This window comes from Ranitomeya imitator, chromosome 1, assembly GCF_032444005.1.
Source record: "Ranitomeya imitator isolate aRanImi1 chromosome 1, aRanImi1.pri, whole genome shotgun sequence".
Taxonomy (NCBI): Eukaryota; Metazoa; Chordata; class Amphibia; order Anura; family Dendrobatidae; genus Ranitomeya; species Ranitomeya imitator.
Window position 1 is genome coordinate 911,288,568 of NC_091282.1, and position 72,089 is coordinate 911,360,656.

The window sequence follows — 72,089 nt, forward strand, 5'->3', positions numbered from 1 at the left end:
TTGTCAATTTGTGCGTATTTGTTTGCTTACACTTACTGCACTTGCGGCATGGAAAAAAGCCTTTTAATATATTATGAAAAAATGTGGTTCGTGCAGAGGGGGATTTATTTTGAATAGTGGGCGCGATCATATTTCCCAAATTGCAAGATTTTTTATATACAAATCTAGGGTGAGTAGGAATTTTTTCCCCTATAATAATATAATAAAGGGGTACAGTGAGGACACACTGATAAGATCCAAGGACAGTGTTCTGACAAAATCGTGCCAGGACATGATTAATCCCACTCCAGCACATAGGGAAACTAATGAGTCTATCCCCTAAGCAAAATAGTGAAAAAACACTGGCATCTATTAAAAGACGATAAAATTATAGGCGAAAAAATTCCTACTCACCCTAGATTTGTATATAAAAAAAATCTTGCAATTTGGGAAATATGATTACGCCCACTATTCAAAATAAATTCCCCTCTGCACGAACCACATTTTTTCATAATATATTAAAGGGAACCTGTCACCCCCCTCAGGCCTTTGTAACTAAAAGAGCCACCTTGTGCAGGACAAATGCTGCATTCTGACAAGGTGGCTCTTTTAGTTATGATGCCTGCACACGCTGAATTAAATGTTTTTAAAATGTGCCCCCTCATACCGTGAAACCGTCCCGGGGGCAGGACTTTCCTTCCTAATCAGACGCAGCACAGCCGTCACTGTATGTGGGGTGCACAAAACGACAGCTTAGGGTGAGAATTAATGAACACATACGGAACATAAAGAGAAAATTTATAAGCCACCCTCTTTCCAAACATTTTATTGATCATCATGGTGGACTGGTCCAAACTATGGAGATTGCAGGTATTGAAGTTGTACACTCCCAATGGAGAGGTGGGAACTATATTAATTCCATGTCAAGGACTGAGAGCAAATGGATTTTCCTGCTGGACACGCTGATACCCAGAGGACTCAATAGTGAACTTGAGCTTTTTGGCAGATTATTGTATTTTTTTTCTGTATCCCTTAGGCTGCCATCACTCTAGCAGTATTTGGTCAGTATTTTACATCAGTATTTGTAAGCCAAAACCAGGAGTGGAACAATTGGAGGAAAAGTATAATAGAAACATATGCACCACTTCTGCATTTATCACCCACTCCTGGTTTTGGTTTTTGATGTAAAATACTGACCAAATACTGCTAATGTGACGGCAGCCTTACAATATTGTGGTGATTGTTAATTTGCTGCAGGTATTTACGCTTTTTTTTTTAGACACCTGCGCCTCTTTTATTTTATTCATTTTTAATACAGTTCTAGGCATGGACTAACTAACTTATGTGTCGGCTCCAATGCCCTTTCTGTTTTGGATCCAAGGTATCCAACATGTTTCGGAGGGTAAAGTTGAATCTCAGGTTGGTGATCTCCCTGAGGGTGAATCTGTGTGGTTCTGGATTGCTTGATCAGACAAATCTCACACAACTCCTTAATTAGCTGACTGTCAAAGTCTCTTCCTTAGTCAGAATGGATATGTTCTGGCAGCCCATAATGCACAAAGAAATTCTCCCAGAATATTTTGGACACTGTTATCTCTCTCTGGTCTTTTGTGGTGTAAGCTTGAGTATATCTTGTGAAATGATCAGTGACTACTAGAACGTTGCTGACATTTCCTAAATCGGGATCAACTGAAAGGAAATTGATGCACATTAGTTCAAATGGGCCACTACTAATGAGTTTGACAAGGGGAGCAGACTGAGAAAGCAAAGTTTTCTTCAGGACACACCACTCATATGATTTACAGTATCTCTTAATGTTAGCTTCCATTTTTGGCCAGTAAAACCGATCTGCTACGAGACTAGTGGTCTTCTTAACACCCAGATGACATTGGTCATCATGCAGCACCCTCGAAACAGAATGGAAAGTCAACTGTCTACAAACTTCCTTGTTTTGATGCTTGACCTCTTGGTACAGCAATCCATTTTTGACAACTAGCCAATTTTCACCCAGCATCGAACTGCCACAGAGCTTCATTTGGGACCACGAAAAAGTATCACAGCCCCCAGATTCAACAGCTTTTCCTTGATGTTAATGACACATAGCTTTCAACTTTGTGGCAGGAACAATTAATCCAGGGTTTTTCTTCTTCATCCGTCAACATCGGCCTGGGCAGGCAGAACAGAGCATCGGCACAAAGTCAGTATTCCAGGCTGAAAACATATACAGCTAGCACAGCGAGCCATTGATGACCAGTAGCATCAAGCTTTGCTGTGGTGCTCACATAGGTTTTCAGATTATTGTCAGTGTGAATTTCAAAGTGCAAGTCAATCCTCAACTGATGAAGTAGACTGGTCTCAGGACGCCATTATGCTCCTGGTACAAAACTTCTCCAAGCCCCTAAAAGGAAGCATTCCCAAGAAGTACGTATGGTTTGATGGGGTCCATATAAGCTAACACTGTTGTGTGTCAAGCAGGACTTGAGTTTGTCAAACGCCTCATCACACACTGGTGTGCATCTCTCCCTGAATGGCTCATTTACCTTGAGGAAGGCATTTTTCTACGCTTTTTGAAGGGGATACTCTTGGGTGAGAGCAGGAAAGGAATTGCAATTTTGGAATACCATGACACAAAACTGTAGTACCCACAGAATCCAAGAAAAGATGAGCTCACTGATTTGGTGAGTTTGGCCAATCAACCACAGCCCCACATTGGCTGGGTCTGTAGAGATCCCATCTTGGCTTACAATGTGTCCTTCATACTTGACAAACTTCTGGCAGAACTGGCACTTCTCAATGGATAGTTTTAACCCAGCTATCACCTTGAATAATCGTTGCTTGTGCTCTTCCAAGGTGTATCCAAATACAATCAGATAATCCAGATATACCAGGACTCCACAAAAGTTCATGTCTTCCATCACCTTACCCATACACCTCTGGAAAATAGCAGGCCACCATTCACGCCCTAATGCATCCTCTGGAATTGGTAGTAACTGATAGGACAAATGAAAGCAGTCTTGTCTTGATTCTCCTTGGTCATGAGTATCTGGTAGTATGCACCTGGAAGATCTAATGCAGAATACCACTAGCTATCCTGCAGGCAGTCTAAGGCTTAACTGCTGTAACTAAATAAGTAAAAAAACAAAAGTGCATTTAAAGGGACTCTGTCACCTGAATTTGGCGGGACTGGTTTTGGGTCATATGGGCGGATTTTTCGGGTGTTTGATTCACCCTTTCCTTACCCGCTGGCTGCAATATTGGATTGAAGTTCATTCTCTGTCCTCCGTAGTACATGCCTGCACAAGGCAAGATTACCTTGTGCAGGCGTGTACTATGGAGGACAGAGAATGAACTTCAATCCAATATTGCAGCCAGCATGCAGCCAGCGGGTAAGGAAAGGGTGAATCAAACACCTGAAAACTCCGCCCATATGACCCAAAACCAGTCCCGCCAAATTCAGGTGACAGGTTCCCTTTAAATAACATGGGGTTCTTAGTAAACACTGTCTTTGATCAAAAAAAACATAAAACAGACAGCCAAGGCAACAACGGAGTGGCTCAAAAAGAAGTACATTAAGGTCATGGAGTGGCATAGCCAGTCTCCAGACATTAATCCCATAGAAAACTTATGGAGGGAGTTGAAGCTCCGAGTTGCCAAGCGACGCCTCAAAATCTTAATGATTTAGAGATGATCTGCAAAGTGAAGAGGCCGAAAATTCCTCCTGACATGTGCACAAACCTCATCATCAACTACAAAAAACATCTGACTGCTGTGCTTGCCATTAAGGGTTTTGCCATCAAGTATTAAGTCTTGTTTGCCAGAGAGATCAAATACTTATTTCTCACAGCAAAATGCAAATAAATTTATATAATTTATACAATATGATTTTCTGGATTTTATTTTTGATATTCTCTCAATGTTAAAATTAACCTACCTTTAAAATTATGGACTATTCATGTCATTGTCAGTGGGCAAACTTACAAAATCAGCAAGGGATCAAATATTTATTTCCTCCACTGTAGTTGGCTGCATTTTCCTACTCATTTTGTCCTTCACTCCAGTATAGTTTAAACTAATTTAATATGGTTTGGAGGACTTTAAGGGATTCAGTTTTTAGGATGGTGTCACGTTTGGGTATTTCCTGTCATATAGGTCCCTCAAAGTCACTTCAAATGTGATGCGGTCCCTAAAAAATAGTTTTGCAAATGTTGTTGGAAAAATGAGAAATCACTGGTCAACTTTTAACTCTTCTAACTTCCTAACAAAAAAGTATGTTTAAAAAAATTGTGGTGATGTAAAGCAGACATGTGGTAAATGTTTGGAAATTGCTAAATTTTCACCGAATTTCCTTTTTTGTATTTTTTCACAGATAAACGCAAGTCACATACAATAAATTTTACTACCACCATGAAGTACAATATGTCACGAAAAAAAGATTCTCAGAATCAGTGGAATCTATTGAAGCGTTTCAAAGTTATTACCATATAGAGTGACACTGGTCAGGTTTCAAAGCTTTGGCCTGCTCAATAAAGGTCAAAATTGGCTTGGTCACTAAAGGGTTAATGTGAACATGCGTTATCTGCTGCATGTATACAAACTTAACCCAAGCTCAATTTTTTTTTGTTTTTTCTTTGTATTTTGTGCAAGCCAGGGTGTGGCCTCCCTTCTTTGAGTTGGATATTAGATTTAAATATTTTACCATGGCTTGTGTCCACAGTTTGGGATCCGGTTCTTTGTCTGCCATTATACACATTAAGATCAACGCTGACACATGGTAAGGTTTTTGATATTAGACAGTGTAGGACCATCCCGAACAGGGTCACCTTGCCGGGATGGCTTTTATGCTTTTTGATCAAAAACAGTGTTTACTAAGCACCCTATCAGAGGTGTATCTAGCGTTTCTGGCACCCGGGGCAAGAATTAATTTTGGCGCCCCCCCTCCAAGGGCATATGCCCCCCGTCAGCCCCATCATTGCCCTCTCCTCCCCCCCCACACACACCATTCACTTCTCTGCACAGTCCCCTGCAGCGCGATACACACACACACACAATACTGAGACACACACATACGCACACACTCACATACACACACACACACACACTCACACACATTCACACACACACACATACATTCATACACACATTCACACACACACACACACACACACACACACACACACATACATTCACACACATACACACACACACTCACATTCACACACACATGCACACACTCCTCTCACCTCTCCTCGCGCTCTGCGCAGCAGCTCCATCGCCTTCCTCTGACACAGCTGGCCGCTGAATGATGACGTCATCCAGCGGCACGTCTGTGTGAGAGGAAGCAGGAAGAAGACAGATCGTGCGGCTGGGCAGTGGAGCTGCAGTGATTTCTCCCTGCCCGCCGCAGCCACTCTGCAGGGGCTCCCCTCCCCCTCTGCACACACTGGGAGCCGGCGCTCTGCAGCTTCTCTGTGTCGGCTGTCAGCTTGACAGTCGGCACAGAGAACAGCTGACTCCCAGTGCGGGGGGCGGCAGAATGCAGCCGCCGGGGGAGACACTGCGGACCACCGAATTAGGCGGCCCGACTGTGCCCCCCTGCCGGCTGCGCCCGGGGCAAATGCCCTGGCTGCCCCCCCCTAGATACGCCACTGCACCCTATGTTATTTCAATGCACTTTTACTTTTTTACCTATTTAGTTATAGCAGGGTATATGATACATTTGTTTCTTCTACGTTTTGTCTCTTTAATGTCCAATGTGAACATGCATTTATCTGCTGCCTGTATAGTAACTTAAACCCATGCTCAATTTTTTAGTGTTTTTTGTGGTTTTTCATCAATTATAGGCATAGTACTGTGGCATGATACTGATCGCTTGCCCCATTTTTCTTCCTAGCAACCGCAATGGGGTGGGCTATTGTCTCTGATGACTCCCGTCTCCAGCAAGCCCCTAAGTTCCATCTGACTTCTTCCACATGTGCCAACCTTCGGGATCTCAAAAACGGTATACGTTAGTCAGCCAGATGTGGTACTCAACTCTCTTTGTGAGGCCTATGTCCCAATGAGATGGCTTCTGCAATCTTCATCATGCTGCTTATCACTGACTGTTTTTCCTCCTTCTTCAAGTTGCTACCTTCCAAACAGGGGCCAAAATGTTCAGCATATAGCCTTTCTTTTTCCTCTTTCTTTTTATAAGCAGTCAGCCAGCTAGGATGAAATGTGAGGGTCTTTGAATATCTTTCACGTTCAACTTCTAGACACCACTGAACCAAAGTATGGAAGAGGTTAGAATTCATCCCTACAATAACAGGTATTGCTCTCCGGTCTTCATCCACATCTGGACAGCTAATGATGGGTAGCTCTCTCTATCCCAGCGATTGTCTCTGGAAACTGTAGCGTGACAGATACATTTCCTTTCTAAAGGTTTCTGTTTTCACTTATTCCCCAGACCACAATTCCAGATAGGGGTCGCAGGAACACGTCAGACAAGTATATTTTGTACCATTTATTTTTTTATATGAGAAAATCATTGATAAAACAGTTATGAAATTCAGGTGCAACACACTGATGACCAATGGTCCGTATTTTAACGTACCAGAAAAATCACAGAAGTCTCAATGAGGCTTTAGTGTGCCTGGGTGCTTGTGTCAGTTTCTGTATATCTACATGCGTAAATATACTCAAATATTTATTAAAAAATATTTGTAAACCTAACATGAGCCCTTATACAATATGTACATTGTATAATTAATGTACATTGTATCATTAAGCATACTTTCACATAATTTTGTTGAGCTTTTATGCTAAAGATTGCATTGATATATGATTATTGTATGCAGTCATTACCATAGTGACACCATACTTATCAACATTGTAAAGAAGAAAATCAGTACATTTAAGACCTGCCCCAGAAAAAAATCCCGCTTTTGGGTAGGTTTTCAAAAAGCATCCCATTTTTTGCCTGTTAATGGATTATTCTAGGAAAATCAGGACTATGAATAAGTATGGAAAAGCACACATATAGTAATTTTAGTTTAAATGGTGACAACAGATACGCATCAACTAATGAATGATAGGCCTCAAGAGTCTGAGCTACCACAGTCAAGGCCACCATCAGGACATTACTGCCTTTACTGGTGTTTGGGACTTGGTGACCAAAAGCAAAAGCGGGTCCCTGGACTGGGTGAGACATGCTGCCCAGCTTGCGCTGAGGCAGCACAGTTGAGCCACTGTATAAACGGCCTGGAAGACTGCATGGCATGCTGGAGCTCGGGCTAATTACATTACTTTGTTTTATTAAACTGTAAGTTGCTAGCAGGTACACGGAATGTCGGCACAGACAGGAGGCAGATCAAGAGTTAAGGTATTTATTTAACACAGAACAATACTCCTCGCAGGGAGTAGGGGGTTGAAGGGTGAAGGTAAGGAATGGGGCAGAACTGGGAGGATGGAAGGGTAGGTTAGGTATGAACGAAAGTTCAGTAATAGAGGTTAAACTTATTGGACTGCACTGATGTGAGGAAGTTCAAGGTTCCAATGGTGGCATCGACAACAGTGGCACCTGGTGTCTCAGCATGGTCTGTGGCAGGCAGGAATCCAATGGTGGCACCAACAACAGCGGCGTGTGACGTCTCTGTGTAGCGGGTGGTACCCCGTGCTTAAAGGTGGCTAGCACGAGTCCACTGGGGGGAAACCGCCAGAACAAAGCCTCGCTCCGCCGTGTACACAAGAACTTGGTAGAGGGGCTCTGGCCTAGCCGTCCGTCTCTCTCTCTGCGTCGCACACTTCAACTAGAGTCACCTCTTAGCGTGGAGAGTAGCGGGGAGCTGATAGTCAGTTGTCTGAAAACGGTGGACCTATATGTAGGGGTCTGTCCAGTATGCAGTCACCCTTGGGCAGAGTGTGTGCGGTACTCACTATCACACCGGGAACAGCACCCAACTTAGCTCTGGTCTGCTGGCACGGCTCTGCTCTGCTGGCACAACTCTATGGCTAGACTCTGCATGGCTTGGCTCTGCAAGGCTCTGCTCTGCACGGCTTTCTCTATTGGCGACCAGGGCTCCTTCTATATGGCCTGTTGCCACACCGGTACCCTCTGGAGGAGGAGGCAGGGTGCGCTGCTCACCGATCTGTGCACTGCTCTCTGCACTGCCTTCCATGCTGCACTCCGCTCGTGCCAGACTACTCTGCTTTGCATGCTTCCTTCTCTTATCCTCCTGATGCTGAGCATCCTTTTCAGGTTCTCCCTGCCCCCTGGGACTGCAGGAAGCTCTGTCTCACTCGGACTTGCCCCAGGCTGAAGGGGAAGGTCCACCTCTTTAAAGCTTCCCTCCGGTCCGGTCTATCACCTTAAAAGCTCCAGGCTGCCATCCCGTGCCCTTGTGGCACATTACATGCAGAAGTTGAGGGCCCAAAAGTGAGGAGGTGCATGTTTAGCCCCGCTCACCCACTCACTTGTTTGACCTCCCATTCCCACATCTGACTTCTTATTCGCCCACCCGCTCACACACTCAGTTGTGGCACACTTAAAAAAATCTTTTGGCCCAAACAAAAACTGCTGGCTATGTATGTAATATGGTTGTCACAAAGTGACTGACCCAGTGTGACGTGTCCCAATGGTTGGTCGGTCACCACATAACACAACAAACAGGGTAACACCAAGGACACAATAACAATGGTGGGCCCTGACAATAGGGAGCGGGGGAATCGACACCTCCTGCACTCACCTGAGGCTGTACCCTAATCTCCCTATATGGGTTCTTTCACACCATTGCGGAGTAGGGTACCTAGTCTATCACTTGCCCTGCTCGTATCCCTAAGAATGGAACTGGCAAGTGAGAGCACTGGTCCCAGCGCTGCACTTAGCTCCTTCTGCTGCAAAACACCAAACAGCAGAGATAAGGCACCAGGAAAGCAAACTCACCAAAAGCACAACTGCACCCAGCGAGCTCCTTTCCCCAGCTGATGCATCAGGTGACCTCTTGAAGGATGGTGGGAGTGGTCACCACCCACATCAGCTGACCCAGCAACAATGCAATTACACCAGCTGGCCACTGGCGAAAAACTGCATTAACCCCCAATAGCCTGAAAGGAAAAAAGTTTTAATCTGAGAAGCCAGATCTGCCACAGATCCAAAAATGAAGGGCTTCTGGACCCTCAACACTGGACCTCACCAGTCAACAACCTACGGTGAGGACGCCTCAATCCATCAGAGTTCTCCTCGGCCATCACATAACCCTTTTATTTATGGCAAATTAGCCTGATGGAAGTGACAATAACGAAGGTTTTGGAGGCGCCACAAATCTCCAGAGTTCTGACCTGGGGAATGAGTTGTGTACATGAATAACTGGGGGTAACTCCAACTGGGAAGTCCCCAGGGCTGAGAAAGGCTGACTCCCGATATGGCCCGATCACCCTGGAACTCCGGATCCCAGTAGCACACTTCCACCTGATGTTTTTGGTGGACACCCATACGTACTCATTCACACACAGTTCTGAACCTGAACGTTTATTGCCACGCATACGTTTGCTATAAGACAGTGAACTCTTTGAGGAATCAACAACAGAGGCTTCCCCCTGTGTCACCACACTCACAACCCAAGTATGCTCAGAGGGAGCCACCACCCTCCCCTGACCTCTCCTAAGGCTGAGTGGGACAGAGTCAATGACCAGGACGCTTGATTTTGCTAGCGTCCTACACCTCAGGCCATGGGTCTGGACAAAGTGAACATTTACCAGACAGACACCTGCTCCACTGTCCACAAGCACCAGAATCATCTCAGTCACCCCTCCAACCATCACTTCAGCAGGGATTGTGCACTGAGATGAGAAAATGAAGTAAATATACACTCCCTGGTCGCTTCCCTCCAGACGACCAGGGGGACCCGGCTTCTGAGTGGATGATGGTATTTTGGCACGAGCTGGGCCGATATTGAGGAAATGACCAGTCTGCCCACAGTAAAAACATGCACCCTCACCACGACGAACCGCAAACAATCCCGTTTGGGAACCAACTCCTCCCACCTGCATGGGTTCGTCTGCCTGCACCGGTGTGTCCTCCTCCCTAGCAGGGATAACTGGGGGCACATTAGGTGCATGCCTCTCCCGTAAGCGTATTCACCCAGATGGCAAGGGACATGGCAGCCTCCAACGACTTGGGGGCGGCATACTCCACAAGAGTATCCTGCAACCTTGGAGACAGACCCTGCATAAAATGGCTCCTAAGGGCAGGGTCATTCCACTGTGTGTCAGTGGCCCACCTCCTGAACTTCGAGCAGTACTCTTCACTCGGCCGGCCCCCCTGCTTGATTTTACAGAGTCGGGATTCTGCCAGGGAGACGCCATCAGGATCACCATACACTAGTGCCAGAGTCACAAAAAAAACTCTTCCACTGACCGTAGAGATGGAGAACAGGTCAGATTTTCCACTTTGATTTTGAGTATCATTCCAAATCCAGACCTCCATGGGATATTCATTTTGATTTATATTGATTATTTTTATGTTTTATTGTTCTCAACACATTCCACTATGTAATGAATAAAGATTTGGAACTAGAATATTTCATTCAGAGATATCTAGGATGTGCAATTTTAGTGTTCTCTTTATTTTTTTTGAGCAGTGTATATACTGTACATATAAAATAAGAGGTACTAGTCGATATTTTGGCTAAGATATACAAGCTCGCCACCCTGCGTCAAGGGTCCTCTCACTTGCAAGTCCTAACACTAAACTTGAAAGCAATGCCACAGAAAGAGGCTCCAAAATCTCCAAGAAATGAAGAATTAATACAGCAAAAAGGGGGCTGTAGTGTTTACCTGCCAAGGTCTTTTCGGAGAATTTGCACTCCTCTTTCAGTGGCTTTGCTTTTAAGTTTGGTAAACTTATCAGGGCAGTACTTTAGAGTGAAAATAGGGCTGGAGAGGAGAAACAAAAGTTTAATCCTGAACTACAGTTACAATAGTGTTCAAAATAATAGCAGTGGAATATGACTAACCAGATTAATCACTGTTTTGATATAAATTATTTTACCACATGTCAAACAATTTACCAGTTGTTGAAGTAGATTCTAAGAAAACTAATAGACTTCGCATTCATGATCTGCATGTTTTTGAGTCTGTGTCAGAGGTGTAGCTAGGGTTTTGGTTCGGGGGGGGGGGAAGCAAAACTTCTGAGTGGGCCTCTAACCAGTTAACCTTGATGACAACTGGGTGACGCACACCAATAGTGGGTGTAGGAGAACCTTAGCAGATGACCTCGATGTTGCTGAAAATATATCTCTATATGAAGACCAACATTGATATTACCGCTATATGGTCAGTGATAAATACCAGTCCTACGGAACATATAAGAGACAACAGTACAGTTACAGATGGTGACTTACAGCTGACATTCTTTCTGATTAAATCATTCACTTTTCACATCTTTTCCATCTGGCCCAGACCGACATGACAACTTCTTCCAGCCATAAGTCGTCTGCAGAGATTACAACAAAAACACATTTCATGTCTCATATTTTCAGCACTGTTCCCAATGAGACCATTTTGAACCTGCACAAACTCCTTAGGCTAGGTTCACATTGCGTTTATTGACTACATTAAAGGGACTACGTTACACCGCGGCATAACACGGTGTAACGTAGTCCGCTAACGCCGCCATTGAATGCAATGTCGGATGCATCGCTAGCGCACGCCCACAATGGGCGTGCGCTAGCGATGTGCCGTCATTTGAGTGATGGACCCGAGGCGCTGGCTGCAGCATTTCCGGGTCCGTCACTGCTAGCGCAGATGGAGCTAGCAGATGCTCCATCTGCTCTAGCGTGATGTAGCGCTGGCACTTGTGCTAGCAGCAGCCCGTTAGCGTATGTGCTGAACGGGCTGCTGCTAACGCAATGTGAACTTAGCCTTATCCTGCTGAAACCCCAATGCTGAGCCACTGCTGCCATATGTGTTCCTATAACTGTACCTGCTCTGTGGTTCCGTGTGCCCTCTAAATTCTAAAGCAACCCTCTAGAACAGTGTTCCCCAACTCCGGTCCTAAAAAGCCACCAACAGGTCATGTTATCAGGAATTTCCTTAGTATTGCACAGGTGATTCAATGCTTGCCTGTCCAGGTGATGCAATTATCACCTGTGCAATACTAAGGAAATCCTGAAATCATGAGCTGTTGGAGGCTCTTGAGGACCGGAGTTGTGGAACACTTCTCTAGAATATAGCAATGCTGGATGCAAGTGCCCTAGAAAACAGTGCCCGCATTTTGCCCCCCTAGAAATAATAATGCCCTGTTTACCCCTTTGACAGTCACAGTAACTGAATTCCCCTATAACAATAAGTGCCCACTTTACATTAAATAATGTCCCAAGACTCCCCTGTACAGCTCCCCTATACACAGTATGATGCTCTCTTATACACACTATAATTCCCCCTTAATGTATATATACTGACCTCTTAGTATCCCCAAAACTATTTGATGGCTCAAACACTGTGTGATGGCCCTGTCACTATAATCTCCACACTGTGTGATGGCCCCCTTAGATAGCCTCCATATTGTATAATGCACCAGATAGTCCTCAACATAGTATAATGCACTCCCCATAGGCCTCCATATCGTATAATGCACCCCTCATAGGCAGACTCTATAGTATAATGCAGCCCCCCATAGGCAGACTCTATAGTATAATGTAGGCCCCCATAGGCACTCTATAGTATAATGCAGTCTCCCATAGGCAGACTCTATAGTATAATGCACCCCCCAAAAAATAAATAAATCCAATACTCACCTGAGTCACTTCTCCTTGTTCCTCTGCTGCTCTGAGCGCTCGCATATCTCTATACCGCTGGTGCCGAATAGTGACGTCATCGCAATCCCTGTCAGTGTCTGTGTCAGGGACGTCAGACTTTGAGAGGGGAGTGAAGGGAGAGGGAGTGTAACGCGCTCTCTCTCATCAATGCTGTCAGCTATATTGACATCCAGCTGATACAGTTGAATTTGCAATGATGGGCGACTGCTGGCACCGGGCCCCCCTCCTGCTCAGGGGCTCCATAGCGGCAGTGCAGGGAGATTGATTCTTCCTGCTGTGCCGCAGAATGTAAGGCTATGTTAGTTAGGCTATGTGAACATGTTGCAGATTTGTTGCAGATCCGCAGCGTTTTTTTCTGCGCGGAATTGCACCAATCCGCAAAGGATTGCTCAAGCAATGTTAATCAATGGAAATCCAGAATTGGTGTGCACATGCTGGGGAAAATTCCGTCCTGATTCTCAGAGTTTTATTTCCCGCCGCATGTCAATTCTTTTTGCAGATCTGCAGCGTTTCTGCACCCAATGACTTGCATTGAGTCAGTCAAATCCACAGGCAAACCACAGGTATAAAACGGTTTGTGGATTTGCTGCAGATTTGCGTGCCAAAAATGCTGCAGAAAGGAAGGAGGAAGCGTGTTTGGGTGGAGAATATGTGAGTAGGCGGAGAATATGTGAGGTGTCTGTCTGTGGGTGTCTGTCTGCGGGCCTGTCTGCGTCATCTGTTGAAACTACTACTCCCATCCGGCTATGTCTGCTGTCACATATAACAGTGACAGTATGAGCCGATGATGCGAGTAGTGTTCAATTGTTAAACAAAAAAATGCATTCATACTCAAACACCTAATCCCCGATGCCTGCATCCCTGCATCAAAAATATACTCCCTGTCAGCCGTAGTCCAGATTGTCCCACGACTATCTCACGTGTAGAACAGTCACATCGGGATGTGACTGCTCTATCCGGCCTCCGGTGATACGCTGACAGGAGATAATCGCTCCTGCAGTGCATCACTGCGCCCCTGTGAGAGTTCATTGGAGTTCATCAGCTGATCAGCTCCGGTTCTCACTTGCAGTACTTGGTAAGTGGACTATGTTGGACAGGGAGTATTTATGTTTGTTTATTATTTTAGTTTTGTTGCAGGAGATCGAGCGAGTCGGGGATTAGGTGATGCAGTTAGTATGGTTAATTAAGATTAATAAAGGACTTTACTCTGGCTGTGTCTTTATTGACCATATAACTATAGGATTAGTAATGGATAGGTGTCTTATAGGAAGAGCGAGGCTAAGTGCCAGAATTGGCGCATCTATAAGATATGCCATTTCTGGGGCTGCTGAGAGCTGATGTTTTTAGCCTGGGGGGCTGCTAATATCCATGGCCTCTTCCCAGGCTATTAATATCAGCTCGCAGCTGTCTGCCTAGCCTTTGCTGGTTCGATTTTATAGGGGTGGGTGCCTTGTCAATTTTTTTCTGGGGTTCCCCTGTACACTAGCCAGTAAACACTAAGCAAACATCTGTGAGCTGATATTAATAGCCTGGGAACCTTTATGGCTATTGGCTCCTTCCCAGAATATTAACATCAGCCCTCAGCTTTCCCTCTGCTAGTTAAGAAAATTATGCAGAAGCTCATGCAATTTTTTTTATAGTTTAATATATAAATAATAAAACAGATATTGCATTTCACACAGATATTGTGTGTGTATTTTATTTAACTCTTTATGTACCATTTTATTAAGGGTATCTGGCTGACAGTATTATGGCTGACATGATATTATGGTCTTCAATAGAAATACAATGCAGCGTTTCCGCACCATGGGCACAGCGGATTTGGTTTTCCATAGGTTTACATGGTACTGTAAACCGGATGGAAAACTGCTGCGAATCCGCAGCAAATCCGCACCGTGTGCACATAGCCTTACAGTCAGAAGAGGACAGCTAATCTCTTAGCAACAAGTCCCCACAAAGTCCCACTGTTAAAAAAGACATGTACTGAAGCGGATACAATTTGCCAAAGAACACATCAACTGGCCTAAAGAGAAATGGAGAAATATTTTGTGAACTGATGAAAGTAAAATTATTGTTTTTGGATTCAAGGACTGCAGTCAGTTCATCACACTCTGCATTCAAGCCACAGTACACTGAAGGCCGTGAATCATGGTGGTGCAAGCATCATGATATATTAATAATAATCTTTATTTTTATGTAGCGCCAACATATTCCGCAGCGCTTTACAGTTTGCACACATTATCATCGCTGTCCCTGATGGGGCTTACAATCTAAATAACTTACCTTATCAGTATGTTTTTCGAATGTAGGAGGAAACTGGAGAACCCGGAGGAAACCCACGCAAACACGGGGAGAACATACAGACTCCTTGCAGATGTTGTCCTTGGTGGGATTTGAACCCAGGACTCCAGCACTGCAAGGCTGCAGTGCTAACCACTGAGCCACCATGCTGCCCATGTTTCACTTACTATGGTACTGGACCTATTTACCGCATGCCAGGGATCATTTACCAGTTTGCATATATTAAAATACTTTAAGGCTACGGTCACACTATCAGTATGTGGTCAGTATTTTACATCAGTATTTGTAAGCCAAAATCAGGAGTGGAACAAACAGAGGGGAAAGCTATAATAGAAACACGTCACCAAGTCTGGATTTTTGACCCACTCCTGGTTTTGGCTAACAAATACTGGTGTGAAATACTGACCAAATACTGATAGTGTGACCGTAGCCTTAAAAGTCATGTTGCCTTATGCTAAAGAGGATATACCCTTCAAATGGGTGTTTCCCCCTTCCCGACCTGTGACACAGCGTATGCGTCATGAAAGTCGGTGCCAATCCGACCTGTGACGCATATGCTGCGTCACAGAATGATCATGCTCCTGCAGGTCAGGTGAAAGGGTTAAGTCAAATTTCATCCGACCTGCAGGGACAGGGGGAGTGGTACTTGAGCCCAGGGGGCTCTGATTGGCTGATGAAAGTGACGTTTCACTTTCAATCAGAGCAATCGTAATACATCCGTTAGGACATCAGGACTGCAAGAGGGTGCGGGGATGGAGTGTGAACACTCCATCCCCGCACCCTCTTGCAGTCCTGATGTCCTAACGGATGTATTAACATTTTTGTCCAATAAAGAGCACTATTACACAGCTACGATAAGGGTGAGTGCCGCATTCATGCTTCTTCTTCTGCCACGTTGTTAACTAAGCTACATGCTACTAGTGCAGAGCACCAGACCCAGAGCTTTCGTGACATCTGCGATTCGGTTGCTCATTAGTGAGCTCAAGTCCAGTGGAGCTTGTTCTGCTCTAGTGCCGTCCTCTAGTCTCTTTTTGTTGAGCAATCGTAATATTTCACCAATGAAAATTGGTGAAATATTACAATCCAGCCATGACCAATGCTGCGATATCATCGGCCATGGCTGGAGAAAGCGATCTGCCACTGCCACCGATCTCCTCCCCTCCGTCCTCCGTCCAGTCCTCTGCTCCCCACGTCCTCTGGTCCGCTCCCCCCGCAGACCAATCTCACCATCCGTGGTCCGATCCCACCCCCGCATACTTACCGAGCTCCGGTGTCACTCCCGGTGTCCATCCGTCTTCTCCATGGGCGCCACCATCTTCCAAAATTGTGGGCGCATGCGCAGTGCGCCCACCGAATCTGCCAATCGGCAGATTCCTTCCAGGTACATTTTGATCACTGTGATAGAACCTATCACAGTGATCAAAATAGAAAAAATAGTAAATAAACCCCCCTTTATCACCCCCATAGGTAGGGAACATAATAAAATAAAGAAAATATATTTGCTTTTATTTTTCCACTAGGGTTAGGGTTATAATTAGGGTTAGGGTTGCAATTAGGGTTAGGGTTGCAATTAGGGTTAGAATTAGGGTTAGGGTTGCAATTAGGGTTAGAATTAGGGTTAGGGTTGCAATTAGGGTTAGGGTTGTAACTAGGGTTAGGGTTGCAATTGGGGTTAGGGTTGCAATTGGGGTTAGAATTAGGGTTGCAATTAGGATTAGGGTTAGAATTAGGCTATGTGCACATGGTGCAGATTTGGCTGCAGATACGCAGTGGATTTGCCTCTGCGAATTAGTAGCAGTACCATGTAAACCTATGGAAATCCAAATCTGCTGTGCCCATGGTGCAGAAAATACAGCGCAGAAACGCTGCATTGTATTTTCCGCAGCATGTCAATTCTTTGTGCGGATTCCGCAGCGTTTTACACCTGTTCCTCAATAGGAATCCGCAGGTGAAATCCGCACAAAAAACACTGGAAATCCGCAGTAAATCCGCAGGTAAAATGCAGTGCATTTTACCTGCAGATTTTTCAAAATGGTGCGGAAAAATCCTCAAACTAATCCACAACATGGGCACATAGCCTTAGGGTTAGGGTTGGAATTGGGGTTAGGGTTGGAAATAGCATTAAGATTAGGGTTAGGGGTGTGTTGGGGTTAGGGTTAGGGTTGGGATTAGGGTTAGGGGTGTGTTGGGGTTAGGGTTGTGATTTAGGGTTATGGCTAGAGTTGGGATTAGGGTTAGGGGTGTGTTGGGGTTAGTGTTGGAGTTAGAATTGAGGGGTTTCCACTGTTTAGGCACATCAGGGGTCTCCAAACTTGACATGGCGTCACCATTGATTCCAGCCAATCTTGTGTTCAAAAAGTCAAATGGTGCTCCCTCCCTTCCGAGCCCCAACGTGCGACCAAACAATGGTTTACCCAAACATATGGGGCATAAGCGAACTCAGGAAAAATTGCACAACAACTTTGGGGGTCTAATTTCTCCTGTTACCCTTGGGAAAATAAAAAAAATGGGTGCTAAAAACTTTTTTTGTGGGAAAAAAATGATTTTATTATTTTCACAGCTCTGCGTTATAAACTTCTGTGAAGCACTTGAGTTTTCAAAATGCTCACTATGCATCTAGATAAGTTCCTTGGGGGGTCTAGTTTTCAAAATGGGGTCACTTGTGGGGGAGCTCCAATATTTAGGCATACAGGGGCTCTCCAAACGCAACATGGTGTCCGCTAAAGATTGGAGCCAATATTTCATTCAAAAAGTCAAATGGCGCTCCTTCCCTTCTGAGCCCCGTCGTGTGCCCAAACAGTGATTCCCCTCACATATGGGGTATCGCCGTACTCAGGACAATTTGTACAATAACCTTTGGGGTCCAGTTTTTCCTTTTACCCTTGGAAAATAAAAAATTGTTGCTAAAAGTTCATTTTTGTGACTAAAAAGTTAAATGTTCATTTTTTCCTTTCATGTTGCTTCTGCTGCTGTGAAGCGCCTGAAGGGTTAATAAACTTCTTGAATGTGGTTTTGAGCACCGTGAGGGGTGCAGTTTTTAGAATGGTGTCACTTTGGGGTATTTTCAGCCATATAGACCCCTCAAACTGACTTCAAATGTGAGGTGGTCCCTAAAAAAAATGATTTTCTAAATTTTGTTGTAAAAATGAGAAATTGCTGGTTAAATTTTAACCCTCACCTGCCCAGATCTTGGAACAATTGTACTGCAGGGTGCAGCCAGCCCATAAAGCAAGATGTTAGCAACACAGGTGCAAAATACCAGATCAACAGCCACTCTCCACATATCCACTCCTGGAGGGGGTGACTGCTCAGTATACAATTGCACAATAAAGGCCCACATAGGGCGTTGTTCACACAATGGTACTGCATAGTGTCTGGTTCACAGCCTATTAGTCATGCCCCTACTTTTTGATTAGGTGGGCTGGCCAGTACACTCTCAATGCATCCAAGTGCGAACACCCCTCATGCGAGACCGAACGTGTTTGGGATTGGCTGCACCCCGAAAAATATAGTGCAAAAAATATACAAAAATAGTGAGGTATTGGTTGATATTTTGGCCAAAATATGCAAGCTCGTAACCCACGCCAAGTGTCCCCACGCTTACGAGTCCTACACTAAACAGCAGAGACTCAAGGTCTACAAAAATTCAATTTTCAACAGCAGAAAAAATGGCAGCAACACTTACAGTACAGACCAAAAGTTTGGATACACCTCATTTAAAGATTTTTCTGTATTTTCATGACTATGAAAATTGTACATTCACACTGAAGGCATCAAAACTATGAATTAACACATGTGGAATTATATACTTTACAAAAAAGTGTGAAACAACTGAAATCATATCTTATAATCTAGGTTCTTCAAAGTACCCACCTTTTGCTTTGATGACTTCTTTGCACACTATTGGCATTCTCTTGATGAGCTTCAAGAGGTAGTCAGCGGGAATGGTTTTCACTTCACAGGTGTGCCCTGTCAGGTTTAATAAGTTGGATTTTCTTGCCTTATAAATGGGGTTGGGACCATCAGTTGTGTTGTGCAGAAGTCTGGTGGATACACAGCTGATAGTCCTACTGAATAGACTGTTAGAATTTGTATTATTGCAAGAAAAAGCAGCTAAGTAAAGAAAAACGAGTGGTCATCATTACTTTAAGAAATGAAGGTCAGTCAGTCCGAAAAATTGGGAAAGCTTTGAAAGTGTCCCCAAGTGCAGTGGCAAAAACCATCAAGCCCTGCAAAGAAACTGGCTCACATGAGGACCGCCCCAGGAAAGGAAGACCAAGACTCACCTCTGCTTCTGAGGATAAGTTTATCCGAGTCACCAGCCTCAGAAATTGCAGGTTAACAGCAGCTCAGATTAGAGACAATGTCAATGCCACACTGAGTTCTAGCAGCAGACACATCTCTACAACAACTGTTAAGAGGAGACTTTGTGCAGCAGGCCTTCATGGTAAAATAGCTGCTAGGAAACCACTGCTAAGGACAGGCAACAAGCAAAAGAGACTTGTTTGGGCTAAAGAACACAAGGAATGGACATTAGACCAGTGGAAATCTATGCTTTGGTCTGTTGAGTCCAAATTTGAGATCTTTGGTTCCAACCACCATCTTTGTGCGATGCAGAAAAGGTGAACGGTGGACTCTACATGCCTGGTTCCCACCGTGAAGCACGGAGGAGGAGGTGTGATGGTGTGAGGGTGCTTTGCTGGTGACAATGTTGGGGATTTATTCAAAATTGAAGGCATAATGAACCAGCATGGCTACCACAGCATCTTTCAGCGGCATGCTGTTCCATCCGATTTGCGTTTAGTTGGACCATCATTTATTTTTCAACAGGACAATGATCCCAAACACACCTCCAGGCTGTGTAAGGGCTATTTGCCCAAGAAGGGGACTGATGGAGTGCTACGCCAGATGACCTGGCCTCCACAGTCACCATACCTGAACACAATCGAGATGGTTTGGGGTGAGCTGGACCACAGAGTGAAGGCAAAAGGGCCAACAAGTGCTAAGCATCTCTGGGAATTCCTTCAAGATTGTTGGAAGACCATTCCTGGTGACTACCTCTTGAAGCTCATCAAGAGAATGCCAAAGTGTGCAAAGCAGTCATCAAAGCAAAAGGTGGCTACTTTGAAGAACCTAGAATATAAGACATATTTTCAGTTGTTTCACACTTTTTTGTTAAGTATATAATTCCACATGTGTTAATTCATAGTTTTGATGCCTTCAGTGTGAATGTACAATTTTCATAGTCATGAAAATACAGAAAAATCTTTAAATGAGAAGGTATATCCAAACGTTTGGTCTGCACTGTACCTGCCCAGATCTTGGAACAAATGCACCGCAGGGTGCAGCCAGCCCATAAAGCAAGATGTTAGCAACACAGGCGCAAAATACCAGATCAACAGCCGCTCTCCACATACTCACTCCTGGAGGGGTTGACTGCCTAGTATACAATTGCACAAAAAGGCCAAAATATCAACCAATTCCTCACTATTTTTGTTTATTTTTTGCACTATATTTTTCGGGGTGCAGCCAAGCCCAAACACGATCGGGCTCGCATGAGGAGTGTTCGCCTAATCGAAAAGTAGGGGCGTGACTAATAGGCTGTGAACCAGACACTATGCAGTACCATAGTGTGAACAACGCCCTTTGTGGGTCTTTATTTGGCACTTGTATACTGGGCAGTCACCCCCTCCAGGAGTGGGTATGTGGAGAGTGGCTGTTGATCTGGTATTTTGCACCTGTGTTGCTAACATCTTGCTTTATTGGCTGGCTGCACCCTGCAGTGCATTTGTTCCAACATCTGGGCAGGTAAGTGTTGCTGCCTTTTTTTCTGCTGTTGAAAATTGAATTTTTGTAGACCTTGAGTCTCTAGTGGCTTTGCTATCAAATTTTAATCCTTATAACTTCCTAGCAAAAAAAATTTTGTTTCCAAAATTGTGCTGATGTAAAGTAGACATTTGGTAAATTTTATTTATTAACTATTTTGCGTCATATAACTCTCTGGTTTAACAGAATATAAAATTCAAAATTTGAAAATTGCAAAATTTTCACCAAATTTCCGTTTTTTTCACAAATAAACGCAAAAAATTATCGACCTAAGTTTACCACTAACATGAAGCCCAATATGTCATGAAAAAACAATCTCAGAACCACTAGGATCCATTGAAGCATTCCTGAGTTATTACCTCATAAAGGGACAGTGGTCAGAATTGCAAAAAATGGCCAGGTCACTAAAGTCAAAATAGGCTGGGTCATGAAGGGGTTAAACAAGACAACGACCCTAAACACATCAGTAAACGAGCAAAATCTTGGTTCCAATCCAACAAAAATTGAGGTTAAGAAGTGGCAAGCCCAATCACAGGACGTTAATCTGATACAACACTTGTGGGGTGACATTAAAAATGCAGTTTTTTGAGGTAAAGCCAATAAATGTCAAAAGATTGTGGGATATAGTCCGAGCATCCTGGGATGGAATAACAGTTGATAGGTGCCAGCAGTTGGTTGACTCTATGCAACATAGATGTGAAGCAGTTCTAAAAAACTGTGGGCATACAACTAAATATTAGGTTAGTGATTCACAGGAATGCTAAATCCACAAAAAAGTACTTATTGTGAGTTTGTAAAGAAAAATGCAGACACTGCTATTTTTTTTAGAAGTGCCCAATGTTCATTTTTTGTTATATTCTGTAAAGTACAGTAGTTAAAAATTATATACACTACTCTTCATCTTTTGAATTAGAACATTGTGCAATGTTCCCAATGCATGGAAATAAAAACTAGTATAACAATTTGGTCATTAACTCATGTTTTTGAACTTACTGTTATTATTTTGAACACTACTGTATGCGAGTATATTCCCTGAAGGAATTTGTAAGAAATTAATAATCAGACTGGTGCCTCTGCAAGGGGGATTGTACTGCTGTACAATGCAACATTGTGCAAAGTGACCAGACAAACTAAAACAACAGAGTTTGGCCATTACAGCTCTATCTAAGGGTACATTCACACTGGGCATTTTTGCTGTGTTTTTTATGCCAATTTTCAGTTGCTTTTTACAGTACTAGCAAAACCTATGAGATTTCAGAAATCTCATGCACACACTGTTTTTTTGTCATCAGGATTTTGTGCTTTGCAGCATTTTTTGACAGAGCATGCCACTTCTTTCAGCGTTTTTGCAGCAGCAGCATTTTTCACCCATTGACTTGAATGGATGGTGAAAAAAAACGCTGCAAATACGCAGGTTGACTTTTTTTTGCAGCATATTTGCTGCAGAAAAGTCAAGGACAGCAGTATGTGACCACTCAGTCAGCTCCGCTACATCTAAATGGCAGCCTGCATGGTTACATGATGCGCTCATACAGCCTGTCATCCAGCAGAGACACGATCAGTGGACCCGAGCCCAATTCAGTTGAATGGGGGGCCGGACAATGCAGTGTTTGACAGCACAACAAACACCGTTTCTGATCGGCGGTGAAACCATCCCCGCCAGTCAGACAGCCACGGTTCCCACGTTGTCAAAAAACAGCATGGGCACTCAGCTGTGATCGGATGTATAAAGTTTACCTGCGGTCACTGGTGTCAGCTGATGCGACTACTGCTTCCATCAACTGACACCTGCTGCAGCTAATAACAATGAATAACAGCGACTGAGGGTGCCCTCACAGCAGCTCATTCACCAGTCGTTCTCAGACTAGATGGTCACACCTTGGCACCGTCCAGGTTGAAAACTGTTTATCCCCTGGACATGGATTATGGCATGGGACAGAATGACGGATAGATGAAGGATATTCTTGTTTTTTATTTTAATTCTCTTGCAGGAGACAAGGGTGTCGGTGGAATGTGCGAGGTAGTAAGTATGGAGTAATTAAGATTTATTAAAGGAGTCTGTGTCTTTTTTTCAATTAAAAGACTTTATTCTTGGTGTTTGTGTTTTTGTACAATATGACTATGAGGTTAGTAATGGGGGTGTCTTATTGACGCCTCTCCATTACTAACCTGGGGGCTTGATGTCACCTGACAATATGACAATACAAAGGTGACATCAACCACCATACCATCATCCCACTTGCCACCACTACAGGGCAAGTGGGAAGAGTGAGAGCTAATGTTTTTAGCCTGGGGGGCCAGTATCCATGGCCCCTTCCTAGGCTGTTTATATCAGCCTGCAGCTGTCTGCATAGTCTTTGCTGTTTATTAATTATAGGGAGATCCTACTTGATTTTTTTTTTAAGATCCCCCATTTTAATAGCCAGTAAAGGCTATGCAGACACCTTTGAGGTGATATTAATAGCCTTGGAAGCTCCATGGGTATTGCCCCCTTCCCAGGCTATAAACATCTGCCCCCAGCCATCCGCTTTCCCTCTGTTGGTTAGGAAAATTATGTGGGAGCCCACGCAATTTTTTTGAGAAAAATAATCTTTTAATAATTAAATACATGTACAGTAAGCTGCACACACACTGTACAAATTGTATATGTCACTGACATCTATATAACTATCTATCCTGTGTGTCTACTGTATGTACTCCTTCTCTTCTCCTGCTGTGAGTTTACACTACTCGGCTGCTGAATTGCCGGCTTTCCTTGCGTGTTTCACTGACATCTATATATCTATGTATTCTATATGTATATATCTTTTCTATCTATTCTATACTTGCTAGAGATGGGGTGCACCTTATGAAGGCTGGAAAACATGTATTTGGAAGTCGTCTTGCTACACTCATCAAGAGAGCTTTAATCTAGGGCAATGTGGGAAGGGAAGCAAAAGGCCAGAAAAAGCCATACCCCTGACAAACTATTGAGAACTCTGTTATTAGTAGTGTTGAGCGATACCTTCCGATATCGGGAAATATCGGATCGGATTGGATCGGACCGATGCCCCAAAAATATAGGATATCGCCGATTCCGATAACGGAATCCAATGCAAGTCAATGGGACAAAAATATCGGAATGAAAAAAAACTCTTTCCTTGTAGGTTAATTCTACATAAAGGAAAACAACTAAGAATAATGTAGAATGTATTGGGGTATTGTTTAGCCCAATCAAATGGAATAGCAGGAATTAATTTTTTCTTAAGACGATCGGAGTTACAAAGATATTGACTGTTAAGCTTTTTTATACTTTGTCAGATATTTGTTTCACTACTTCCATGCTCTACACCTTCTTTTTTACTTCTCCCACACTTTCTTCTTCATCATCCTCTTCAGCGTCATCTTCTTGGTCTTCTTCGGGGTGGATTTCAGGGTCGTCATCTCCAGGGTCGTCGTCTCTGGGGTCGTCGTCTCCTTCGGGGTGGTCTTCAGGGTCATCGTCTCCGGGGTCGTCGTCAGGGAGATCCAGAGTGATTACCAAAAACCATTTCAAAAAGCTTGAACTTGGAAATGTAGCAGAAGGTACAAGAAGGCTGAGGAACTGCCGGGAACCAGCTGACGGTACTGGAACCCGGATGGGTAGCCGAAGGTACAAGAGCCAATGGAACTACCGATGACCTGCTGATGGTACTGGAAACCGGTTACTAAGCAGGAGGTACCCATGCCACAAAGCACTACCAAGGACCACCAGATGTTGGAGGAACTCGGATACTGAGAAGGAGGCACCTGAGCCAAAGGCTCTGCCTGGAACCAGCTGACGGTACTGGAACCAGGTTGGGTAGCAGAATGTGCAAGAGCCAAAGACACTGCCGAGAACCAGCTGACGGTACTGGAACCCGGATGGGTAGCAGAAGGTACAAGAGCCAATGGAACTACCGAGGACCAGCTGATGGTACTTTAACCCGGTTACTAAGCAGGAGGTACCCATGCCAGAAAGCACTACCAAGGACCACCAGACGTTGGTGGAACTCGGATACCGAGAAGGAGGCACCTAAGCCAAAGGCTCTGCCTGGAACCAGCTGATGGTACTGGAACCCAGGGGGACCTATTCAAGATTGACTTCCAAAGAACCAGCTAATGGTGCTGGAACTCAGATAGACAGCAGAAGGTCGCCATGAAAAAAAATTGCAAGGCCGCGAGCTGACCGGAGTTACCAAAAACCCACAGTCCTATAGGGGGAGCTTGTCCTATTGGCACTACGGAAACAGCCTTGATTGCCAGATCCCGCAGCCCACATAGGAAGCACCTAAACTGCAGGCACGATAGAGTCGGCTAACCCGACCGCAACCCGACATGACAACGTATTGGAGGCAAAGTGACTTTGACACTACCCGGAAACAGCTGGCGTGCCTGAACCAGGCTAGGCAGGATTGAGTACCCGTGCCAAAGACACTTCTGAGCAGCAACTGGTGGTGTTGGAGCCCAGGGTCAATGCTAAAAATAGAGTGGAGGCAGAGGCGTAATTGGAGCAAGTTTAATATCTGTAGTAGTGTGAATGTGGAGGGAGCAGGAGAAATTGTTGCACACACAGCAGGGGAACAGCTGACGTTACTGAACCCCAATAACACTGGAGCATGTGTTGACTGTGCAGACTACATTTCTGAGCAGCAACTGGTGGTGTTGGAGCCCAGGGTCAATGCTAAAAATAGAGTGGAGGCAGAGGCTTATTTGGAGCACGTTTAATATCTGTTGTAGTGTGAGTGTGGATGGAGCAGGAGAAATTGCCGGATACACAGCAGGGGATCAGCTGACGTTACTGAACCCCAATAACATGGCAGCAAGTGTTGACTGTGCAGACGGCACTTCTGAGCAGCAACTGGCAGTGTTGGAGCCCAGAGTCAATGCTAGAAACAGAGAATAGCCAGAGGCCTAATTGGAGCAAGTTTAATATCTGTTGTAGTGTGAGTATGGACTGAGCAGGAGAAATTGCCGGATACACAGCAGGAGATCAGCTGACGTTACTGAACCCCAATAACATGGCAGCAAGTGTTGACTGTGCAGACGGCACTTCCGGGCAGCAACTGGCGGTGTTGGAGCCCAGGGATTACAGTTCAGGTGGTAGAAACATGAACACAACAGGAGACCTGGATACTATTGCCAACCTATTATTTAATCTGGAAGAGGACTGGCAAATTCCTGCGAAATCCAGGCCTTGTTCATTTTCAGAAAAGTAAGCCGGTCAATGTTATCGGAGGATAGTCACATGCGACGGTCTGTTAGTACACCACCTGCAGCACTAAAGATGCGATCCGATAATACACTAGCAGCAGGGCAAGCCAGCACCTCAAATGCATACTGGCTAAGCTCTGGCCATGTATCCAGCTTAGAGATCCAAAACTTGAAGGGGGAAAAGCCCTGAGAAGAACACTGAGAAGGCAAGCCATGTAGTCTGTCACCATCTGACGGAAACATTGCGTCCTGCTGACAGAAGCCGTCTGTGATGGTGTAGACATTTGTGGCGGGGACACAAAACTTTGCCACATTTGGGCCATACTGGTCTAGCCTTGTGCTGAGGCGCTGCTTCTACTCCCTCTTTGTGTAGAGCTTCCTCCACTGCCTCGATGCACTGAGCCGCTTTGTAAAGGACTAGCAGCACTGCTCTCAGTTGGAATGGAGAACATGATGTAATGCACCAGTGTGTCTTGGTACCCCCGCATTTTACGCTCCCAGTTCAACGGTGTTATGAGGCTTTATAAGTTGTCCCGGTAGCGAGGATCTAGGAGGGTTTACACCCAATAATCAGCCATGTTGAGAATGTGGGCGATGCCGCAGTCGTTTCTCAGGCACTGCAGCATGAAATCAATCATGTGATGCAGACTGCCAACTGGCCAAGAAACGCTGTCCCCTGCTTGAGGCATCATCTCTGCCTGCTCTGCATCACCCCACCCTTGCTCTACATACTGACTACTAGAGCATTGTGTAACTCCCTCCTCTGGACAGATATTTTCCTCCTCCATTGACTCCTCCTCATCCTCCTCACAAAGTGTCCCCTGCCTCGGCCTTTGTGAGGAACCACGTTGCGCAGACTGTACAGAAGCAGATGGCATTTGTGACTCCTCATCCTCCACAACCTCCTCACTTAGCGCTTGCAGTGTTTTTTCAAGCAGGCAGATAAAGGGGTATAGTCATGCTGACTAGTGCATCATCTGCACTCGCCATCTGCGTGGAATCATTGAAGGCACGCAAAACATGGCAGATGTCCTTCCTAGAGGCCCACTCAGTGGTGGTGAAGTGTGAACGGCGTGCAGTGCAACTTGTTTGCACCTGATGCAGCTGGTACTCCATTACTGCTGCCTGCTGCTCACACAACTGCTCCTATACATGTTACATATGTAACGTTGAATTCCACCTGGTGGGTAGGTCACATATGATGCGATGTTCCGGAAGGCGGATCGGCGCTGCAGAGCTGCAATGCGTGATCTTGCCATGCTGTAATGCCGCAAGTGAGCGCACTCTAGGCGGATAGTCCCTCAAAAAACTCTGCATGACCAAGTTGAGCACATGTGCCAGACATGGGATGTGAGTGAGGTTGCCTAGGCCCAGAGCTGCCACCAGATTTCGGCCATTGTCACACACCACCATGCCACACGTCGCTCCCCTGCTTGATGGCATTCCAGAGCTCTTGCGCTGTGTGGCTTCGATTCCCCAAACAAATTAATTTCAATACGGCCTGTTGACGTTTGGCCATGGATGTGCTCATATCGGTCGTAACAGGTAAGCGTTCATGGGTCCATGTGGAGGTAGACCGTGACGGCTCCTGCAGTGCTGATTCAGAGGAACTGCAGTATGAGGTGGAGTCAATGTGTACAGACTGGATTCCTGCATTCCTTGGAGTTGGGAGAACATGTATAGCACCACTCTCAAGATCTGTACCCTGCTCCGCAACATTTACCCAATGGGCAGTGAGGGAAAGGTATCGTCCCTGTCCATGGTTACTGGTCCACGCATCGGTGGTCAGGTGGACCTTGCTACTGACGGCGTTTAGTAGCGCATGTTTAATTTTTCCCTCCACATGCTTTTGCAGGGCAGAGATGGCTTGCCTGCTGAAATAAAAGCGGCTGGGCACATTGTATTGTGGGACTGCCAATGCCATGAAGTTACGGAAGGTGTCAGTCTCCACCAGTCCGAATGAGAGCATTTCAAGGGCCAGTAGTTTTGCACTGCCAGCATTCAGAGCCTGTGTTCGTGGGTGGTTTGCCGAGTATGACCGCCTTTTCTCCCATGCCTGTGCTATCGATGGCTGTAGACTGGCTTGGGAGTGTGAGGATGACAGGGAATGTGGTGCTGTGGGTGGAATTTCACGGTGTCGCTGTACAACAGTGCCACAGCTTCTTCCATGGTGATCCTGTGAGGAAACTGAACCAGCTGTGTGTGAGCTGGAGGAAGAGGCTACAACACGAGCTGAAGAGGTGGTAGGTGCCGCTGTAGGTTGGCCTAGGTCCTCAGTGTGTCTTTGTAACTCCACCACGTGCTTGGTCCGCACATGTTTCCACATATTTGTGGTATTGAGGTTGCTGACACTTTTCCCTCTTTTCACTGATTACACAGCTTGCATTTGACAAAGCAAAAGTAATCTGCAACTGTGTCAAAAAAGGACCAGGCACTGCAAGTCTTGGGAGCGCCCGTTTTGGGTTTTGGAAGAGGCATGGTCCTAATGGGTGCTGAAGTGGAGGCTACAGGCAACACAGTCTGCCCCCTCCCTCTCCCTCCTTTTTGGGCCGTTCGCAGAATCTCTTCCTCAGAGCTGCTCCCTCCACCTTCCTGTACCTCACACCATGATGGCTCAAGGACCTCATTATCTACACTACCCTCTTCCAACAACTGCTTCTCCTGGGTAGTCTCGGTAGCACAGTACGCACCAGAAAGTGGCATCTGAATCTCATCATCCGATGCATACTGAGGTGTGCTGACCGTAGGCACTGGCAGAGACAAAGCAGTTGCGCATCACTGCATACTGCCTCTTCTTCAATTTCTCGAATGCTGCTTGGCTGACACCCTCTTTCCAAGCCAAGAGATTCAGAGATCAGAAGTAGAGATAATAATAATAATAATAATAATTTTATTTATATAGCGCCAACATATTCCGCAGCGCTTTACAAATTATAGAGGGGACTTGTACAGACAATAGACATTACAGCATAACAGAAATACAGTTCAAAACAGATACCAGGAGGAGTGAGGGCCCTGCTCGCAAGCTTACAAACTATGGGGAAATGGGGAGACACGAGAGGTGGATGGTAACAATTGCTTTAGTTATTCGGACCAGCCATAGTGTAAGGCTCAGGTGTTCATGTAAAGCTGCATGAACCAGTTACCTGCCTAAGTATGTAGCAGTACAGACACAGAGGGCTAATACTGCATAAAGTGTATGAGAACATGATGCGAGGAACCTTTTTTTTTTTTTTTTTTTTTTTTATTATAAATAGGCCACACAGGGATCGTTAGGTTAATGCATTGAGGCGGTAGGCCAGTCTGAACAAATGAGTTTTTAGGGCACGCTTAAAAGAGATGGCTCCTGTCCTGGGCTCTCTGACTGCCTGGGCAATTTGTCAGGTGGTGAAGAGACAGATGGGTGCTCTTCAGTGCTCTGGACCTGAGAGGATGTGGCACTAATTGAAGAAGTCGATGAGTTAGCTGCCATCCATCCGACAACGGCTTCAATTTGTTCGTCCCGCAGCAGTGGGGTATGGCGAGCTCCTACAAAGCTGCGCATAAAGGACTGTTCCCTGGTGAAACTTGGGGATGCTGAGTCACTGGTGCCCGCAGCAGGCACAGAATCCCCACATCCTCTCCCTGCAGAAACTCCACACCCACGACCATGTGCCTTACTTCCTTGCCTTCTTCATCTTGGTTGACTGATAAAGATAGGCAGAAAGTACTAAGGGCTTAGTGTGGTTATTCCTGAACAGCTGCTAACAGGTATAAAAACACTAATTTAATAAAGAGTGGACTAGACTTTAATATGAGCTAATGTGGCCTACACAACTGTAAAAAGTGGAGTATTTGGTGAACTTTATTAACTTTTTTTTTTTTTTCCACAAAAAGACACTGGATGTGCCCAAAGATGTAAAACCGATAGTATCACAAACTTTTTGTAGTTATTACAATGCAGGAAGGTAACCTACAATGCAATAGATGAGGCTCCAAAAAATAGGCTAATACTAATCTGGCTGGGGCTGCAGGGCACAAGGCTGCAGAAAGGCTCCTCTATCTACTCCTATATAGTGTTTGCACGCAATCTAGCTGGATATGGATGGAAACACACTAATAGGAGAAATCAGGAAAAATGGGCAGGAGCATTAATACAAAAAAGGACAATGTAACAGTATGAGGCAGTGACGCAGGCTGAGCGGACTACAACCAGATGTGGCTGCAGACCAGACTACAGCGTGAGCTGCACTCACACACATAGACCTTGCAGACAGCTGTGAACAGCGCTGCAAGGCAAATAGAAGCTTCTCACACAGCGGTTGCTAAAGTAGCCTGGGTAAAGCACAATGAAGCACATCGCTATCTCAAACTGTCCCTCAGTCAGAACAGCAGTGTCCTGTCCCTAACTGAATTCACAGCAGTGAACCCAAAATGGCGGCGGCGGCTTTTATAGTGCATCATGACATCATTTCAGGAGCTAATCACAGCCATGCCATTTGTTACATGCCTAACATGCATAACACGATGTGCCCACACTTCTTAGGATTCCTCATTGGCTGAATTTAATCAAACTGGCTCATTGCATTATGGGATCTTCCGATTCCGGTATTCAATATTGTAGAAGTATCGGAACTCTGTATCGGAACTCCGATACAGCGAATATCGGCCGATACTCGACATTTGCAATAGCAGAATGCTCAACACTAGTTATTAGAAGTGGAAAGGTAGAACAAAGACAAAATCTAAAATAAGAAAAATATTGGAGAAAGAGAAACCAATCACAAACTATAATGTTTCTATACAAATGCACAAAGCATGGGGAACAAACAAGGAGAACTAGAACTACTTACGCAGGAAAATAAATATGATGTCATTGGAATCACTGAAACTTGGTGGGACGATACACATGATTGGAATACAAGGCTAGAAGGATCTTATTTGCAAGAAACATACTTGACAAACGAGGAGGAGGTGTCACGTTGTATGTTAGAAAAGCGTATATCTACACAGAGATCCAAGCTTCAGAGACTGGGAGTTCAGTGGAAACTGGTTGATTAAGAATACAAGGAGAGAACAACAGAAATGACACCATTGTAGGCATTTACTACAGGCCGCCTGTGCAAGTTGAAGATATGGATGAACTCTTTATGCATCAAATGGCCAAGTTCGCTAAAAAATATAACATAGTGGTCATGGGAGATTTCAACTATTCAGACATTTGTTGGGATTCGCTTTCAGACACAATTAACAGGTCAATCAAATTATTATCCTCTCTTGCTGACAACTTTATCTTCCAAAAGGTAGTTGAGAAAACAAGGGGATCTGCTACCTTGGATCTAATCCTTATCAACAGGAAGGAAATGGTTGAGGAGGTAAGAGTGGCTGGGACCCTAGAAGGTAGCGACCAAGCTATTTTAGAATTTTGGATAACTAGAGGAAGAAGACCTGTGAAGACTCAAAATTCAAGGTTAGATTTCAGAAAGGCAGATTTTAAGGGTCCAGGAAGGATGGGAAATTTTGAAAAATGAGATTCTCAAAGCACAATCGTTAACAATTCCAAAAAAAGAGAAGAACAGGAATTATTTAAAGAAACCAGGATGGATGAACACAGAACTTAAACATGTGCTAAAAACGGAGAAAGAAATGTTTATCAAAGGGAAAGAGGGAGGCATATCTAAAGAAGAATATAATGCTGTTTGCAGAACCTGCAGGGGATGCATCAGATTATCTAAAGCTGACAATAAATTAAGGCTTGCAAGAGACGTCAAAAGCAATAAAAAAGGATTTTGGAGAGATGTCAAAAGTAAAAGAAAAGTCAAAGATGCTATAGGATTTTTACAAGATAATAATGATGAAATGGTAAGAAAGCGTGTTCAGAAGGCCGAACTTTTAAATTCCTATTTTGCATCTGTTTTCTCTCAGAAAGGAAATGTAACATCAACTGATCTTTACTGTCCTATTAAAGCAATAGAAGAATCCAGGCTATCTATAAACAGAAAGATCGTGAGGGAATACTTAGCTAACATAAATGAATTCAGGTCTCCAGGTCCAGATGAATTACACCCCAGAGTACAGAGGGAGATAGAAGAAATTTTTGAACCACTCTTCATAATCTTTGAAAATTCTTGGAGATCAGTAGAAATCCCAAAAGGCTGGAGAAGAGCAAATGTTGTTCCTATCTTCAAAAAGGGAAAGAAGGTGGACCCAGGGAACTATAGGCTGGTGAGTCTGACGTCTATACCAGGAAAGATCTTTGAGCAAACTATTAAACAACATGTATGTATGTACGTACCTGGATAAAAATGAAGTGATTAACCAGAGTCAGCATGGGTTTGTAACATAAGTAGTGTTGAGCGATACCGTCCGATACTTGAAAGTATCGGTATCGGATAGTATCGGCCGATACCCGAAAAGTATCGGATATCGCCGATACCGATACCCGATACCAATACAAGTCAATGGGACACCAAGTATCGGAAGGTATCCTGATGGTTCCCAGGGTCTGAAGGAGAGGAAACTCTCCTTCAGGCCCTGGGATCCATATTAATGTGTAAAATAAAGAATTAAAATAAAAAATATTGATATAATTACCTCTCCGGAGGCCCCTGGACATCACCGCTGGTAACCGGCAGCCTTCTTTGCTTAAAATGAGCGCGTTTAGGACCTGAGAATGACGTCGCGGCTTCTGATTGGTCGCGTGCCGCTCATGTGACCGCCACGCGACCAATCAGAAGCCGCGACGTCATTCTCAGGTCCTAAATTCCTAGAATGAGGAGTTTAGGACCTGAGAATGACGTCGCGGCTTCTGATTGGTCGCGTGGCGGTCACATGAGCGGCACGCGACCAATCAGAAGCCGTGATGTCATGGAAGTCCCTAAACGCGCTCATTTTAAACAAAAAGGCTGCCAGTTACCAGCGGTGATGTCCAGGGGCCTCCGGAGAGGTGAGCATATCAATATTTTTTATTTTAATTCTTTATTTTACACATTAATATGGATCCGATACCGATTCCCGATACCACAAAAGTATCGGAACTCGGTATCGGAATTCCGATACCGCAAGTATCAGCCGATACCCGATACTTGCGGTATCGGAATGCTCAACACTAAACATAAGTCATGTCAGACTAACTTAATTTCATTCTAAGACCGAATCACTGACTGGCTGGCTCAGGGAAATGCTGTATGTAGATATAGTATATCTTGACTTCAACAAAGCATTTTACAAAGTATCTCACACCATCCTTATTGAAAAAATGACTAAGTATGGAATGGACAAGGCAACTGTTAGGTGGATTCATAACTGGCTTAATGATCAGACCCAAAGAGTGGTCATAAATGGCTGTACATCCAGTTGGAAGAATGTCTCAAGTGGGGTACCACAGGGCTCTGCTCTGGGCCCTGTATTGTTCAACATCTTTATTAATGATTTAGAAGAAGGAATTTAGGGTACACTAAATTTGCTGATGACACAGCAGGAGAGATAGCTAATACTAGAGAAGAGAGAGGATTCAAAAAGATATAAATAAACTGGGGCAGTGGGCAGCAACTAGCAGAATGGTTTTTAACAGGGAAAATGCAAAGTACTACATCTGGGCAATAAAAATGAAAAAAAAAAACATATATAGAATGGGAGGAATAGGGCAAAGCAACAGCACATGTGAAAAAAACTTGGGTATACTAATAGATCATAAACTAAACATGAGTCAACAGTGTGATGCAGCAGCAAAAAAGGGCAAATACAATTCTGGGATGTATTAACTGAAGCATACATTCTAGATCACGTAAAGTCATTATCTCCCTCTACTCAGACCTCATCTGGAATTCTGTGTCTGGTTTTGGGCACCAGATTTTAAAAAAAGAAATCAAGAAACTGAAGCAAGTTCAGAGAAGAGCGACCTGAATGTTGACTGGTCTGCAAACCATGTACTGTGAGGAACAGTTACAGGATTTGGGAATGTTTAGCTTACAAAAAAGAAGACTGAGTGGAGACTTAATAGCTGTCTACAAATATCTCAAGGGCTGTCACATTGTAGAAGGATCATCTTTATTCTCATTTGCACAAGGAAAGACTAGAAGCAATGGGATGAAACTGAATGGGAGGAGACACAAATTGGATATTAGAAAAAACTTTGTGATGGTGAGGGTGATCAATGAGTGGAACAGGCTGCCACGAGAGGTGGTGATTTCACCTTTAATGGAATTCTTCAAAGAGAGGTTGGACAGACATCTGGCTGGGATGAATCCTGCTTTGAGCAGGGGGTTGGACCAGATGACCCAGGAGGTCCCTTCCAACTCTATCATTCCATGATTCTATTCTAATCTGTCATTGTGATTTTACTGTACGCAGCAGATGAATTTATGGCTTTTCAAAGGATCTAGAGGTATGGTTTTACAGGAAGTAGTTTGTTTTCTCTGGGGGCACTCAACTTTATTAGCATGTACAAAGAGCCACAAGATAGCCCCAAAAAGGCATGAATAAAAAAGAATCAAAACCACAACAAGAACGCAAACATAAACACAGCAAAAAACGTGTTTTTGCCGCGGCTTATTTCCTGCCAAAAAATCAGGTTTTGCTGCAGGAAAAATATGCCCAGTGTGAACATACCTTAATACAGAGAATGTGAGTACGTGTGCTCAATTGACATCTGTGTACTCTTACATTCTTACATTACCTGTGAGGGCCACTAAATTCTAAAATTTAGTTAAATCAAGTTTTTCTTTGATATGTCTGATTTTACCTGATCATTACTACTGTATATTATATATTTGTTTACTTTAAAGATCAAGAGGAAAATATACTGGCTCCTTATGGTTGAACTCTGTTGGCATTTATATGGGACATTTATTAGAGTGGTAGACAGGGCCGGATTTAAGAGGTGGGTGGCCCGGGGCCCATTTTGGAGGAAGGCCCATTTTTCAAGGTGTTGCAATATGTAATACAAAAACACAAAATGAAACGAATGCAAGTTTATTTGCAGAAATCATTTACGCAGAGTAATTCAGGTAAAATAATTCATTTTTTACAATCCAGGCACTTTCCTTGATTTTCGTGCTGCTAAATCACTAATGAGGTCACTAAAGTCCAATTCACGCAGTATATCTGACTCGATGCTCATGATAGCCAAATTTACAAGTAGTTCCTGCTTCATGGATGTCCTTAATCGTTTTTCAACTAATTTGAGTTTTGAGAAGGAACGCTCAACACTGCAGTTTGTTACCATCAAAATTAGATATATCCTTAGAGCTATCTCAATTTTTGGGAAAGTGTCCTGCACACCCTTTTCCATGATAAGCTTGTACATGAAAAATACAGGGCTGATATCTTTTGGCTCCTCGTCTGTGAATAAATTGGCAAATGTTACAAACTGACACAGTTCATCGATAATTGTAGTGTCCAAGTCATCTGAATAAGACCTGACGAGTTGCTCTGCTGTGGCCTTAAGCTCATCTGAAGACAGTTCTTTCAGATAAAGCGAAATCTGCTTGATATATCTTTATATGCTTGAAGACGTTGGTCAAGAGAAGTGATAAACTGATCAATGATAGGCAAGAAAGTTTCTGTTCTGTATTTTTCAGAAGGGCTTAGTTGTACTTCTTCCGTATGGCCATAATCCAATGGATTGAGACACGTTTCGGCACCAGTGTCGAGTTATCATCTGAGCATGCTCAGATGAACCAGACAGCTCTTCGCCTTGCTTCTCATAAATTTTTAAGGAGTCATACTTTGATGCGACATATTTTTTAAGCTGGTCAGAGATGCCACAGCAGTGTTTGGATCAAGTTTTGCGTGTTGTAGATTTTTACTAGTAGCTTCTGTTTTTTTGCAGGATATCACTCCATAAGGTGGTGTTAATACCAATTTCAAGCTGATTCATTTGTCTTAACAGTCCTTCTGCTTCACACTGTACACAGCTTTTTTCTTCAAAGTCATCAGCAATCTGTTTAAGTACATCTTTAATCTGCTGATAGTCATGCTTAAGGGCCTTAGTAGCGTCAGCTCTGCAGGACCAAAGCGTTGTGACACATTTGAGAGTCAGTGCTGTTGCTGAGTCAATATTTTTCAAAGCCTCTGTCAGGAGCTGATGCCGATGCGTTGAAATTGAAGAAGAGGAACAGCTTTTCAAGGAAGTAAAAAAAATGTAGAGCACTCAAGCAGCTTTCTACAGCATTTTTAGTAACCAGATTTAAAGAGTGTGCCGTACAAGGAATCCAGGATGCAAGATTGTTCTTCTCTCTCACTTTGGCTTGCAGGCCGTTGTATTTGCCACTCATTGCAGATGCATTGTCATAACTTTGAGCTTGGGAATTTCCCAGGTCTAAGTCATGTCTCTTCAAAAATTCCAACAAGGCATTGAACATGTCTTGAGCGCCATGGCCTTTGTTTGCCATGAATGTTACAAAGACGTGTATTTTATATGTGTTGGGTTACTTATCCCTATATTGGTGGGAGGCCCCGGGCTTGGGCCGCCCCTAAATCTGAGCCTGGTGGTGGATACGCTTCAGTTGTCGGTCACCACTAAGAAGAATAGAGAGGTGGTGACAGCGCACTGCTGACTTAAAACTATCTGCACGTTTGTTTGATTGCTCTTATTAGCTAAATGTTGCAGTCATTTATAATTGGTCACAGGGACATAAATAAAGACCAACAAAGGAACGAAAAGATAGTGATGTAGTCGCAAGGGATTGAACAAATTAATTTAGCTTTTTTTTGCTTTCTCAACTTCTCTGGTTTAAAAAAATAAAGTAAACTGGTTTAGATTAAATTAGAACATGTGTTTTCCAGCAGATCCAGCAGCACATTTCCAGCACATTTCCAACATTTACCGTCATTCAGAGAGTCAATGTTTGATTGACACATTGCATAATAAACTAGTTGTAGAGTCCCTTTGCATGATGCCAGCTAGGTGGAAGTAGGTGTAAAATAGAAATAGCAGGGTGCAGTCAGCTCTACAGGAGAAGTTACACGCAAATCTTCACTGCCTGAGAGTCAAGAGCTCTATTGATGATGATGATGATCAGGTTTCTTGTTCTCAGAGAGCTAAGGACTCATAGGCAGTAAATCACTGTTTCCATCACAACTTGTCTCTGGCGAATGTAGACTGTACTTAGTGCTCAGTTTAGCTATGTAAATTGCCTCTTCAGAAAGAAGAGGACTTAGAATCTATAGCGCCACCTGTGGGAAGCAGAAATTCTACAAGTCATTATCCACCCTTTAAAGAGTCTTGCAATATGACTTAGGTTAAAAATGTTAAATTTCCAAGAAGAGCATTGCACAGCAAATATACGTCCTCCTTCCCTTGGCATTCCAGATTCGTTATGTCACTCTCCACAATAACAAACGTTATCCCTTAGACCTCAGTTTAGCTAAGCATTCTTAAGGCAGTTAGACTTAAAACTAGCTTCCAATCTAAAATACAAAAGCAGGGCACAGTCCGATCCTCATAGGAGGCTGCTGCAGCTACTGACATGCGTAAGATCTGCTTCTGCTCTCTTATTATTCTAGCAATCTAGATGGTCTAACTGCACAATAGTGGAGGCACAAGTCAGAGAATCTTGTGACAGAGAGGAAGATGCAATGTCCAGCTAAAGAGGGCAGGGCTAAAATCAATTTTACAATTTGGGTACCACAATGCTAATTTACTGCAATGGGGCCTTGTCAGGACTGGCACAAATTAGATGGTATCTCCTCTCCCGTTCCAGCCCACAAGCTGCATCAGGCATGCTAGTGATGTGACATCAGCAGACACAGCTTCGTAGACAGTTTCTTTATGGGCATGTCTGCTGTACCGTGATGTCTAAAGGTACAGGGCTGGCTGATGACCACTAAAATACCAGGTGGCCGAGGCAACCCTAAACAGCTGATGGGGTACCAGATTGTCAGAAAAATGCCCCTCAGCCCTGACACAGCTTACCCCTGAGCAAAGTACTGAATAGAAGTAGGCAGTGCACAAAAAGCATAAGGCTGACTCTACACTTAGTTTAGCCTGATGATAGCTCAGTGGGGTGAGGCTAGTCAGAAGCACATAGGAAAGGGATAGGGGCCTGCAGCACCGAGGAGAAGCAAGTTCTACTGAGGTTTAGCAGGTAAAAGCTCCATGAAGCTAGATACAGTGAGAGGCAGATGGAGATGAAAAAAGACCCAAAAGTACAAAAAAAAAGTTATGTTAGGCTTAGTCTCTATGGTAGTAATAGGTATACATCTATTGTGTTTTGTGAAACATAATTCAATTATGGAAATAACTCTTTAAATGTTCTTGTTTTTTTAAAAAAAAGGTAAGGACACAATGCTCACCAGCGTGACAGATTGTGACATCTGATAGGCAGTGGTGCTGACATTTACTGACCTGTTATAAGCGGTTTATTCTAAAGTTAAGTGTCAATCCTTGAAAACTTCTTTAATTCTATAACCGTCCTTTATCATAAGCCCTGTTTTACCCAGATGTACTATATCTTGCTGACTATAATCGTTCTATTACCGTATTTTTCGGACTATAAGACGCACCGGACCATAAGACGCACCCCAAATTTGGGGTGAAAATTGCAGAAAAAAAGATTTTTTATAAGATGGGGGTCCGTCTTATTGCCCGAATTTACAGTATCTTACCTGAGGGCTGGCGGTGGCAGAGCAGGGTCACAGGAGGCAAGGTGTCGGCAGAGGTGGGGTGATGCTGGGATGAGGAGGTGCTGGGATCAGGAGGTGCTGGGATCAGGAGGTGCTGGGATCAGGAGGGGCTGGGATCAGGAGGGGCTGGGATCAGGAGGTGCAGTGAGAGGTATGGCGTGAGAGGGGTCCCAGGCTTACCGTGCAGGCAATGCAGGCTTACCGTGGCAGCAGAGGTGCGGTGGCAGAGGTGCAGCGGCAGAGGAGGCGCAGTAAGCGGGGTCCCTTTCCCCGGTATGGTGATGCAGCAGCCCGGTAAGCAGCAGAGCCGGGTGAATCCTGTTGTTATCGGTGGGGGCGGCCATCTTCCTGAGGCCGCACGTGTGCAGATGAAGCGCTCTGCTTCCCGGGGCTTCAGGAAAATGGCCGCGGGAGGCCGCGCGTGCGCAGATGGAGATCGCGGCGGCCATTTTCCTGAAGCCCCGGGAAGCAGAGCACTCCATCTGCGCACGCGCGGCCTCAGGAAAATGGCCGCCACCACCGATAACAACAAGATTCACCCCTTTTTTTGGGGGGAAAAAGTGCGTCTTGTAGTCCGAAAAATACGGTACTTGCTTGACTCAACCGATTGTGGGGAGGAGCATGCGCTTGATGCATAATTTTTAAGCGTTCTGTGAAAAAGCTAATAAAACAAAACAAATGAATAAATAATTGGGTACAAAAGTGTAAGCATTCCAAGCTCCTTTCATGTGCTTGCATAGTGCACAAGAAAGCAAATTTCATATGGAAACTTGCAATGTTTGCTTCTGAAGCAAGCAACTGAAAACATACAGGAAAAGTTCTTACAGTAGAATTTTCTTCTCAGGACAAATCTATTACTAGATTAAATAAAAACTTTCTAAAATGAGACGAATTTGGGACCGTTCCAAAAAATGACCCAGGATTGTGCAGCATGGTCTGACATCTACTTAAAATGTCTCCTGTCTGCATTCCCTTCCCAAGTAGCAAATGCTTGCATAAGAATAATCTAACAATCAGTGGTCTACAAGTGCTGGACTAGATCTGCTAAATGCAGGCAGTCAAGATTTCTTCGGAAACTTTTAGAGATAAAGGTTAAGGTTGACCAACCTCTGAAAAAAAGAGTAACAAATGCTCAAAAACAACAAAAATGAGTGACTGCCTGTAGTAGTGAAGGCAACCACTGCATTGACTGACTGGATACATCAAATTTATGGCCCTAATGTAGCCACCGATTTTAATAATGACCGGTGGACACTAGAGAATCTGTGCTGAATCAGCAGTGGATTGATAATGTATGATTTACCAATTTACTTCTGTTCCAGCCCCTTATATTATTAATGGCACCAAACACATCAATCAGAGGTAAAAGGCCAGTATGTGAAGAAGTAATAGACAGACAGTTCATGGTAGGTACAATGCTGCTGTGCCAACTGTTCAGAAAGGGAAACCTAGGTGCTATAGTGCTTGTGATTTTGTAAGTTCTAGCTAGTCCAGTCAATGAGGCCATCAGTATGATATCAATAAAGGACAACTCATAGCACCCCTGCCTATCAACTGTCTGTATAGGCCACATTTCACTGGTGAGCCTTGCATCCTTACCTACAACTGTACAGTTAGTTGTAACAAACTAATTAACTATTCAAACAAAGCAAATGATCTGCTTACAAGATCTTATAATGTATGAGAAAATATGACACATGGCGTAAAGAATGCTTATTGTGAAAAATGCTCGTTTCATCTTTTAAGTTAACTGAAAAAAATTAAAAGGAGTTTAAGTTGGTATGCATGCAAAATATGGGCATGTTCACACTGGGCATTAAACAGACAAAACCCAAGACAGAAACAAAATTAATATATACCTTGCTGTAAATAAATAAGTAAACTCAATAATGCATATCATTAATTTAGGGTACTTGGTAAACACAGTTTTTGATTAAAAAAAGTGTAAAAGCCATCTTAGAATCAAGGTGTACCACAATCGGGACGGTCTGAACCTCTAGTATTAAAACCTTACCATGTGTCAAAATGACACCAACGTGAATAAGGGCTGAGCAAGAGCGGTTCCCGAATGGATGCCCAGCAAATGGGAAGTTATATAAGGCCGTGGTCACACTGGAGAGTTTTACGGACGTATGAGAGGCGCAAAAACTACATTTATAATATATTTCGCAGCCGTTTTGTACGGGCGTAGAATATCGCACCATGCTGCGTTTGTCAGCGTATTGCGCAAAAAAATCCACCAATGAAAGTCTATGGGAGTGAGAAAAATACAGATTACACACGGACCATCAGTGTGACTTGCGAGAAATACGCAGCGGTGTTCTATAGAAAAGCTGGTAATTCAGTGCGGTACAGTAAAATCACACTGATATGTGTAGGCATTTATTCTATCCTAACCTAGGTGTATATATATATATATATATATATATATATATATATATATATGTCATTGGAAAATGGACATATAATGGATCCATGGGCTCAAACATTCGTGAAAACATATACAGCCTATATATATATATATATATATATATATATATATATATATATATATATATATATATATATATATATATATATTTAATACAGGGCTAGATAGCATGAAAGCCGGTAATTCAATTGTCGGCTTTTGCTATCTCCTTATCAAACCCAACAGGATATGAGACATGGTTTACATACAGTAAACCATTTCATATCCCTTATTTCTTTTACATATTTGTCACTACTGATGTTAGAAGTGTCTGTGTGCAAAATTTGTTGGCTCTAGCTGTTAAAATAAAGGTTTAAATCACGGAAAAAAATGGTGTGGGCTCTCACACAATTTTCTCCACCAGAGTGGGGAAGCCAGTGACTGAGGGCAGATATTAATAGCTTAGAGAGGGACCATGGTTATTGGCCCCCCTGGCTAAAAACATCTGACTCCAGGCACCCCAGAAAAGGCATATCTGTAAGATGCGCCTATTTCTGGCACTTAGCCTCTCTTTTCCCACTCCTGAGTAACATAGTAACATAGTAACATAGTTAGTAAGGCCGAAAAAAGACATTTGTCCATCCAGTTCAGCCTATATTCCATCATAATAAATACCCAGATCTACGTCCTTCTACAGAACCTAATAATTGTATGATACAATATTGTTCTGCTCCAGGAAGACATCCAGGCCTCTCTTGAACCCCTCGACTGAGTTCGCCATCACCACCTCCTCAGGCAAGCAATTCCAGATTCTCACTGCCCTAACAGTAAAGAATCCTCTTCTATGTTGGTGGAAAAACCTTCTCTCCTCCAGACGCAAAGAATGCCCCCTTGTGCCCGTCACCTTCCTTGGTATAAACAGATCCTCAGCGAGATATTTGTATTGTCCCCTTATATACTTATACATGGTTATTAGATCGCCCCTCAGTCGTCTTTTTTCTAGACTAAATAATCCTAATTTCGCTAATCTATCTGGGTATTGTAGTTCTCCCATCCCCTTTATTAATTTTGTTGCCCTCCTTTGTACTCTCTCTAGTTCCATTATATCCTTCCTGAGCACCGGTGCCCAAAACTGGACACAGTACTCCATGTGCGGTCTAACTAGGGATTTGTACAGAGGCAGTATAATGCTCTCATCATGTGTATCCAGACCTCTTTTAATGCACCCCATGATCCTGTTTGCCTTGGCAGCTGCTGCCTGGCACTGGCTGCTCCAGGTAAGTTTATCATTAACTAGGATCCCCAAGTCCTTCTCCCTGTCAGATTTACCCAGTGGTTTCCCGTTCAGTGTGTAATGGTGATATTGATTCCCTCTTCCCATGTGTATAACCTTACATTTATCATTGTTAAACCTCATCTGCCACCTTTCAGCCCAAGTTTCCAACTTATCCAGATCCATCTGTAGCAGAATACTATCTTCTCTTGTATTAACTGCTTTACATAGTTTTGTATCATCTGCAAATATCGATATTTTACTGTGTAAACCTTCTACCAGATCATTAATGAATATGTTGAAGAGAACAGGTCCCAATACTGACCCCTGCGGTACCCCACTGGTCACAGCGACCCAGTTAGAGACTATACCATTTATAACCACCCTCTGCTTTCTATCACTAAGCCAGTTACTAACCCATTTACACACATTTTCCCCCAGACCAAGCATTCTCATTTTGTGTACCAACCTCTTGTGCGGCACGGTATCAAACGCTTTGGAAAAATCGAGATATACCACGTCCAATGACTCACCGTGGTCCAGTCTATAGCTTACCTCTTCATAAAAACTGATTAGATTGGTTTGACAGGAGCGATTTCTCATAAACCCATGCTGATATGGAGTTAAACAGTTATTCTCATTGAGATAATCCAGAATAACATCCCTCAGAAACCCTTCAAATATTTTACCAACAATAGAGGTTAGACTTACTGGCCTATAATTTCCAGGTTCACTTTTAGAGCCCTTTTTGAATATTGGCACCACATTTGCTATGCGCCAGTCCTGCGGAACAGACCCTGTCGCTATAGAGTCACTAAAAATAAGAAATAATGGTTTATCTATTACATTACTTAGTTCTCTTAGTACTCGTGGGTGTATGCCATCCGGACCCGGAGATTTATCTATTTTAATCTTATTTAGCCGGTTTCGCACCTCTTCTTGGGTTAGATTGGTGACCCTTAATATAGGGTTTTCATTGTTTCTTGGGATTTCACCTAGCATTTCATTTTCCACCGTGAATACCGTGGAGAAGAAGGTGTTTAATATGTTAGCTTTTTCCTCGTCATCTACAACCATTCTTTCCTCACTATTTTTTAAGGGGCCTACATTTTCAGTTTTTATTCTTTTACTATTGATATAGTTGAAGAACAGTTTGGGATTAGTTTTACTCTCCTTAGCAATGTGCTTCTCTGTTTCCTTTTTGGCAGCTTTAATTAGTTTTTTAGATAAAGTATTTTTCTCCCTATAGTTTTTTAGAGCTTCAATGGTGCCATCCTGCTTTAGTAGTGCAAATGCTTTCTTTTTACTGTTAATTGCTTGTCTTACTTCTTTGTTTAGCCACATTGGGTTTTTCCTATTTCTAGTCCTTTTATTCCCACAAGGTATAAACCGCTTACACTGCCTATTTAGGATGTTCTTAAACATTTCCCATTTATTATCTGTATTCTCATTTCTGAGGATATTGTCCCAGTCTACCAGATTAAGGGCATCTCTAAGCTGTTCAAACTTTGCCTTCCTAAAGTTCAATGTTTTTGTGACTCCCTGACAAGTCCCCCTAGTGAAAGACAGGTGAAACTGCACAATATTGTGGTCGCTATTTCCTAAATGCCCAACCACCAGTAGCGGTGGGATATGGGGTAATAAGGGGTTAATGTCATCTTGCTAATGTAAGGTGACATTAAGCTAGGTTAATAATGGAGAGATGTCAATAAGACACCTATCCATTATTAATCCAATAGTAGTAAGGGGTTAATAATACACACACATATTATGAATAAAGTATTTTAATGAAATGAATACACACATGGGATTTTAAAATCTTTATTGTACGCTTAATCCACCTCAAGACCCTCGTTCTGTGAAAAAAATAAAATAAAAAGCAGCAATATCCCATACCGTTCCGACGACAAGTCATATCCCACGCTGTAAATCCATCTGAAGAGGTTAAATAAATTTACAACCGGGAGCCTGCTAATGCAGCTGTTGCCCCTGGCTGTAAAAACTGGGGATTGAATGGAATGCCCCTTGCTAGCATAAACTCATATGAACTCTAGTGTGGGAAAATATTCAGAAAAATTCCCACGCTAGAGTTCATATGAGTTTATGCCAGCATGGGCGCATCGCCGCAAGTCTACGATGCTACGTTCCTCTGCATTCCATTCATTCCCCAGTTTTTACAACCAGGAGCAACAGCTGCATTAGAAGGCTCCTGGTTGTAAATTTATAGCAAGGTGACATTAACCCCTTATTATCCCATATCCCACCGCTACACGGGAGTGGGAAGAGAGAGGGTAAGTGCCAGAATAGGTGCATCTTACAGATGCGCCTTTTCTGGGGTGGCTGGGGGCAGAATTTTTAGCCGGGGGGACCATTAACCATAGTCCCTCTATAGGTTATTAATATCTGCCCTCAGTCACTGGCTTTTCCTCTCTGGTGGAGAAATTGCGCGGGAGCCCACACCAGTTTTTTCCGTGAATTAACCCTTTAAATTAACACCCACACCACAGCTCCCAAATTTTACACACAAACACTTCTAACATTATCAGTGAGGAATATGTAAAAATCTAACAGATATGAAATGGTTTACTGTATGTAAACCATGTGTCATATCCTGTTGGGTTCGGCAAGGACTTAGCAAAAGCCGGCAATTGAATTACCGGCTTTTCTGCTATCTAGCTCTGTATTATATATATATATACACATATATATATACATATATATATATATATATATATATATATATATATAAATATAGGCTGCATATGTTTTCACGAATGTTTGAGCCCATGGATCCATTATATGTCCATCTTCCAAGGTTGCGAGAAAAAAACGCAGTACGGATACCACATGGATTACATACGGAGGATGACATGCGTAAAATACGCTGACACAACCTGCCTACGGATGACATACGGATCACTGCTTAGGGAACATTTCTGCGTATTGCGCATGTAAAATATGGACCGTATTTCCCTACGCTGAGTGTGACCCCGGCCTAAACGTTATGTCCAGCTCAAACGTTATGTCAGCGTTTCTGCAACATTTTTCAGTATTTAAGATCCATGAAAATCTATGTCCAAATATATCCAAAAGGATATGTGTAAAATCAGAAAAAAAATAAGTTTTTTTTTTTCTCCTCTGGGAACATTGTACATATGTTTGCATCTGGAAAAAGTACAACACTTCCTTTTTTTTTTTTTGTGCAAACTAATCTCCCGACTTTTAAAAGGAGGCTGTAACAGGGACATGTATCTTCCATCGACTAATATGGGATCCATTACACAGGTGAGATTTTTAATGATATAATCGTTAAACAGATTCCTTTATAGCCAATGAGTGACAGATGTCACTATTAGGCATTTGTTTAAAGTATCGGACGGTCACCACTTGGCTATATTGATATTTCTTTAAGAGCTACTAATGAAAAAGTATTGAAAAGCTCATGATGTACCCATTAATTTCTTGTCATATACAAGACTTAGTGACATATTACGGGACTTTGTGACATACTATGGGTTCTTCCTGGTGTAATCAATATATCCTGGGAAATTTGTTCTAAAAAGGCACACCTGCAAGAGATCATGTCCATCCACTTCAATATGTGTATTGTGTCTGTATGTGTTTTTTTTCTTTTTTACCTTTCTTTTTATTTTCTAGTATTTCTGAAGAGAATAAAGGAATAAAGGAGCACAAATACGTCTCTATTTTTATTCTTCCATTGTAATTTCTGTTAGCTCCTTGCATTCTGATACATATATATCCTCTTACATGCCTGAGAATAGGTGATGCTGTCACTTCTTTGTACGGTGCTATTCTTGGAATGATCTGCTTAAAGGGAACCTATCACCAGGTTTGGCCGATAAGAGATACATACATCACCTTTTAGGGCTGATATACCGGATTCTATAATGCTGCATATCTGCCCCCAACCCGACCTGTAAGAGAAGAAAAATAACTGTTATTATACTCACCGCGGGGCGGTCCAGTCCGATGGGCATCGCCCTTCTTGGTCCGGCGCCTCACTTCTTCTTGCAATGCCGTCCTGCTTGCTTCGTGTGGATGATGCCCTCGGCACTGTGCTGCTATCCAGGTGTAATTCTCTGCCCTGTTGAGGGCAGAACAAAGTACTGCAGTGCGCAGGAAAGGTCAAAGAACCTGGTGACAGGTTCCCTTTAAATTGTCTATTCTCATGTATATCTCATGTATAAGTCTTTTTGCCCCGATCATCTATCTAAAAAGATAAAGCATTCTTTATATATACAATACCTATTAGATCTAACTAACGAGCATATCTCTTGGACCAGTGCTATGCGATGTTTTATGTGACAGCACTGCGTTTATGTTTTCTCATGCTGCGAGTTGATCTGCTAATTGGATGACATGTATCCATACAAGTCTATGGGTGCAAGAATAACATTGAACTGCACTCGGATGTCATCTGAGTACGTTCCAATTTCTGCAGACTCAGCCAATGAAGAAGATGGGATAAATGAAGTTCTCCATCTTTTCCACATAACTGCGCTCGAATTTTCTCATATGAGAGAATCCGATCCCAGTAGGATCAAACTTGGATCAGAATTTGAGCCAAGTGTCATTAGCATAATTAGCCTAATTTTCATGTGTGAGAGAATATACACTTGTGTGACCCCAGCCTCATGGTATACCTAGCAGATAATACATGGAAGCTGATGTCAGCTGTAAAACTTGGTGGGGCACGTTTAATGAGGACCTCTCACTGGATTTTTTTCTAATTTAACCCCTTCATGACCGGAGCTTTTTTCGCTTTTGCTTTTTCCTTTTTCGCTCCCCTCTTTCCCCAGAGCCATAACTTTTTTATTTTTCCATCAATATGGCCATGCGAGGGCTTACTTTTTGCGGGACGAATTGTAAATTTGAACGACACCATTGGTTTTAGCATGTACTCAAAAACGGGGAAAAAAATTCCAAGTGCGGTGAAATTGCAAAAAAAGTGCAATCCCAAACTTGTTTTTTTGTTTGGCTTTTTTGCTAGGTTCACTAAATGCTGAAACTGACCTGATATTATGATTCTCCAGGTCATTACGAGTTCATAGACACCAAACATGTCTAGGTTATTTTTTATCTAAGTGGTGAAAAAAATTCCAAAGTTTGCTTAAAAAAAAAAAATGCGCAATTTTCCGAGACCCGTAGTGTCTCCACTTTTCGTGATCTGGGGTCGGTTGAGGGCTTATTTTTTGCATGCCAAGCTGACGTTTTTAATTATACAATTTTTGTGCAGATACAATCTTTTCATAGCCCATTATTGCATTTTCATGCAATGTCGCGGCGACCAAAAAATGTAATTCTGGCGTTTTGACTTTTTTTTCTTGCTATGCCGTTTAGTGATCAGGTTAATTCTTTTTTTTTATTGACAGATCGGGCAATTCTGAAAGCGGCAATGCCAAATATGTGTATGTTTGTGTTACATGTACGCCGCTAGGTTCAGATAGGGGCGGAACAGATCTCATGAATTCTTTGTAACTCTGGGGGATCTGTTACTCAGGGTGACCATGTGCTGCAGCTTCTTCTGGCACAAGATGGATGGAGTCCTCATAAACACATAAACAGTGCATTTTAATGTCACAGCACACTCAGTACAATTCAAGTTTCTTAACCCCTTAGCGACCGCCGATACGCCTTTTAACGGCGGCCGCTAAGGGTACTTAAACCACAGCGCCGTTAATTAACGGCGCTGTGGAAAAAGTCCATAGCGCCTCCCAGAGGCCGATTTTCTCCGGGGTCTCGGCTGCCGAGGGTAGCCGAGACCCCAGAGAACATGATTCGGGGGGTTTTTAACCCACCCCGCATTTGCGATCGCCGGTAATTAACCGTTTACCGGCGATCGCAAAAAAAAAACAAAAAAAAAAAACGCGATCTCTTTTTAATTTCTCTGTCCTCCGATGTGATCGCACATCGGAGGACAGAGAAAAGGGGTCCCAGGTGGCCCCCCAATACTCACCTAGCTCCCCCGATGCTCCTCGTGTCTCCCGGTGGGCGCCGCCATCTTCAACATGGCGGGCGCATGCGCAGTCCGCCCGCCGGCCGGCACCGGGAGAATCTTTGGGGTCTCGGCTGCCGGGGGTAGCCGAGACCCCAAAGAGCATGATCGGGGTCGGTATTACCGACCCCTGTTTTGCGATCGCCGGTAATTAACTGTTTACCGGCGGCCGCAAAAAAAAAAAAAAGTAAAGTGTAATTCTCTGTCCTCTGATGTGATCGCACATCAGAGGACAGAGAAATAGGGGGATTCGGGGACCCTAGCATACTCACCTAGGTCCCTGGATCCTCTTGCTGCTCCTCCTTGCCGCCGGCAGAAGAACATGGCGGACGCATGCCCAGTGCACCCGCCATCTGTCTCCATCTGCCGGCCGGCAGGAGAACAGCGGTTGGGGCTAAAATTAGGGTTAGGGGTAGGGTTAGGGGTAGGGGTAGGGTTAGGGTTAGGGTTAGGGGTAGGGTTAGGGGTAGGGTTAGGGCTAAATTTAGGGTTAGGGTTGGGGCTAAATTTAGGGTTAGGCTTCTTTCACACTTACGTCGGTACGGGGCCGTCGCAATGCGTCGGCCCGACATACCGACGCACGTTGTGAAAATTGTGCACAACGTGGGCAGCAGCTGTAGTTTTTCAACGCATCCGCTGCCCAATCTATGTCCTGGGGAGGAGGGGGCGGAGTTACGGCCAAGCATGTGCGGTCAGAAATGGCGGATGCGACATACAAAAAAACGTTTCATTGAACGTTTTTTTGTGCCGACGCTCCACCAAAACACAACTGATCCAGTGCACGACGGAGGCGACGTGTGGCCATCCGTCACGATCCGTCGGCAATACAAGTCTATGGGCAAAAAACGCATCCTGCGGGCACATTTGCAGGATCCGTTTCTTGTCCAAAACGACAGATTGCGACGGAATGCCAAACGACGCAAGTGTGAAAGTAGCCTTAGGGCTAGGGTTAGGGTTGGGGCTAAAGTTAGGGCTAGGGTTGGGGCTTAAGTTAGGGTTAGAGCTGGGATTAGGGTTAGGGTTTGGATTAGGGTTGGTATTAGGGTTAGGGTTGGCATTAGGGTTACGCTTGGGATTAGGGTTAGGTTTGGGATTAGGGTTAAGGTTAGGGTTTTGATTAGGGGTGTATTGGGATTAGGGTTAGGTTTGAGGTTAGGGTTGAGATTAGGATTAGGGGTGTGTTGGATTTAGGGTTTTGATTAGGGTTATGGTTAGGGTTGACATTAGGGTTGTTTTGGGGTAAGGGTTGTGATTATGGTTAGGGTTAGTGATTAGGATTATGGATCAGGTTGGGATTAGGGTTAGGGGTGTGTTGGGGTTAGGGTTGGAGCTAGAATTGGGGGGTTCCCCTGTTTAGGTACATCAGGGGGTCTCCAAACACGACAGCCAATTTTGCGCTCAAAAAGTCAAATGGTGCTCCCTCCCTTCTGAGCTCTGCCGTGCGCCCAAACAGTGGGTTACCCCCACATATGGCGCATCAGCGTACTCGGGATAAATTGGACAACAACCATTGCAGTCCAATTTCTCCTGTTACCCTTGTGAAAATAAAAACTTGGGGGCTACAATATCTTTTTTGTGGAAAAAAAAAATATTTTTTATTTTCACGACTCTGCATTCTAAACTTCTGTGAAGCACTTGGGCATTCAAAGTTCTCACCACACATCTAGATAAGTTCCTTGGGGGGTCTAGTTTCCAAAATGGGGTCATTTGTGGGGGGTTACTACAGTTTAGGTACATCAGGGGCTCTGCAATCGCAACATAATGCCCACAGACCATTCTATCAAAGTCTGCATTCCAAAAAGGCGCTCCTTCCCTTCCGAGCTCTGCCGTGCGCCCAAACAGTGGTTTACCCCCACATATGGGGTACCAGCATACTCAGGACAAATTGGAAAACAACTTTTGGGGTCCAATTTCTCTTGTTACCCTTGTGAAAATAAAAACTTGGGGGCTAAAAAAATCTTTTTTGTGGAAAAAAAAATATTTTTTATTTTCACGGCTCTGCATTATAAACTTCTGTGAAGCACTTGGGCATTCAAGGTTCTCACCACACATCTAGATAAGTTCCATGGGGGGTCTAGTTTCCAAAATGGGGTCACTTGTGGGGGATTTCTACTGTTTAGGCACATCAGGGGCTCTCCAAACGCGACATGGCGTCCGATCTCAATTCCAGCCAATTCTACATTGAAAAAGTAAAACGGCACTCTTTCTCTTCCAAGCTCTGCGGTGCGCCCAAACAGTGGTTTACCCCCACATATTGGGTATCGATGTACTCAGGAGAAATTGCACAACAACTGTAGTGGTCTAATTTCTCCTGTTACCCTTGTGAAAATAAAAATTTGTGGGCAAAAAGATCATTTTTGTAGAAAAAATGCAATTTTTTTTTTTCACGGCTCTACGTTATAAACTTCTGTGAAGCACTTGGGGGTTCAAAGTGCTCACCACACATCTAGATAAGTTCCTTAAGGGGTCTAGTTTCCAAAATGGTGTCACTTGTGGGGAGTTTCCACTGTTTAGGCACATCAGGGGCTCTCTAAACGTGACATGGCGTCCGATCTCAATTCCAGCCAATTCTGCATTGAAAAAGTCAAACGGCGCTCCTTCACTTCTAAGTTCTGCGGTGCGCCCTAACAGTGGTTTACCCCCACATATGGGGTATTGGCATATTCAGGAGAAATTGCATAACAAAATTTATGGTTACATTTCTGTTTTTACACTTGTGAAAATAAAAAAAATGGTTCTGAATTAAGATGTTTGCAAAAAAAAGTTAAATGTTCATTTTTTCCTTCCACATTGTTTCAGTTCCTGTGAAGCACGTAAAGGGTTAATAAACTTCTTGAATGTGGTTTTGAGAACCTTGAGGGGTGTAGTTTTTAGAATGGTGTCACACTTCATTATTTTCTATCATATAGACCCCTCAAAATGACTTCAAATGTGATGTGGTCCCTAAAAAAAAATGGTGTTGTAAAAATGAGAAATTGCTGGTCAACTTTTAACCCTTATAACTCCCTAACAAAAAAAAATTTTGTTTCCAAAATTGTGCTGATGTAAAGTAGACATGTGGGAAATGTTATTTATTAACTATTTTTCGTGACATATCTCTCTGATTTAAGGGCATAAAAATACAAAGTTTGAAAATTGCAAAATTTTAAAAATTTTCGCCATATTTCCGTTTTTTTCATAAATAATCGCAAGTAATATCGAAGAAATGTTACCACTAACATGAAGTACAATATGTCACGAAAAAACAATCTCAGAATCAGCGGGATCCGTTGAAGCGTTCCAGAGTTATAACCTCATAAAGTGACAGTGGTCAGAATTGCAAAAATTGGCCTGGTCATTAAGTACCAAATTGGCTCTGTCACTAAGGGGTTAAACACAGGCTTTATAAACAGTACAGCTGCTTCTTAGAGGCACATTGATTAACAGTCTCTTTAGATAATACAGTTCAGCACAGATCAAGACTCGACACAAAAGCACAGGAGTTCACAGCATTCCTTCTAGCACAGTGTAATGGAGGAGGGAGGGGGGTTTGCTGAGGGAGATAATCCCTGCACACTTCTTTCAGTCCTTATCTTCCTGCTCCTGTTAGACTTCCTCATCTAGCAGTGTAGGGGTAGCCCAACTCCACTCTGTACATGAATCCAGTATTTCTATGGTTCACTTGCCTGAACTTCTGTGAGAGAGATCACAGAAACACATCACTCATTCCTTTGGCGGCTGCCAGAATGGTGAGCAAGTTTCCCACAATCCCCTTGTGGCTCTGTTAACCACTTCCTGTCTCTTGTGACTGTAATAGCCCTCTAGTTGCTGGATGCTTTTGAAGCAACAGCAATTACACTATTTCTGCATGTCACATTTTTTTATTGTTTTATTTTGAATGGGGTGAAAGAGGGGGTGATTTAAACTTTTATATATATATTTTTTTTTCATATTTTTAATCACATTTGTTTTTGTTTTTACTTTTGGTATGCTTTAATAGCTTCCATGGGAGGCTAGTTCAGCGCCCCAGAGATCTGGTCGTTGCAGTATGACGCTCTGCCACTAAGGGGAGTGATGGTACGTCTGATGGCACTAAAGGAAAAGGAGTTCTCCTGACCAGGTATCACCAGAACACATTACACTTCACACTCCGGCCACTAGGGGGAGAAAAAGGCTTTATTTATTGGGCCACTCCTCAAACTGGTAAAACTAGGGGTTGGGGAGGAAGTTAGTCAGAAGCTGACTGGGTTGGATTCAGGCAACATCCCGTGGCAGGGGGTGTTGCAGGGAGAAGACACAGGGGGGTCCCTGTCAGGCGTGGGAACCTGGCAGGTGCCTAGCGAACAGAGCAGAACGTAACGGAACCGCGCCTGCACTACCTTGCGGCGGTATCCTAAGAAAGAGACATGAAGGGAAGGATATTGTGGAACAGTGTAAACGAGATCAAGCACAAAGGAGAACCAGTAGGAGTCGTGCCGTGAGACTGAGGCAACATCCTACTGAGGCGCGTAGCCGGTGGCCAGAACACCGCGGGAGTAACTGACTCTAGGCCTTATTTTGAACTCCGCAGGACAGTTAATTATAGGTTGGCTGTCTACCTTAAATTTCCTACGAAGACAAAGGGGGCAACAGTGGGAGCGGGGCGTCTCTAGGGTCCCGGAAGACCTCCAGGCCTTCCCGTCATACGGGTGCGTCCTAACCATAACATACTGGGGGATGAGAAACTAGTAACATCTGGAACTAAAGAAAGAGAGAGAGCTGTAGAGAACGAACAAATGAGAACAGCAGTTGTGAGGACTATTCCGAATGCTCAGCAGGGTAGGACTACAACACACAGGCGCTAGTGTTAGGCAACGATTTCCATCTGCGAAGGAAACTCTGGAAGTGCCCATCGGACCGGCCGGTCTCAGATAGCCCTGTTAAACGTGCTCTGGATTGAGGATCCTGAAGTCTTCAGTAAAGAGGTAAAGAGACTGCAACCTTGTGTCCTCGTTATTGACTGCACCTCACACCATCACCATCCACCTTACTGGGAAGCCCTGGGGACATACTTCACCTGTGGGAAGGTATACCATCCAGCTGCCATTCCATCACCCCAGCGGACCCCACAGCAGCGTCAGTCACCCTGACCGAACACCATAGGTGGCGTCACGAACCCCTGACAGACTGCACCACCTTTATTGGACGCCCCTTAGCAGGGTCGCGGACCGGGTCTAGCCACCGTGACAGCCTCAGAACCGAACCAGAGAGGCCCGGTACCGAGAACTCGTGGCCCTGTGTCTGGGGGCGCTCCACTAGAAGCTGCCACAACTTGATCTCTCTGCTACATAGGGGCGATGCTCAGATCAACTCTATGTAGTAGAATTACTGCATTGCTATGAGCGCCAACCACTGGGTGGCGTTCATAGCAATCCGACATCAACAACCATAGTAGTTAATAGGCTCGTGCGGATCGCGATTCCACCCGCACTTACTGCGGGCTCATGTCAGCTGTTGAAAACAGCTGACATGTCGCGGCTTTGAGGTGGGCTCGTCGCCGGAGCCCACCTGAAAGCAGGGATTCTGATGTCGGACGTACTATCCCGTCCGACATCAGAAAGGGGTTAAACTGAGCATCTCCTCCAAATGGAATTGCTTTACTGTTTGTCTTCTGTGACCCTCTATTCCAAAATGATGATCCAAGTTATAAAAACGCAAATTTTTTGCTAAATCAACTGGGTGTGTGACGCAGAACTGTGTTGGTGCGGCTTTTGTTTTGATCAAAGTGTCAAATAGGAAAAAAAACATTAATTTTTCAGATTGTTGATTCAGGAGAAAAAATAAATGCCCGCAGAACTTTGTGGTATAGAGTTGAGCGACCTTGACCTTTTTAGAGTCGAGCCGGGTTTCGCGAAACCCGACTATCTCAAAAGTTGAGTCGAGTGGAATCGGCCGATTATCGCGAAAAGTCGGGGATCGACCGAAACACGAAACCCAATGCAAGTCAATGGGGGAGCATAGTCGGCAGTGAGTAGAGGCCAGGAAAACATGTACAGAGCCCATTGTATTGGCAAAAACATCCATTCTTGCTACTGAAGCTTGTCAATCGTAATTTAGCTTATAATAATTGTAAGGCATTTGAAATTGGGGGTCATTTGGCTAAAGTTGTGGGGGGTAGGGCTGGTTCAAGCAATTAGTGGGCCAAGGACATCTGGACCACGTCACGGCAGTGGAGCAGGGAGAGGTAAGTATTTCAACTTTGCAAGTGCTGTGATCCTGAGCAAGCAGGGGGGGCCCACTCGTTGGCATTGGCACTGGCACAGGACCCCTCAAAGTACAGCGGTGTGTTTGCACGGCGGGGGCGCCTCCCACCGGCAGCAACACTTTTGCGTACTATGAGAGGCCCTGTGCCAGTGACGTCGCCAACGAGTATTCCTCCCCCCACCTGATGAAGGAACCTGCACTTTCATCTGCACCTTCCTCTTTGTCCCCGTGTAATGTGGTATGGTATGCGGGAAGGGGAACCTGACTTTCAGCAGGGTCACAATCTTGCAGTGTAGCGTGCACGGAGAATGTTGCGTTATGGGTCAATGTACCAGCAGACTCATTTATCACTGGCTGGGCAATGGGCAGGATGAGGGGGAAACAGATATGGGCCCAAAGAATAAAGTGGGCTAAATGCAGTTCAAAATTGGTAACAGGACTAACCAGGGGGCATTGCTTTGTTCAGTGGAGGACAACTGGAATGAGAGGCTGACAGAGTATGCCCAAATCAGTAAGTATTCTAAATGCAGTTCAAAATTGGCAACAGTAGTAAACCGGCGGCACAGCTTTGTTCACTGTAGGAGAACAGCAAGGAGCGGCAGACACAGATAGAAGGCCCCAACCCAACTAGTAGGCCTAATGCAGTATTGTTTTCAACAACTACTTAAGAAGAGCCAGAAGATCGAAGCAATGGAGACGAAACCTGGGGAACACCTTGGAGTGGAACACACCGTCTCTACACCCCATACCCAATTTGTAGGCCTAATGCAGTGTAGTTTTCAACAACTACTTACCGAGAGTCAGAAGATCGAAGCAATGTAGACGAAACCTGGGGAACACCTTGGAGTGGAACACACCGTCTCTACAGCCCATACCCAATTTGTAGGCCTAATGCAGTGTAGTTTTCAACAACTACTAAACGAGAGTCAGAAGATCGAAGCAATGGAGAGGAAACCTGGGGAACACCTTGGAGTGGAACACACCGTCTCTACACCCCATACCCAATTTGTAGGCCTAATGCAGTGTAGTTTTCAACAACTACTAAACAAGAGTCAGAAGATTGAAGCAATGGCGAGGAAACCTGGGGAACACCTTGGAGCGGCAGACACCGTTAGTAGGCCCTACCGAAGTAGTAGCCCCAATGCAGTTTTCAAATTCCTAGAGGCTGAAAACCAGACTATTGACGCTCAGCTTTTTTCAAAGGAGGACAGCTTTATTGAGTGGCGCAGACAGACACAGGTTAGTAGGCCTTAAACAAAAAATGTGGCTCAATGCAGTTTAAAAAAAGGTTACAGGGGTGCACAGGCAGCATTGGTCTGGTCAGTGGAGGACAATTTCAATTATGGACAGCAGGCAGACTTTGTACGCCTACTATTAAAAAAAAGGATGCTCTATGCAATTAAAAATAGGTTCCAGGGGTCCACGGGCAGCAGTGGTGTGGTCAGTGGAGAAGTATTGGAAGGAGGGACCGCAGACAGGCGTAGTAGGCCTAACATAACAAAATTAGGCTGTAGGCACTTTAAAATTGGTTCCAGGGGTACACAGGCAGCAGTGGTCTGGTCAGTGGAGGACAATTTGAATTAGGGACTGCAGACAGACTTTGTAGGCTGTCCCCTGTGGACCATGCATCCAACACATTAACCCAGTGCGCCGTAATGGACACGTAACTTTTTGTGGACATGCCTACTGGTCCATGCGTCTCTTGTCAGGTGCACCTTTCTACTGTTTGATTGCCTGAGTGCTATGACAATGCAGACTTTTTCATGCCGGTGGAGGGCTGGCATGGCTTTTCTCGCAAAAGAAGTGTCGACTGGGTAGCTTGAACCGTGGTACAGCGTAGTTCATCTGGGCTTTATAAATATAAAACAAAGAAAAAAAGTAGGCTCCATGCACTTTCAGCTGGGTTCCAGGGGTACACGGGCAGCAGTGGTCTGGTCAGTGGAGGCCTAGTGGAAGGAGGGACCGCAGACAGGCTTCGAAGGCCTAACATAATAAAATTGGGCTGTAGGCACTTTAAAATTGGTTCCAGGGGTACACGGGCAGCAGTAGACAGGTCACTGGAGGACTAGTGGAAGGAGGGACCGCAGACAGGCTTCGAAGGCCTAACATAATAAAATTGGGCTGTAGGCACTTTAAAATTGGTTCCAGAGGTACACGGGCAGCATTGGTGTTGTCAGCGGAGGCCGATTGTAATGAGTGTCTGCCAGTTAGTAGTCCCAAACAATAAATACATGTTAATGTCTCGCATTACAACAAAACGAAAACACAAAAGGGTGCAATCATTAGGTACAGGGGTGGGCTCCTCTGCGCCAAATTACTAGGTCTGAAACTACGCAAAGTATTTACTTGGGTAAATATAGGACACTGCCCCTGACTATGTTAAGTACCATCATACATGTCAACACAATGGTATTGTTAGTGGCAGGAATTTAAGGATGTCAGCGCATAGACTAAACATTGGTGGAACTGTGAGAGATAATTGTGCAAGTGGTAGAGCAATGTTTGAGCTGGGGGTGGGGGAACTCTCTTGTGGCCGGCGGTACAGGCCCAGGGCCCCTCATGTTACAACAGTGTGTCTGACGTTGGGTGCGCACCACCACCGCCAGAGACACTTTATTGTACTATGAGGGACCCAGTGGCAGTGCCGTCGACCAAAAGCGGGCACACCCACCTCTTTAGACAAACAGCACTCTCACGGGTGCTTGCGCCAAGTGGCGATACCACGGCCCCGTGTGGGGAGTTTGGCCATTTAGGGAGGTGTAAACATGTCGTATGCTGGACAATCAGCTGCTGCAAATTACGAGATTGGTAAAGTCATTCAGAGTAGTCCAGAGGCAAGACCTTTTCATAGGAAAGCTAGGTGTCGGCCAGGCAAGGTGGGGCAAAAGAATTCGAAATCCAGATGTGGTTCATTTTAATGAAGGTTAGATCATCAACATTTTGGGTAGCCAGACGAGTCCTTTTTTCGGTTAATATTGAACCTGCAGCACTGAATACTCTTTCTGATAGGACACTCGCTGCCGGGCAAGCAAGCTCCTGCAATGCATATTCTGCCAATTCTGGCCAGGTGTCTAATTTGGATGCCCAGTAATCAAATGGGAATGACGGTTGAGGGAGAACATCGATAAGGGATGAAAAATAGTTAGTAACCATACTGGACAAACGTTGTCTCCTGTCACTTTGAATTGATGCAGCAGTACCTGTCCTGTCTGCGGTCATAGCAAAATCACTCCACAACCTGGTCAGGAAACCTCTCTGTCCAACGCCACTTCTGATTTCTGCACCTCTAACACTTCTGGTCTGCTGCCTGTTATGAATTCTGTTGTTAAGCTCCCTCCTGTGGTCATGAATGGTACTTCGGCTGGTTCTGTCCATGGGCTTCCTCTGGTGGTTGTGAGTGGGGCTGCGGCTTCTGAGGTTCCTTCCACAGGTGACAAGGTTAATTCGTTAGCTGGCTGCTCTATTTAACTCCACCTAGATCATTGCTCCATGCCACCTGTCAATGTTCCAGTATTGGTCTGTTCACTCCTGGATCGTTCTTGTGACCTGTCTTCCCATCAGAAGCTAAGTTCCAGCTTGTATTTCTTTGGTTTGCTATTTTTCTGTCCAGCTTGCTATTTAATTTGTTGTCTTGCTTGCTGGAAGCTCTGGGACGCAGAGGGAGCGCCTGCGCACCGTGAGTCGGTGCGGAGGGTCTTTTTGCGCCCTCTGCGTGGTCTTTTTGTAGGTTTTTGTGCTGACCGCAAAGTAACCTTTCCTATCCTCGGTCTGTTCAGTAAGTCGGGCCTCACTTTGCTAAATCCATTTCATCTCTGTGTTTGTATTTTCATCTTTACTCACAGTCATTATATGTGGGGGCTGCCTTTTCCTTTGGGGAATTTCTCTGAGGCAAGGTAGGCTTTATTTTTCTATCTTCAGGGCTAGCTAGTTTCTTAGGCACAATCCACGGCTATTTCTAGTGTGTTTGATAGGTTTAGGGATTGCGGTCAGCAGAGTTCCCACGTCCCAGAGCTCGTCCTTATTATCAGTAACTATCAGGTCATTCCGTGTGCTCTTAACCACCAGGTCCATTATTGTCCTGGCCACCAGGTCATAACAGTACAGGTGGCCCAAAGTACTAATGCATCTCAATAGAGGGATAAGAGAAGTTCTGAGACCATTTTTTTTTCTTTGCAGTGTGTTTTGTCTCCATTTTCCCCTTTACCTCTGGGTGGTTCAGGACACTGGTGTAAACATGTATATTGAAGGTCTGTCCTCTTGGATGGATAATCTCACTACAAGGATACAAAACATTCAAGATTTTGGGGTTCAGAATCCGATGTCAGAGCCTAGGATTCCAATTCCTGATTTGTTTTTGGTGATAGATCTAAGTTCTTGAATTTCAAAAATAATTGTAAATTGTTTCTTGCCTTGAAACCTCGCTCCTCAGGTGACCCTGTTCAACAAGTAAAGATCATTATTTCTTTGTTACGTGGTGACCCTCAAGACTGGGCATTTTCCCTTGCGCCAGGAGATCCGGCATTGCGTGATGTTGATGCGTTTTTCCTGGCGCTTGGATTGCATTATGACGAACCTAATTCAGTGGATCAGGCAGAGAAAATCTTGCTGGCTCTGTCAGGGTCAGGATGAAGCGGAGATATATTGTCAGAAGTTTAGAAAGTGGTCTGTGCTCACTCAGTGGAATGAATGTGCCCTGGCAGCAATCTTCAGAAAGGGTCTCTCTGAAGCCCTTAAGGATGTTATGGTGGGGTTTCCCATGCCTGTTGGTCTGAATGAGTCTATGTCCTTGGCCATTCAGATCGATCGACGCTTGCGTGAGCGTAAAGCTGTGCACCATTTGGCGGTACTATCTGAGCATGGGCCTGAGCCTATGCAATGTGATAGGACTTTGACCAGAGCTGAACGGCAAGAACACAGACGTCGGAATGGGCTATGTTTTTACTGTGGTGATTCCACTCATGCTATCTCCGATTGTCCTAAGCGCACTAAGCGGTTCGCTAGGTCTGCCACCATTGGTACGGTACAGTCTAAATTTCTATTGTCTGTTACTCTGATTTGCTCTTTGTCATCCTATTCTGTTATGGCATTTGTGGATTCAGGCGCTGCCCTGAATTTGATGGACTTGGAGTATGCTAGGCGCTGTGGTTTTTTCTTGGAGCCCTTGCAGTATCCTATTCCATTGAGAGGAATTGATGCTACGCCTTTGGCCAAGAATAAGCCTCAGTATTGGACCCAATTGACCATGTGCATGGCTCCTGCACATCAGGAGGATATCCGCTTTCTGGTGTTGCATAATCTGCATGATGTGGTCGTTTTGGGGTTGCCATGGCTACAGGTTCATAATCCAGTATTTGACTGGAAATCTATGTCTGTGTCCAGCTGGGGTTGCCAGGGGGTACATGGTGATGTTCCATTTTTGTCTATTTCGTCTTCCACTCCTTCTGAAGTTCCAGAGTTTTTGTCGGATTATCGGGATGTATTTGATGAGCCCAAAGCCAGTGCCCTACCTCCTCATAGGGATTGCGATTGTGCAATTAATTTGATTCCTGGTAGTAAGTTTCCTAAGGGCCGATTGTTCAATTTATCTGTGCCAGAACACGCCGCTATGCGGAGTTATATAAAGGAATCCTTGGAGAAAGGCCATATTCGCCCGTCGTCATCACCGTTAGGAGCAGGGTTCTTTTTTGTGGCCAAGAAGGATGGTTCTTTGAGACCTTGTATTGATTACCGCCTTCTTAATAAGATCATAGTCAAATTTCAGTACCCTTTGCCGCTGCTGTCTGATTTATTTGCTCGGATTAAGGGGGCTAGTTGGTTCACCAAGATCGATCTTCGTGGTGCGTATAATCTTGTGCGAATTAAACAGGGTGATGAATGGAAAACAGCATTTAATACGCCCGAGGGCCATTTTGAGTACCTGGTTATGCCATTCGGGCTTTCCAATGCTCCATCAGTATTTCAGTCCTTTATGCATGACATCTTCCGAGAGTACTTGGATAAATTCCTGATTGTATATTTGGATGATATTTTGGTCTTCTCGGATGATTGGGAGTCTCACGTGAAGCAGGTCAGAATGGTGTTCCAGGTCCTTCGTGCTAATTCTTTGTTTGTGAAGGGGTCTAAGTGTCTCTTTGGAGTTCAGAAGGTTTCATTTTTGGGTTTCATTTTTTCCCCTTCTACTATCGAGATGGACCCTTTTAAAGTCCAGGCCATTTATGATTGGACTCAGCCGACATCTGTGAAGAGTCTGCAAAAGTTCCTGGGCTTTGCTAAGTTTTATCGTCGCTTCATCAGTAATTTTTCTAGTGTTGCTAAACCGTTGACTGATTTGACCAAGAAGGGTGCTGATGTGGTCAATTGGTCTTCTGCGGCTGTGGAAGCTTTTAGGGAGTTGAAGCGTCATTTTTCTTCTGCCCCTGTGTTGTGCCAGCCAGATGTTTCGCTCCCATTTCAGGTCGAGGTTGATGCTTCTGAGATTTGAGCAGGAGCTGTTTTGTCGCAAAGAAGTTCTGATGGCTCGGTGATGAAACCATGTGCCTTCTTTTCTAGAAAGTTTTCGCCTGCTGAGCGCAATTATGATGTTGGCAATCGTGAGTTGTTGGCCATGAAGTGGGCATTCGAGGAGTGGCGTCATTGGCTTGAAGGAGCCAAGCATCGCGTGGTGGGCTTGACGGATCACAAGAATTTGACTTATCTCGAGTCTGCCAAACGGTTGAATCCTAGACAGGCTCGTTGGTCGCTACTTTTCTCCCGTTTTGATTTTGTGGTTTCGTAGCTTCCAGGCTCTAAGAATGTGAAGGCTGATGCCCTGTCAATGAGTTTTGTGCCCGACTCTCCGGGTGTTCCTGAGCCGGCGGGTATTCTCAAAGAGGGGGTAATTTTGTCTGCCATCTCCCCTGATTTGCGGCGGGTGCTGCAAAAATTTCAGGCTGATAGACCTGACCGTTGCCCAGTGGAGAAACTGTTTGTCCCTGATAAATGGACTAGTAGATTTATCTCTGAGGTTCATTGTTCGGTGTTGGCTGGTCATCCTGGAATCTTTGGTACCAGGGATTTGGTGGCTAGATCCTTTTGGTGGCCGTCTTTGTCGCGGGATGTGTGTTCTTTTGTGCAGTACTGTGGGACTTGTGCTTGGGCTAAGCCCTGCTGTTCTCGTGCCAGTGGGTTGCTTTTGCCCTTGCCGGTCCCGAAGAGGCCCTGGACGCATATTTCTATTGATTTTATTTCGGATCTCCCTGTCTCTCAAAAGATGTCGGTCATTTGGGTGGTTTGTGATCGCTTCTCTAAGATGGTCCATTTGGTACCCTTGTCTAAATTGCCTTCCTCCTCTGATTTGGTGCCATTGTTCTTCCAGCATGTGGTTCGTTTACATGGCATTCCGGAGAACATCGTTTCGGACAGAGGTTCCCAGTTTGTTTCGAGGTTTTGGCGATCCTTTTGTGCTAGGATGGACATTGATTTGTCTTTTTCCTCGGCTTCCATCCTCAGACTAATGGCCAAACCGAACGTACTAATCAGACTTTGGAAACATATCTGAGATGCTTTGTTTCTGCTGATCAGGATGATTGGGTGTCCTTTTTGCCTTTGGCTGAGTTCGCCCTTAATAATCGGGCCAGCTTGGCTACTTTGGTTTCGCCGTTTTTCTGCAATTCTGGTTTCCATCCTCGTTTCTCTTCAGGGCAGGTTGAGTCTTCGGACTGTCCTGGTGTAGATACTGTGGTGGATAGGTTGCAGCAGATTTGGACTCATGTGGTGGACAATTTGACATTGTCCCAGGAGAAGGCTCAACGTTTCGCTAACCGCCGGCGCTGTGTGGGTCCCTGACTTCGTGTTGGGGATTTGGTTTGTTTGTCGTCTCGTTATGTTCCTATGAAGGTTTCCTCTCCTAAGTTTAAGCCTCGTTTCATTGGTCCGTATAAGATTTCTGAGGTTCTCAATCCTGTGTCATTTCGTTTGACCCTCCCAGCTTCTTTTGCAATCCATAATGTATTCCATAGGTCGTTGTTGCGGAGATACGTGGCGCCTGTGGTTCCATCCGTTGATCCTCCTGCCCCGGTGTTGGTTGAGGGGGAGTTGGAGTATGTGGTGGAGAAGATTTTGGATTCTCGTATTTCGAGACGGAAACTCCAGTACCTGGTCAAGTGGTAGGGTTATGGTCAGGAAGATAATTCCTGTGTCCTTGCCTCTGATGCTCATGCTGCCGATCTGGTTCGTGCCTTTCATTTGGCTCGTCCTGGTCGGCCTGGGGGCTCTGGTGAGGGTTCGGTGACCCCTCCTCAAGGGGGGGGGTACTGTTGTGAATTCTGTTGTTAAGCTCCCTCCTGTGGTCATGAATGGTACTTCGGCTGGTTCTGTCCATGGGCTTCCTCTGGTGGTTGTGAGTGGGGCTGCGGCTTCTGAGGTTCCTTCAACAGGTGACGAGGTTAATTCATTAGCTGGCTGCTCTAATTAACTCCATGTATTTCTGTTTCCATAATTGTTCTCTTGTGTCTACAAGACTGGGGAGTTATCCACCACCACTCCTCTTGGGATATCTGCACAAAAGCTGTTCTACTCTGTATGCACACATGGATTTTTCCTCTCTGAACCCTGTTCACACAGGTAATATACAGATGATCAGGTTTTTAAATACATCAGATAGGGATTGCATACATTAGTTAGGACTGCTCTGATATGGGTATACCGTGAAGTTTGGTAGAGCAGCTTAGTATACATTTTTTGCAAAAAACGTATCAACCAAATACCCTGTTTTTTTACATCTTTTACTAGCACTTGCGGAATACTGCAATTTTTTTCAAACTGAGTGTTTTTGGTTTTACTATTCTCTTTTGGGTCTTCAGGTTTCTTGGTGGTGTGTGAACATGTTCCTACAGACTTGTTCACTGTGCAAGTAGCCCATGTGTTTCTGTTTCTATTTAACTCCACCTAGATCATTGCTCCATGCCACCTGTCAATGTTCCAATGGTCTAGTTCGCTCCTGGATCGTTCTTGTGACCTGTCTTCCCAGCAGAAGCTAAGTTCCTGCTTGTTTTTCTCTGTTTGCTATTTTTCCTGTCCAGCTTGCTATTTTGATTTTTGTCTTGCTTGCTGGAAGCTCTGGGACACAGAGGGAGGGAGCGCCTCCGCACCGTGAGTCGGTGCGGAGGGTCTTTTTGCGCCCTCTGCGTGGTCTTTTAGTAGTTTTTTGTGCTGACCGCAAAGTTACCTTTCCTATCCTCTGTCTGTTCAGTAAGTCGGGCCTCATTTTGCTAAATCTATTTCATCTCTGTGTTTGTAATTTTCATCTTACTCACAGTCATTATATGTGGGGGGCTGCCTGTTCCTTTGGGGATTTTCTCTGAGGCAAGGTAGGCTTTATTTTTCTATCTTTAGGGCTAGCTAGTTTCTTAGGCTGTGACGAGGCGCCTAGGGAGCGTCCGGAGCGCTCCACGACTATTTCTAGTGTGTGTGATAGGATTAGGGATTGCGGTCAGCAGAGTTCCCACGTCTCAGAGCTTGTCCTGTATTATTAGTAACTATCAGGTCATTCCGTGCGCTCTTGACCACCAGGTCCATTATTGTCCTCACCACCAGGTCATAACAGCTGCCCCTTGCAGCTCGTGAGAGAACGATCACAGGCGCTGTGTGCTGGGAATGCCTGAAGCAAACGGTCAACAAGAGTTGATTGTTTGGTTGCTAATATTAGTTCCAAGTTCTCATGTGGCATAATATTTTGCAATTTGCCTTTATAGCGAGGATCAAGGAGGCAGGCCAACCAGTAATCGTCATCGTTCATCATTTTAGTAATGCGTATGTCCCTTTTGAGGATACGTAAGGCATAATCCGCCATGTGGGCCAAAGTTCCAGTTGTCAAATCTGCGGTTGTGCTTGGTTGAGGGGCAGTTTCAGGCAAATCTACGTCACTTGTGTCCCTAAAAAAACCAGAACCCGGCCTTGCCACGCCACCAATTTCCAGTGGCCCCGGGAAAGCTTCCTCATTAAAAATATACTCATCCCCATCATCCTCCTCGTCCTCCACCTCCTCTTCGCCCGCTACCTCGTCCTGTACACTGCCCTGACCAGACAATGGCTGACTGTCATCAAGCCTTTCCTCTTCCTCTGCTGCAGACGCCTGATCCTTTATGTGCGTCAAACTTTGCATCAGCAGACGCATTAGGGGGATGCTCATGCTTATTATGGCGTTGTCTGCACTAACCAGCCGTGTGCATTCCTCAAAACACTGAAGGACTTGACACATGTCTTGAATCTTCGACCACTGCACACCTGACAACTCCATGTCTGCCATCCTACTGCCTGCCCGTGTATGTGTATCCTCCCACAAAAACATAACAGCCCGCCTCTGTTCGCACAGTCTCTGAAGCATGTGCAGTGTTGAGTTCCACCTTGTTGCAACGTCTATGATTAGGCGATGCTGGGGAAGGTTCAAAGACCGCTGATAGGTCTGCATACGGCTGGAGTGTAAGGGCGAACGGCGGATATGTGAGCAAAGTCCGCGCACTTTGAGGAGCAGGTCGGGGAAACCCCGGATAACTTTTCAGGAAGCACTGCACCACCAGGTTTAAGGTGTGAGCCAGGCAAGGAATTTGTTTCAGTTGGGAAAGGTAGATGTCAGCCATGAAATTCCTTCCGTTATCACTCACTACCTTGCCTGCCTCAAGATCTACTGTGCCCAGCCACGACTGCGTTTCTTTCTGCAAGAACTCGGACAGAACTTCCGCGGTGTGTCTGTTGTCGCCCAAACACTTCATAGCCAATACAGCCTGCTGACGCTTGCCAGTAGCTGCCCCATAATGGGACAACTGGTGTGCAACAGTGGCAGCTGCGGATGGAGTGGTTGGGCGACTGCAGTCTGTGGACGAGCTCTCGCTTCTGCAGGAGGACGAGGAGGAGGAGGAGGAGGGGGTGCGAACGCCTACAGCCAACTGCTTCCTAGACCGTGGGCTAGGCAGAACTGTCCCGAAATTGATGTCCCCTGTGGACCCCGCATCCACCACATTCACCCAGTGTGCCGTGATGGACACGTAACATCCCTGGCCATGCCTACTGGTCCATGCATCTGTTGTCAGGTGCACCTTTGTACTCACAGATTGCCTGAGTGCATGGACGATGCGCTCTTTAACATGCTGGTGGAGGGCTGGGATGGCTTTTCTCGAAAAGAAGTGTCGACTGGGTAGCTCGTAGCGTGGTTCAGCGTAGTCCATCAGGGCTTTGAAAGCGTCGCTTTCAACTAACCGGTAGGGCATCATCTCTAATGAGATTAGTCTAGCTATGTGGGCGTTCAAACCCTGTGTACGCGGATGCAAGGATAAGTACTTCCTTTTTCTAACCAGAGTCTCATGTAGGGTGAGCTGGACTGGAGAGCTGGAGATCTTGGAACTAGTGGGTGTGCCGGTGGACATGGCAGACTGAGAGACGGTTGGAGACGGTATTGTTTCCGCCGGTGCCCTAGATGCAGTGTTTCCTACTACGAAACTGGTGATTCCCTGACCCTGACTGCTTTGGCCTGGCAAAGAAACCTGCACAGATACTGAAGGTGGTGCGGAAAATGGTGGCCATACAGTGACGGAAGGGATGTAGCGTTGCTGACTAGCTTCATTGGCCGAGGGTGCTACAACCTTAAGGGACGTTTGGTAGTTAGTCCAGGCTTGCAAATGCATGGTGGTTAAATGTCTATGCATGCAACTTGTATTGAGACTTTTCAGATTCTGACCTCTGCTTAAGGTAGTTGAACATTTTTGACAGATGACTTTGCGCTGATCAATTGGATGTTGTTTAAAAAAATGCCAGACTGCACTCTTTCGAGCATCGGATCCCTTTTCAGGCATTGCAGACTGAGCTTTAACCGGATGGCCACGCTGTCCTCCAACAGGTTTTGGCTTTGCCACGCGTTTTGTGCCATCTACGGGCCCGGCAGATGGAACTTGTTGCGATGTTGATGCCTGCTGCGGCCCCTCCTCCTCCGCTTCAGAACTACTGCCGCCTGCACCCTGTTCCCCCAATGGCTGCCAATCGGGGTCAACAACTGGGTCATCTATAACCTCCTCTTCTAGCTCGTGTGCAACTTCGTCTGTGTCACCGTGTAAGTCAGTGGTATAGCGTTCGTGACGGGGCAACATAGTCTCATCAGGGTCTGATTCTGGATCAGTACCCTGCGAGGGCAATGTTGTGGTCTGAGTCAAAGGACCAGCATAGTAGTCTGGCTGTGGCTGTGCATCAGTGCACTCCATGTCAGATTCAACTTGTAATGGGCATGGCCTGTTAACTGCTTCACTTTCTAAGCCAGGGACGGTATGTGTAAAGAGCTCCATGGAGTAACCCGTTGTGTCGCCTGCTGCATCCTTCTCTGTTGTTGTTTTTGCTGAAGAGGACAAGGAAGCGACTTGTCCCTGACCGTGAACATCCACTAACGACGCGCTGCTTTTACATTTACCAGTTTCAAAAGAGGAGGCAAAAGAGCTAGAGGCTGAGTCAGCAAGGTAAGCCAAAACTTGCTCTTGCTGCTCCGGCTTTAAAAGCGGTTTTCCTACTCCCAGAAAAGGGAGCGTTCGAGGCCTTGTGTAGCCAGACGACGAACCTGGCTCCACAGCTCCAGACTTAGGTGCTATTTTTTTTTTCCCACGACCACCTGATGCTCCACTACCACTACCATCATTACCAGCTGACAATGAACGCCCACGGCCACGACCTCTTCCACCAGACTTCCTCATTGTTTTAAAAACGTAACCAAAGTGACGGTTTTTGTTGCTGTCAAACAACTTACACGGTGAGCTATAACTTCAGTATGATTTAGATATCCCTTTACAGGTGGGTGAGACCGCAAGGAAAATCAGGCACAATGTTACACACTCTGTTTTCGGTGGCACCAAATGAGAGAAATGCCACACACGCAGGACTGGCACACAAGCAGAAAGGCCAATATAAATCTCCCACTGTTTTTTTTTTATTTTTTCAGGGAGAATTTAGAAACCAAATATAAAAAAAAAAATAGGCATTCTGTGGCCCACTATTTGAGAGAGAGATGGCACACCCTGGAGTCAGGACTGGCACACAAGCAGAAAGGCCAATATTAATCTCCCACTGTTTTTTTTTATTTTTTCAGGGAGAATTTAGAAACCCCCCCCCCAAAAAAAACTGAAAAATAAAAAGGCTTTCTATGGCCCACTATGTGAGAGAGATGGCACACACAGGGATGGCACTCTAGCAGAAATGCCAATCTTAATCTCCCACAACTTATTTTTTTAGTGAGAAAAAAAAAAAAAAACAGGGACTGTCCTACAATTACTATCTCCCTGCAGTAATCTCAGCCAGGTATGGCAGGCAGCAATAAGGAGTGGACTGATGCACAAATTAAATAAAAAGTGTGGACAAACAAACAAGATAGCTGTGCAGAAAGGAAGGAACAACAGGATTTGTGCTTTGAAAAAAGCAGTTGGTTTGCACAGCGGCGTACACACAGCAATGCAGCTATCAGGGAGCCTTCTAGGGCAGCCCAATGAGTTACAGCGCTGAGGGAAAAAAAATGTAGCTTCCACTGTCCCTGCAAACAAAAGGTGGTGTTGGACAGTGGAAATTGCTACAGCACAAGCGGTTTGGTGGTTAATGGACCCTGCCTAACGCTATCCCTGCTTCTGACGAAGCGGCAGCAACCTCTCCCTAGGCTCAGATCAGCAGCAGTAAGATGGCGGTCGGCGGGAACGCCTCTTTATAGCCCCTGTGACGCCGCAGACAGCAAGCCAATCACTGCAATGCCCTTCTCTAAGATGGTGGGGACCAGGACCTATGTCATCACGCTGCCCACACTCTGCGTCCACCTTCATTGGCTGAGACATGGCGCTTTTCGCGTCATTGAAACGCGACTTTGGTGCGAAAGTCGCGTACCGCATGGCCGACCCCACACAGGGGTCGGGTCGGGTTTCATGAAACCCGACTTTGCCAAAAGTCGGCGACTTTTGAAAATGAACGATCCGTTTCGCTCAACCCTATTGTGGTATACTCTCAGTTGGTTGAAGACAAAATGTATTACTAGAGGGCATATCTTTGGAACAGAGGGCCATAAAAGAAAAATTGTTCCAGAATCAGTGGAGCTACTCAGTTTAAGGCCGGCGTCACACACAGCGTAAAACAATACGGTCCGTATATTACGGCCGTAATACGCTGAAAAGTCCCGAAAAAAGTGGTCCGTAGCTCCTCCGTAGGCAGGGTGTGTCAGCGTTTTTTGCGCATGGCATCCTCCGTATGTAATCCGTATGGCATCCGTACTGCGTGGTTTTCTCGCAGGCTAGCAAAACCAACATACCGCTATAGAAGTGATCCATGTGTCCCAAAAAGAAAAGAAAATATATATATACTGTCTATATGTCAGTAGACACATATATTAGAGAGAAAAGCCGGTAATTCAGAGCGGTGTACAGTAAAATCACACTGACAGCTTACAGTAGAATAGGTAGAATAAATGTGTACACATAGAATAGGTATATATATATATATGTCAGTGAGACACATATATGTATATATATTAATATTTATTCCAGCGCTAGACAGCTTGAAAGCCGGTAATTCAATTACCGGCTTTTTCCTTCTCCTTCCTAAAACCCGACATGATTTGAGACATGGTTTACATACAGTAAACCATGTCTTCTCTCCATTTTTTTTGCAGATTCCACACTACTAATGTCAGCTCCCTGGCTTTCTAGGTAATTTCCCACGATCTATGAACAGCCAGCAGAGGGCGCCTCACCGCAAATGATGCTAAATATAGATCATTGATCTATTTTTAGCCTCATTCCCTGGGGTTTTGCAGCGAGGAGCAGCGTGCATTAGCACAGCTCCTTGCTGCAAAATGTTTTAACCCCTTCAGAAGGATTTACATCGTTGGACGTTACAGATCTGCGGAGGGTAAGTATATTGTTGGTTTATTATGTTTTTTTACTCACAGAACGAGGGTCTTCAGTGACTGGATTGGGCGTTGAATAAAATACTGCAACAACCATTGTTTTTATTTCATTAAAATAATTTTAAATAATGTGTTTGTGTTTTATTTAACCCTTTACTAGTATTGGATTAATAATGGATAGGTGTCATAATTGACGCCTCTCCATTATTAATCTGGCTTAATGTCACCTTACAATAGCAAGGTGGCATTAACCCTTCATTACCCCATATCCCACCGCTACACGGGAATGGGAAGAGAGTGGCCAAGTGCCAGAATAGGCGCATCTTCCAGATGTGCCTTTTCTGGGGTGGCTGGGGGCAGATATTTTTAGCCAGGGGGGGGCCAATAACCATGGACCCTCTCCAGGCTATTAATATCTGCCCTCAGTCACTGGCTTTACTACTCTGGCGGAGAAAATTGCGCGGGAGCCCACGCCAATTTTTTCCGCCATTTAACCCTTTATTTTAAGAGCTAGAACGGCCAAATTTTGCAGATACACACTACTGACATTAGTAGTGTGGAATCTGCAAAAAAAATGGAGAGAAGACATGGTTTACTGTATGTAAACCATGTCTCAAATCATGTCGGGTTTTAGGAAGGAGAAGGAAAAAGCCGGTAATTGAATTACCGGCTTTCAAGCTGTCTAGCGCTGGAATAAATATTAATATATATACATATATGTGTCTCACTGACATATATATATATATATATATATACCTATTCTATGTGTACACATTTATTCTACCTATTCTACTGTAAGCTGTCAGTGTGATTTTACTGTACACCGCACTGAATTACCGGCTTTTCTCTCTAACAGCGCTGCGTATTTCTCGCAAGTCACACTGCTTGTCCGTGTGTAATCCGTATTTTTCACGCTTCCATAGACTTTCATTGGCGTATTTCTTGCGCAGTACGGTGACAAACGCAGCATGCTGCGATTTTATACGGCCGTAGAAAGCCGTATAATACTGATCAGTAAAATACGGCAAATAGGAGCAGGGGCATAGAGAATAATTGTGCCGTATTTTTTGCGAGTTTTACGGACGTAGATTCTGCGCTCTTACGTCCGTAAAACTCGCATGTGTGACGGCGGCCTAAGGACTCGCTCACACTTACTGTACATATAAATCGGACAAGTGCAATCCGATAAAAAGGATAGCACTCAGACCAATGTTATTTAATGAAGCTGCGCTGATCTGTATATTTTTTTCTTGGCTGTATTCGGCATGATAAAATAATTTCAGCATTCTGTGATTTAACTTCGAAATTGGACAATGTGAGAAAAGAAAAACGCATGCCATATGGACCATCCGTATGCCGTCTTAATTTTAGGGATACATTGCAATTCTGTATCATAGGAAACTGTAAATGATCTTCTAAAAGATTAATAGCTGCTGAGTAAAACAACGGATTGAACACAGACCGCACATGGATGATTAGTGAGAAATGGATGAGAATGGGACCGATTTTTTTTTTATACACGAGTTAGAGCAAACCCCATATTACAATAATCTAGTGAAAGTTCTCTTAGAATATAAATCAACTGGTAAAAGATATAAAAAATAAATGTGTCTCTGCACATGTCAGCGTGTTTTCATTATCCGTGTGTCCTTTTGCAAAACACGGAGATGTCAGTGTTCGTGGGAGCACACGGATCACACAGACCCATTAAAGTCAATGGGCCCGTGTAAACACGTACCGCACACAGATGCTGTCCGTGTGCCATCCGTGTGCCGCCTGAGGACCACACGGAACAGTGCTACAGTAAGTGCTGTCCCCTGTGTGTGGTGCTGAAGCTGCCATTCATCCCTTCTGTCCTGCTCGGCTAAAAGCAGCGCTCGCAGGAGAGAAGGGATGAAAGATCAAGTTTTTTTTTTGTTTAAATTAAAGTTTGGGGTCACCTCCCACCCCTCCCCACCCCCCTTGCGCCCACCCGGGAGGCGACCCCAAACTTTATTTTTGACAAAAAAAAAACCAACTTGATTTTTCATCCCTTCTCTCCTGCAAGCGCTGCTTTCAGCCGAGCAGGACAGAAGGGATGAATGCCGACTTCAGCACCACACCCAAGGGACAGCGCAATCTCTCCTGCACAGTCCGTGTGGCCCTCAGGCGGCACACGGCTGCCACACGTGTGCCACACTGATGCGCAACATGAGCACACGGACAACTCCGGTACCGATTTTTCTGGTACCGGAATTATCCGGACGTGTGAGACTGGCCTAAGAAGTGGAACAGCAGATGTGAAGAGAAAAAGACTATTTAGCATGACAGCATTCCATGTGAAACCTTGTACTCTCTTATGTGGGAATCAGAGAGGTTTACCTAGCAGTTGAGAACCGTGAAGGCCAAGGTCATTACTTACGCAGGACTTTTGCCACTTCTGCGGAACAAGGTTAACATTTCAGTCCCTCGTTATCACTCTCACCTTTCCTATCTTGTTTGTTATTTACAACAGGTAATACATCAACCAAATGAAATGGAAGATCAATACTTTTGAAATGATTTTCAGATTTTTTAGAACT